The 69930-nt window shown below is 47.4% G+C and overlaps 3 protein-coding genes across 9 annotated transcripts in view; 2 read left to right on the plus strand and 1 right to left on the minus strand.

Moving 5' to 3' along the window:
* Positions 1 to 9586: 9586 nt before the first annotated feature.
* GSG1 (germ cell associated 1) lies at positions 9587 to 25823 on the plus strand. Of its 6 annotated transcripts, XM_075058162.1 has the most exons (9): positions 9587 to 9637; positions 12076 to 12247; positions 12334 to 12439; positions 13186 to 13254; positions 17569 to 17887; positions 20418 to 20465; positions 23230 to 23382; positions 23502 to 23613; positions 24673 to 25823. In XM_075058162.1, exons 4-9 carry the CDS (start codon positions 13240 to 13242, stop codon positions 24986 to 24988), a joined length of 963 nt encoding a protein of 320 aa, XP_074914263.1. In that variant the 5' UTR covers positions 9587 to 9637; positions 12076 to 12247; positions 12334 to 12439; positions 13186 to 13239; the 3' UTR covers positions 24989 to 25823. The 6 variants fall into 6 exon arrangements, with proteins under 6 accessions (XP_074914263.1, XP_074914262.1, XP_074914267.1 ...); XM_075058161.1 differs by having other exon boundaries at positions 12076 to 12439; XM_075058165.1 differs by lacking the exon at positions 12076 to 12247 and having other exon boundaries at positions 9590 to 9637.
* FAM234B (family with sequence similarity 234 member B) lies at positions 25811 to 47802 on the minus strand. 2 transcript variants are annotated; one of them, XR_012654508.1, is made up of 13 exons: positions 47730 to 47802; positions 41331 to 41723; positions 40274 to 40372; positions 37430 to 37618; positions 35792 to 35922; positions 34964 to 35111; positions 34471 to 34612; positions 33664 to 33807; positions 30114 to 30195; positions 29683 to 29867; positions 28999 to 29116; positions 28272 to 28498; positions 25811 to 27846 (listed from the first exon to the last, which is right to left on the minus strand). XR_012654508.1 is itself a non-coding variant. In XM_075058160.1 (13 exons), exons 1-13 carry the CDS (start codon positions 47764 to 47766, stop codon positions 27841 to 27843), a joined length of 1872 nt encoding a protein of 623 aa, XP_074914261.1. In that variant the 5' UTR covers positions 47767 to 47802; the 3' UTR covers positions 25811 to 27840. The 2 variants fall into 2 exon arrangements, 1 of the variants encoding a protein (XP_074914261.1); XM_075058160.1 differs by having other exon boundaries at positions 29712 to 29867.
* A 17261-nt stretch (positions 47803 to 65063) lies between these two features.
* Positions 65064 to 69930, plus strand: part of HEBP1 (heme binding protein 1) — a 5945-nt gene continuing 1078 nt past the window's right edge. The window contains exons 1-4 of the mRNA XM_075057894.1: positions 65064 to 65249; positions 65413 to 65551; positions 67107 to 67287; positions 68611 to 69930. The exon at positions 68611 to 69930 is cut by the window's right edge and continues 1078 nt beyond it. Coding sequence (XP_074913995.1) covers positions 65172 to 65249; positions 65413 to 65551; positions 67107 to 67287; positions 68611 to 68782 — 570 coding nt within the window. The 5' untranslated portion in view covers positions 65064 to 65171 and the 3' untranslated portion in view covers positions 68783 to 69930. The remainder of the gene's footprint in view (positions 65250 to 65412; positions 65552 to 67106; positions 67288 to 68610) is intronic.

The raw sequence follows: 69930 nt of genomic DNA on the forward strand, positions 1-69930 counted from the left end.
AGCCTGTATATGCTTTCATCTATGACTGCATTAGTGAGTGCTTTACAATACTAGCAACATCATTGTCGTAAATGCCCCTGTCATGACTAATAGGACAAAGATCATTGAGCTTCTGGTCTGGTATTTAAGGCCTGGCACAGAGGAAGCAGGTGTGTCTTTTTCCCTAAAAAAAAAAAAAAAGTGAGAGGGGTGTCCTGTTTGTTTCCCAATGGGATTCTGTCTGCTTTTATGTTCTGATAATGGCCATCTGCTCCCTGCGCCAGGTAACACATCCCTTTCCTGGGGGAGCTCACTGGTCTGGCTCTGCAATAGCCTCGGGTGTTTCACACTGTATTGGGTCTCTGGGACCAAAATGGGTCCAACTACCTTAATTTCTGGAGTTACACCAAGGTACTGTTACACTCATATTGTATGCCTGCTTGCCTGGAAACATCCACCTCGATGTTCCTTCTTGTACTGCACATCTGAGCAGACTAGAAAGGCTATATTCTTCTACATTAGTATAATTTCAGAACCATTCGTGGTTGGTTGTTGAATTTTTACTCTTAGAGTAAGTGAGCCTTATTCTGAGAATAGATGTATGTGTACATACATGCACTCAGGAGGTGGAGGAATATATTATAAGAGAGCTGTATCAATTTTCTAGTTCTCAATACCTGAGAGATTAAAGTCATCCATCCACCTTTTAAAAAGTTAACTATTGCAGGATATGATTTATGCTGTCCCGTTTCACTTCATACTACTACAGGCACTGTTCAGCTCGTGTGTCTTAGCTGAGAGGATAGTAATAAACCGCTAAACAAGAGTGACTTACACCATGATAAATTTTATAGGGACTTGTCTGACTGACTTAATTTAGCTTTCTAGGCTGTTCCATATAATGTAATGTAATATAATGGTCTGCATGTATCTGGGCCATATTCAGCCTACATGCTACCTCAGTTTGACTTACATGTTGTGACTATTTCCCTGAGAAGACTGCTGAGGCAACAAGGGGTTAATAGCTCTGGGGAATAAGTGACTTTTTTTCTCTTACCAAGCTAGAATGGTTCTTTGTGTGATACAATCACCAGAATGTCTGGAATAGACACGTATTTTGGGGAATATGGCTGCTTGTGCCTAGAGCTAAAGTGTCCCTAAGGCTTCATATACCCAAAGGAATACCTTTGTAGCACTGGGATTAAATTTGCACTGGTGTGAAAGACAAGCTGAATACTCTTACTGACACCTTATTCTAACAGCTTGAGGAAGCAAACCAAACCACATTGTTACTGATGGTTGTTACTGTTATCTGCTCTATGGCAATGCTGAGAAGCTAGGGCCCCAACGTGCTAGGTGCTGGTCCGAAATATAACGAATAAGCCACCACTGTCCTTGGAGGTCAATGTGATGCTGAAATGCAACAGTGATCACTAGTGTGGCCACCACGGAGATCTGGGTCCCTGTTTCAGAGTGCAAGGGCTGGCCTGAAAGGAAGCCATTTTCTTTTCATGTGCTCTTCAGTTTGGATACTTTGGGGAATATTTCTAGACATGCGGTGCTGACCTTCCCCCCTGGGTGATTCTGTTGCTGGTGACTACGTGGCTGTCATCAGGAGCAGTGAGACCTGCCTCTGGAGGCAACCAGTCCTGTCACACCGGGATCGTGAGCTCTTTGCCTGCTGCGGGCAGCTGGAGATGGTCACAGGTGCTGCTCCCACAGACTGCTCTGGAATTGTGGTTTCTTACCACTTCTGAAAATCTGGCTCTTGCTCCCAGCATTGCGAGCTGTGGGCTTCCTTAGGACAGGGGGTGAACCAGGGCAGGGCAGGGCTGGGACAGGCAGTTCTTCTGAAAAGCTGGGCTTGCACACACAGTGATGAAACTTTGTCTTGGAAGGATGGAGGCAAGTGGAATACACTGCTTAAGGGAGAAGATCCAAGAGAAAATAGCTGGAGTAATGGAAAGAGTTTGAGTGAAAGGAAATTTTCAGCTGAATATCAGGAAATCTTTGCTAGCAACTGACTTTTGTTGGTGTGCGGAATAGCTTCCCAAGGGAAACCCAGTAATGGAAGCCTGGCCTATCAGTTCTGGTCTCCAGAACTGGACTGGACACAGGAGAACACACTGCAGGCCAGGAAAAGAACTTGCTTTGGCTGGGATGAAGACTATGGGTGTGACCCTGAGCCATAAAAAACTAATGTAAGTGTTGCCAGTGGTCTCAGGGAACACAGGCTCCTTCTAAACAGTCATCCAGTGCTGATTTTCCATCTCTCTCCTACACTCAAAGGTGTTTCTTGTCAGTGCAGTGGTGGTGGCAGAGTCACCCGGATATCCCAAACCATGCCTTGCCATTCAATTCTGCTGGTTTTTCCCCTCAGGCAGCTGTTAAGGGATGGTGCAAGAGTCTCTGGGATGCACAGAGCATTAAGAGGAGAGAGCCAAATCTACTTCTCATCAGCAGGGATGGGAGGGAGCACATCTATACAGTGCATGAGCCTGTAAACCTGTGTTTATGTGATTACTTGAAACCCACCCCAGCCTGTGATCTGGCAGAGGTGAGGAAAGGGGAAGGAATAGATATCTTTCCACCAGGCTTGGCTTTACCTCATGTGTGCCCTCTGCTTCCCTGGGAGTCCTCTGTCCAGTAGCCCTTACAGCAGAGGCAGGTGACACTTTTTTGCTCTCTCGTGCTGATGACTGGTCCCAGTGGACATCTCTGTCTCTTGCCAGATGTATCCTGGAGCAGCCATCCTCCTAGCCCTCTTTACAGTCCTTCCCAGTGCTCCCCAGCTGTGCTACGGTGTGTTAGTGCTGGGGTGCGCAGGGCAGCGTGAGAAGGGTGGAGGCAAATAACTGTGGTTTTAAAAGTAAATAATTTAAGCAACAATAACCTCTCCACCCAGGTAATCACAATCACGGTGAACAAACATTCTGCATGTCAAAGGTGTTTCTGGAGATAAGGATTAGCACAATAAGTCTCCTGCTTCTCTTAGCTTTATCTAGTACTCAGCACTTAATGCTACCTAGCTCCCTGCTGAAGGCAAAGTCTCGTACCTCTAAGCAGCAGTGCCCCAGTAGAAGTTACCAGCCATTTTTCAAAGGCAAGTCTTTGTGCTGACAATAAGCTCCCAGTGTGGCAGGTATGATATTTTCCAAGGGGGCTGGATTTAACCCCTAAAACTTTGCCCTTGACTCAGAGAGTGCAGACTCAGAGAGTCTGGGGGAGGAGGGAAAAGGGAGAGATACGGAGAAAAACTCATTCTGATGGCTGGGAAATTCAGCTTCATAGTTGCAAACTGCACTTGTGCTTGCAAAGCAGGCTGAGGTTTTGTTTTCCCTTTTTTCTTTTTTAATTACCCATGCAAATACCACTTGCTGGAGAAAATTTCTGTTTCCTCAGCTACCCAGCCAAAGGGAGCTCTACAAGAGAAGTCCTGGGATTGCTGCTGAAGATTTGGCCTTGTGGCCTTCCTGGAGTATATTGACAGGCCATTACTGTGTTGTGATGGTTGCCTAGCAAGGTGGTGACAATTGTGCTGAGGCACGGTGACAGCTTTGTCACACCAGAGGGCTGCTGAGGCTGAAACTCTGTAATATTTGTTTTGCAACAGTGCAGCGCTTGCATCAGTGCATCCCCAAGTCATGAGTGCAGGCGTAGTAGCAGGGTGAGACTGCCTACGTGCTCACCTAACTTCTGCCACCGAGTGCCCTGCGGTGGCTCCCTGGTTTGGTGTTACCAACGTCCCTGCAAACAGAAAGGACCGAGCCTTGCTGTGCTCGTAGAGACGAGAGGTAGAGTGGCTGAGTGGCAGTTCTGTAGACCTCTGCAGCTGAGCTTGGAACCGTGCTCAAGGACAATGCCTTACGTACAAAACCCATTCTTTCATTTGCAGTACAGTTATTTTTATGTTATGATGTAATGATCAAGACTGTGGCATGTAAGAGTCTGTGGGCTGCGATACAGAAACCTTCTTGAGGATGGCAGGGTTAGAGGCAAAGATAACCACCACCACCTCTGTTGCATGGCTTGAAAGCTTATCAATGGTTAGACTTCAGAAAGTACCTGCCAGGGGTGGATCCTGTTATCAGCAAGTGCTTCTAGTGGGGTTCCTACAGAGGTAAACTTTTAGCCTGATGGTACTGAACTTATTTATCAGGAAAATTTAATTGCTGGCATAGATGAATGTCACACAAATAATAGCGGAGAGGGCAACAACAGCAAAGTCAACTCAAATTGCACAGACAGAGATGGATCTCTTGAGTGCATTTCAACAAAGAAATGCCACGGCTACCTCCTTGTAGCAAAGTGTGCATGTGGGATGTGCCAGCAAGATTGGAGGCACTATCCTGGAAGACAGTGCCACTATAGGGGATATGGGCATCATGGTAAATAATCTTTAGGCTAAAAACCTCAACAGTTTAGGAAAGACATCACTCCTAAATGTATGAGGGGAATAGCAAGTAGGACATTTTCATTTTTTCAGTCCCACTAACGTCTGTGTCCAAGCTGAGCAGCAGAAGTGTAACTTGGCACCCTTTAAACTTTTGGTCCCCTGAGAGCTCATGCCAAGGACCAGTTTAGTGTACTGTCCAGCTGGCCCACACCTGTAGGATTCCTGATCCTGGAAATGAGGTACCCAGGTGAGCACAGGAGGACTTGTGCCTCGTGCTGTGCTCATAAGGGGAAGGGCAGCTGGGAAGGACCTGGAGTACAGGCATAGCTGGTGAGATCATACTGGAGGACTGCATTCTGTTTTCCTGTTTGTATTTCTCAAAGGATGCCGAAAACTGGAAAGGAATCAAACTGTAGTTTATATAAGAGAAAGTTAAGAATTGACTTAATCACAGTCTACAAATACTTCACTTGGGAGAGAGATTTCTAATAGTAAACAATGCTGGCAGAAAAGGTTTCGTCGAAATCTAGGTTACACCTACACTAGTAAATAAAGCGATCCAGGGCCAGTTCTCTGAACCTGAGGGCAAGAGGCACAGCATCCCTCTGAATAAAATTTCTGCTCCCCCAAAGAAGGTAACCTGGCCCAAATAACCTGCTGGGAACGATGCCCTGACCTGTGGTGTCAGACTCAGCCCTGCTGTTAGGAGAGTACTAGCTGCCACAAGCCAAAACTTGCCACAAAGCATGCTAACACTTTAACAATGCAGAAAATTGCACGTCAAGGCTCGAGTGCCTGGCCTGAACTGCTTAGCTTACTAATACAGAAGTCACCTCAGTGGCTGGCTGTTGAAGGCCACCTAGAAATAGGGTGTGCACTCCGAACTGTGAGGCTGGTTAGCCGGTGGGACAGTTTAGGGACGGCAGGTTCCTTGTCATTTGAAGTCTTTCAGTCATCCTAAAAAGCCAGAGATGTAAGAGAAACCGTGGCCTTGGTGTTGGCTGGAGAGAGCCCAAAGGTGAATGCTGTGCCTGGGGTCACAGCGGGTATCTGCAGGGTCCAGCAGATGCACCTGTATCCCTGAAGGGTGCGATCACTACAGGGAAAGCCTCCGTGAGAACCTCCTAATGATCGGAAAGGGACTCGTTCTCCATCATCACTGCTAGGAGCCCCAAGCTCTACGGAAAGCACTTGATTAAATCTCTCTGCCTCCGGGACAGGAGGTTGAGGCGGCACTCCCTGTACTCCCTGCTGCTCTCTTCTGTGGGAAGTCTCAGCACCTACACATAACCTAGTAGCCGAGAGGGGATGTGGGGGCTCAGAAAAAGAGGGAGAAGCTTTCTGGGGGTGGACATAGGCATTCCAAGCCATGGCCATTTTCCAAGCAGTGATAGAATAAGCTGGCTGAGATCCTGTAGGTGTCAAGTCGCTCTCCTTGGATGTACATTTTGGTTAGGTGCTAGTGAGCCAAGAGTCGGAGTCAGGGCTCCAGGGAAAGCCTGGGAGTGAGGAGGTGGAGAAGGAACAGTACAGGGATCTTCCCATTAGGAAATACAGTAAAGGCGGCCAGATTGGAGGTATGGCTCCTCTGACATCTCTGCCTCCGCTCACCAGGATACATCCCCAAGATAGCATCTGGTTCTGTCTGGGACACTTTGTGCCTTACCAGATTTGATCTGCGACCTACAGGTTTTTTCTTTAACAACACCAAAAAGATTTCAGTAGCTCTTCTGTCCCAGAGAATCTCAAAGCCTCTTGAGGACCACATCTGAGCTTTTAAAAGAACAGTCTCCAGATCTTCAGTGCAGAGGTTAAGCCAGCTGTAAAAATGACTAGGAAGGATTGTGGGGAAGTTCAATCACTCTAGATTTTAATTTTAATTTAATAATTAATAAATGCATTTTAATCTCTAAAGAGAGGGGAACAGCAGATCTGCTCCAGCAAAGCTGTGAAGCACACATTTAAGGTCTGCAACAAACTGTGGGCGGAAAGAAACACCAGTAAATTCCAGAATGGTTTTGTTGAGAATCTTAGCAATATTGCATTTCAAACAACACTGTCATCCCAAACCCGGAGCATGACGATTGCAGAGGGAGGTGTTTTCCTGGACTGCTGTGTTAGCCCAAACCAGGAGGTGTTCCAAGGCTGGAATAGTAAAACATGTGGTACAGTAGGACAGACGGACAGACTTCCCTAGGGCTGACTGGGGATTGCTCAATACAGGTCAGACTTCAGATGCCCATTAGCAGAGCCCTAGAGCATCCTCAGGATTACAACACAGACGGACTTACCCGGAGGGGTAAAGGGCTGTAGCACAGGCCAGTGACCTGCTTTGAGTCTCATGAAAAGGGAGCGGCTGACCCGTGACTGCATCTACGATGCATGAACTGAAATGCTAGGGATTTTGAAAGTCAGGATTGTGGTACATTGGTAAAGCTGCATGTGAGGCTTCAAGACTGGTGGGAGTAATTAAGGATGTTTGTTGTGTCCAGTACTGGATTAATGAAGGAGTGAATAACGAGCTCTGCAATCTCTGTTTTAATCCAACCCTCTGAAAGATGATTTCAAACCAAAGCAATCCAGAAAACTCTTGCTTTAAAAGGAAGGAGGGTGGAAAAGAAGCCCTTAATCAAATGTTCTGCTAACTCAAAAAGCCTTTGGTGAAAACTAGCAGGGGAGAGTCATGCAGAGAGCTAGAGCTGAGCCTTCCCACTTCTTGCCCAGTGCTGAAGACTGACCATAAGTAACCACAGCACGCTTAATTAGGGTCACAGCTCTCTCAAAGCAACCCTCTTTACCATTGACTTAACCCCTAATCCTCACCCATGGTGCCCTCAGCACAGCTCACCTGCACATGCATCAAGCAGCCCCCCCTCCCTGAGCTGTGTTCCCTCCTGTTCTCTCCAGCCAGTCTTTCTAGTTTCACAGCCTCTGCAAGGCTGCAGGCTTCTTTTTTTGTGTCTTCCAGGAAGCACACCCACCTCTCTCTTTCCTTCCCCATCTTCTGCCTCGCTCAGAGATTCTGTAACTCATGTGAAGGAATTTCAAGCAATGCAAACTACAGCCAATTTAAAAAAAAATAAAATAAAATCATAGAAATTACAGATGGGAAAATCTTGCTAGCTCATCCAGTCCATCTTCTCATATTCTAGCCCAGCCCAGTTCCTGCAAGATTCTTGCCTACAGTACATTTTCCAGTGCATTATCCTGTCTGGTTGTATATGATTTAAGCAATGGGCATCCTTTACTTCCCATGAAAGACTGTTCCACAGACAACTACTTTTCACTGTTTGGAAGAGGTTTTGAAGTTTTCTTTCCATTCTGCCTGACCTAATTTCTCTAAGCTCTTCCCGTGGTAACACGCTAGCCAAATGTTCTCCTCCTTTCATGCTTACCCTGTTCAGGTGATGGCAAATAATTCTTGTTCAGTCAAGCCGTTTAGCCACGACACTTAATACTTAGTTGTAAAGCTCAGCATTTATAATCCTTGGCTACCTGGGGAAGACTAATGTTGAGGTGATTAGCATGTTAATGGGTGCGCAGAACATAGAAGACATTGCTAGTAGCGTTGTCTCTTTATTATAATAGTCACTTGACACATCCCATCACAAGGTTTGGCTTTGGTTGCTTTTGCCTTTGCCAAACTTGGAGTCAACACCTTCTAGCTCACATCTTCTTCAGCTGTATTATTGGGTTCTTTTTGCTTTTGTTTTTAATTTCAGTCAAAACCACTTAGCTGTTTCTGAGAACAAGGCTGGCAGGGGAATATTCTGTTTTATCCACATTTGAAAAAAAATCTTGATCACTTTTCCTTTTAAAAAACCACCCTCTGAGCAATGTCTTGCTTTAAAATAAATCACAATTTTTCTGTCAGGAACATGCCTTTTGCCATCTATGACAAAATCTCCCCTGAATTTGGCTAAATAATGAGCCTTTGAGTAATTGCAGCTTGAGCCTGCTCAGAAAAAAATAATGGGGGCCAGGAAGGACAGTTGGTTTTTTGTTTGTTGGTTTTTTGTTTTTTTTTTTTAACTATGGGCCCGATGGAAATACTAGCACATGATTTAAGGCCCAGGTTACAAAGCGCTTGCACAAAGGGCCCTGGCTGTGGCTGCAGGGTCATCTCACTCTGGCCTGCCCTGGCCCAGGATGGTGTAACGGCTCCCGGACCCCTCCTGCCCACGGCCGGGGCCACCCTGGGGAAGCGATGTCCCCACTCCACCTGTGGGACTGGGGTTGCCCAGGAAAACGGAAGCCTGGCTGCGAGGAAACAGGGAAGTACGGAGAGAGGAGGAGGAGAGAAAAGGGAAAAAAAAGAAAAACCACCACCAACAACAAAAAACCCAGCAGAAGAGAGGGAGACGCCCAAGTTCTCCGCCAGCAGTCTCCAAAATATTTCTCGTTTCCGTTTCCACCGACCGGGGCCCTCCCTTCCCCCAGGACACGTAGGGAAGCCTGGGTGCCCCACAGCTCCCCGGCCACGGCCACGGCACACACGTGCGGCATCCGCCCCGCGCCCACGGTGGCTCCCGGCACCGCCGGCTCCCTCCGTCCCTCCACGGCACCGCGCCAGGGGCCCAAACTGGCGTCACCGCTGCCCCGTCCCGACCCGTCCCCTCCGCCGTGCTGCCCACCGCAGCGGGCATGGGCACGGTGGGCACGAGCCCCGGGGACGGCGGCGGCAGCAGGACCGTCTGTGACGCCGCAGCTCCGAAAGAACACGAAGGAACGGAGAGGGATCCGGAATCCTCATTAAATCTGGGAGAAAAAGGAGACACCCTCAATCCTGGATAATTACCAGGACATCCAGAAAGATAAAAGGTGCGATTATAATATCTAGCACCGTTGTTTTCAAAGCACCCACTGTCACATAGCCCCTCTGCTCAGCGCTGTGAAGAAAGCTGGTTTTTTTATTCCCTTGAGACCAATGTATTAGACCTTGGCTCCCCTGACCTGTGCTCCCTACCATCTCTGCTCCATCAGGGAAGCCAGCCTGAGAAACTCACTTGTGCCTTCTGGCCACCCGGGTTGCTGCCCCTCTTGCCATGCTTTATTCATGAATCTTTCCCCTCCTGGTTTTCTCTCCCCCCTTTTTTTTTCTTGCCAAAGCAAGGAGTTTTTAATAGCTAAAGAACGAAAACACCTCCCACGCCTCACCTCAAAAAAGCTAACTCTCTGTCTTACTCACTCTTTTTGATTTCCAAACCTCTCCTGCTAGCTTAGACTCTTCCTTTGAAGCACTGGTTCCTCAAATACTAGCGCGTGAGTATAACTTTAGTAAACCGTGTAGTTCCAATGGCCTCAAGGGGACAATCCACGTGAGTAAATAATTCAGATGTGGGATGGAGACCATGGCATTTAGCAGAGATGGAAAAGTTTTCTGTTGGATATTGTGATTTGGTCGGAATTGAGATATTACAAGGGAATATACTGACAGAATGGAGTATCTGCCTTGCAGAAAATTTTAACAGTAGGCTTGAAGGTCTTCAGGGTGTCTAGATCGTATTGATGCGGGTAGATTGACTAGATAGTCTCTGGAGACTTCCTCTAGCTCTGCTTATTCTGATTCACCATAGCAAAATGGAGAAAAAGAGAAACTGAAGCAAAGAAAAATTGCTTTGACTTACTCATTTCCATACATGAAACCAAAGTGCAGTGTGGTTCAACTGTAGTATTTCAATTTATTTTTTTTTGCTTTAAAACTGATATGAAATGTTTCTTTGACTCCAAGATCACCTGCATGTGTGATGTACTCTTTGCACAGATTAATTCTAGATCCTCGAGTTCTGTCATTATCAAACCAATGTCTCTTTCCCACTGCCTTTGTGCTGATTCCAACACCAAAAAGGACCAGCTGTGCTGTAGATTTGTGTCTGTGGGAATGACTATGAAGACCCAACTTTATAGTGCAGGGAAACAAGAACTATTTTTGAACTATCAGTCCAGCCACGGCAACGTGGAGTTCAGCGCAGCTTACTCTGTTTCTGGACTGAGGTTTGTACCCTGCATTGTGCTCCATATTGCTGGAGCAAAATTGCTAGCAACACCCAATTAAAACAAGCACTGAATGTTTACTCCCCATCACTGCCACTGCTTTGACTGCAGCGTAAACGCACCACTAATGACTTGGCCAATGGGAGGGGAAAATTTCGTGTCAGAGCCAAGTACAGAACCAGGAATTTGGGCCATCAGCCAGCTTGTTAGATCACACTGTGTGCCTCTAATGAAATGCATTGATTTGTGACTCTGACAATAACATTTTTAGGAAATCATTTCACTGGCTATTTATTTGTGTGTTGGAGCAGCCTGGTGAGGTTGGAAAACTGAGGCAGACACTGTGCTTACAAATCAAAAGCAAAATTTTAAGAATGAGATTAATTAACCATTGGAATAACTTTTCTAAGGATGTGATGGGTTTTCCATCATATTCTGTTGCACAGTCAATACTAGTTAGTTGTATAAAATATGTGCTCTAGCTCCAGCAGGAGCTCTGTTTATCACCAGAAATGATTGTCTGAAGTTCTTTGGGTTCTGCTACACTTCAGATGAGACTATGTTGTTGTAATGGTCCCTCTTGATGATAAAAAAACCCATGAGCCTGTGACAGCCATTGAGTCTGGGTGTTTGTGATTCTGTGGAGTAACAGACTGAGATCCCATAAGTGGTAGATTTAAAACTGGCAACAATTTTCATAAAGGGGACTACTGAATTACAGACGCAGTCTGCAGAAGTGGACACCCTGCCAATCCTGCGGCTGATAAAATGTACTGTGATGAATTAGCGAGCTCAGAAAGAATTAACCCATCAATAAAATGACAGACTATGTACATTTCAAAGCATCTGGTCAGATCTCATGGAATTTCTTGGCTGCTACATGTTCAGTCAGAGAGAAAGAAATAGTGGGGAGAGTCCATGATCACCTTGTAGTATTTCACTGGATGCCTCAGAAGAGCAGATGGGGATAGGGAGCAGTGGATAAGGTAAGCATTTACCTACTTGGGGGCTGGTATGGACCCTTTCCTGGACTGGCTCCTCTTTAATGTCCTTTTAGATCTATATAAAAAGTTGTCTTTTTCTTATCTGCTTACAGTTTATGGTTGGCTAAATTTCATAAATAACATTTTTTTCGGTGTGCTCAGGTGAACACATCCTAGAGTCGCCAGAGTTTAAATACTCTGTGAAAAGCAACCTCCTTTAAATAGTCTTATGCTGCCTTATCTAGAAATTGAGGCGTCTAGAATCTCTAGTGAGTCCTCAAAGTCTGTGTTGCTGCATTTGAATTTTTTTCTTTCCACGACTGCTTTCCCTGGGTTTTTGAGTGGCTGATAACCATAAAGATTAGAAAAATATCCAGCCAAAACAGACTTGTTTTGAAAAGAAAAAAGAAAAAAAAAAAAGTGGTGATGGGGAGGAAAGTAGTTAGGTCCAAACTGATGGCAAGCTTGTTTGTTCATCTTTAAGAAGCATTTACTTATTCCAGTTCAATCTTTATTTCTGTTCTGCCACAGACTTGATGTCTAGCAGTGTAAGCTGTTCATGTTTAAAAACAGAATTCACCTTTAAATGTACTTAGACTAGGAAAACTATGCCTGGTGAGGTCACTTGCAGAGCAAGAGTTAATGCATCATGCAAACAGCTAAATAAAGGTTACAATCTGAGTGGAATTATTCAGAGCTCAGGGAGAAATCTGGCATTTGCAGTCTGTCACTGGGTTTGCGAAGTCTGGCTCCCTCCGTGTCACTGCCACCCGGAGCCATCCTGCTTTCCGTGTGGCAATAAGGGTTGGACCCAGCGCTGGACGGTCTTCCTGTAAAAACAGCAAAACCAGGAGCAGTGGGAAGTGTCATGTGCAAGGAATGTGTGGAATGAGGGGTGAGTATGAGCCCGCCTTTGTCCAGGTTTCACAGAGCCAGTTCTGGTGTAAATAGCTGCTCTTCTTCCTCTCTTTTCCTCTTCAGGACAGCTGAAGAGCCAAAGTCAGGACAGCAGATGATCCCTGCCACCCCCGGGGAGGATTGCTGCATGGGGGGCTGCGAGGAGCCGTGTGCCTCTTGAGAGCTGCCAGTTAAGTATCGCAGTTTCTGGGCCCTCGCTGGTAAGGGCTTTTCTTTTCCACCAGCAGCCCTGGGAGTCGAGGGTGTCCCTTTGGGGCAGGACACTCCCTAAGTACGTATGTGATACAGCCAGAGCAAAAAAATGCATCACTTGTAAACGCCCGGGCTTTTTTAGAGTTGGCAATCTCCACAGAGGTGTTGTGCTAAGACTGTGTTTTGCATTTCGTTTCCTTGTTTTGTTTCTATGAGCCAAGCGCTTGGCTGATTGCGCAGGAAATCAACTGCTATGGGCATTCACTTCAATGGGCGAACTTTAAACGAGTCACCAGGGACCGGCTGCTGCTGAGTTCAAAGAGAAAGAGACATCCAAAACCTCTAGCCAAGCCAAGTTATGGTGGGAAATATCAAAGAGGAGAAAACTCGAAGGCACAACAGGGTGAAAGACAGATACAGCTTGGTTTTCCTGTCCATAATTGGTCAGATTAAGGAGAGGCTGGAAGGGAGAGTTTAAAAAAAAAAAACCACCATAAAATTTTGCTGAGGGAAGTTTGTTGAACATCAGGAAATGTGCTCTAGTGTTTATGTTCTATGAGCTGTGTGCAATAATCTGGGGATGGAAACACGTTGAGAAAGTTAATATGGTACTTGACAAAATATTGGAAAATATATTAAAAAGAATAGTTCTGTGCAGGGCAGAAGTTAGAGCAAATGCCCTACTAAGCTCCTCCATTCATTCCTGCTTTTTTCTTTCCCCAGTGATTTCAGAAGTCTCCCCAGGCTCAGATAACTCAAAGATAACTCACCCCCGCCATGTCCCCAGCTGAGGTAAAGAAGCTGCGTTCATAGAAATGGAAAAAGAGGAGGATAAAGGGGGGGAAAACATAAAGGGAAGGAACAGAAGTCCCAGCACACGTGAGCAGCAGGGACTCCCAAAACAAAGGCTAGAGAAAGATTGCCATCTTCTGGAAGGATAAATATCTGCCATTATTCAAAATACTAAATCTGATATGCGTATATTTTTTAAACCATAGCATATTTCTGATGAATTTATTTTTAAATCTGAATTCTTATCCCTATAAATCTAATTCAGTCTCATTTCATCAATATATATGCTGTGATCCCAGCTTTAGAAACTGACATAGCATCCTGGATTTTAATGAGACTCTCAGCACACTTAAAATTAGGAACATGTTAACATCAAGGATTATCAGTAGAGAGATGGACTTTATCTGTTCTTGAGCCTGAAACCCAGGCTTTTTTTTACTATTTAGAAGCCAAACTTAAGGTGCCCAGATGCGGAGAGACTCACCAATGAAAAAAAAAAAAAAAAGATTTCTACTCTCCTTTTAAACAGCATCAGCTGCTGTTCTACCTACTTCAGTAAATTAAGTACATCTGTGTCTAACAGAACCTCGTTATTAATCAAAAAAACCTGCAGACTGTCCATGGAGCACAGAAACATTTAGCATTGCTTTCAGTTAGCCCGTCTTAGAAATGATTATCTCTATTAGAGGAGTTTATGCAGTGACGGGGATTAAAATAGCCTCAGAGCTACGGACCATTCTGCTCAGGGCAGGAGGGGTCAGGAGCCCCTGGTAGCAGAGCCCACGTGCGGGACCACGAACCTGTGGGCTCCGTCTGCCGCCTGTGCTGTGCAGGGACTGTCGCGGGCGGTGTGTCACCCAGAGCTGGTGCCACCCAGAGCTGGTGTCACCGGGCTCCCAGGCTCTGGGCTCTGGCGTTGGAAGCAGGGGATGGACCACTGGTGTCCTCTGTCCCGGCAGAGCAGCAGGGCAGGCATGCAGGGAACCTGCCTCCCTCCCTCCCAGTGGTGGTGGGAGCCTCACCCGCTTGGCACTGGGCGAAGGCTCCGTGGGGAAGATGGGGTGCGCGCCTTTGGGATGCTCCTCTCCCTTGCGGTTTGATTCGATGCGGTGCTGCTCCGTGCCTGCTAGTGACCGTTCGTTCTCGTGAGAGGTGATGCTGTTCTTACTTTTCACTGTTCTGATACCAAACGAGGCGTATCAACACCCTCAGGTGTTGTAGGAGCCTTTAAACTTTCAGGACAAGAGCTCAGAGGGAACTTGGGGTGAGTGTGAATCTTCCTGTCTCTCCCTACTAGCTTCCCACATTCATCCAACGTGAAGCTGCTAGGAGCTGGGAAGTTCCAGGTGAACTTCGTGCCTTGGTGCCACTATGAGGGACACCGACAGTCTTCCCCATGCTCCCACCCTTTGAGTTTTGGACTTTTTTGACTTGTGACTGTTTCACATACCTCTGTCACGGCGGTGATGCGCCCATGGGGAGAGCTGGGTTGGCATCTCTTCAGGGTCTGAAGTCCTCAGTCCTCACAGCAGATGCAGTCGCAGAAACTTTCCCCATTTTTTCCTTCTCCCCTTTCTGCAGCTGGTATCCCAGGGCTGGGGGGCTTGTGGCCTTTGCCATTCTGCTGAGACACTGCACGGGGCAAGGGGTGACCTGATGCCAAGGGTGCTGGTAGTTTCTGAGCTAAGGTCACTCGTCCCCTGAAGCACTGGCCAGAGATCCACCAGCTCGCTCCATACAAGCTCCCAAAGAGCCACCACATGGAGACGGCTGGGATCTATCTGGTTTTTACAGAAACTTTCTACTCAGTCAATACAGGTCACCAGTCTGCACTTAATCCCAGCCTGCAGCACCAATCACTTGCCGTATAATCTCCCAGAACAGCTGTGCTGTGATTGCATTGTGGATTACAAAATGACCATTTTCCACAAAACAGCTGCTGGCTGGAGGGATAGCATTTAATAATCACTTGGGGGGGTGAGGGAGGAGGGGAGGAGACAAAGGAGAAAGGGGTTTTGAAGCAATTGGGTTTCTTGGAGGATCTAGAGATGAGCAAACCAGCAGACAAAGCGTGAGTGCCATTTCTGTATTTCTCCTCCAAATTAACAGGACTTCAAGGACTTGCTGCCAAGGTAAATTCAACTCTCTTTCCTTTTGGGGTTATCTAGGTACTGTGGTCAGTTATTGTCAGTAAGTGCTTGGCTTTTATGGAGGGAAACTTTTCTGACAATGTTCTCATGAAGGAGTAGTTCAGATTTGCTTCTCATTCCCTATGTCCTCTGCATCCTTGATCCAGTTCCTTCTTCTGACTCATTTGTTTCTTATATTTTTTTTCCCTTTTTTGTTATCACTTGTTCTGAAATTATATGGCCTTTCAACTACTATCACAAATCAACTGGAGAGAATATTTTTCCCACTATCGAAGATTTAAATTAGAAAAATTATTTTTGTCAATATTATGAGTGGAAAGATTTTTTTTTTAAATAAAAGCATGAGCAAACTGAAACCTGATGACAGAAAATCTTATAATCAAGCATTGATGAAAAACTGAAAAACTTTGTGTACTAAAGGTTTCTATTTTCAGATGAAAAATCATGTTTTTGAGGAGAGCAATTTTATCTGTAATTTCCTTTTCAATCATAAGCCAAATTTTCCACTGAAAAAAACCTTCAGTGAGGAATTTGCCACCAACCTTAGCCAGAAACCTTCACATAATTAACTGTTCCTAGTAGGTAACTGCTCTGTGAAAATGGTGATACCCAACATGCCTTCAGATCATGGAAGTCATTAGTTATGATATCACTAAGATGTTACCATCTCCAGGGTGCAGCATCTCCATTGCTGAAAGAAAGAAATGCTCTGGTGAAGAGAAAAAAAGAAGCCAGAGCATAAAACAATACAGGAATTTTTCAGGAACTGGGTATTTTCTTGCCTTCGACGAGAGTGTTCTGGATCAGTTACTGTTTCCTCAGTGTGATGAGATGCTAATGAAGTCCTGCTTTCCAAGAGGAGCTTCAGTATCATCTTTATTGACCACATTTCTGAGCTTGCTGTTAGCAGAACAAATGCTTCCAACTGCACCACTTTTAGCTCTGGTGCAGTCACAAACAATGCAAAGCTCAGTCTCGTATCGTTTATTTATAGTAGTGTCCAAAGTACGCTGGGCCTTTCTCACACGTTCAGCGTTGGGTGAGTCAACCGAAGTTATGTGAAGAGGACGGGCAGCAAGCACTGTCTGCACAAACTGAATCTATTCATGGGCAAATAGATTTTGAGAGTCATAAATAGGAAAAGGTGGGAGTATCTGGATGAAGTTGTGCCAAACATAGGGAGTGCCATGTGGGAAGAGGCATGCGTTGATGACATGAAAGTTGATGTGTGGGTAGATGACATCTAATCAGTCCATGGAGTGATAAGCTGGGGTTCTCAGAAGTCAGTGCAAGGTTTTGTAGGAATCGTAAAATCTTAAGCTTCCCTCTGAGTGAGAAAGACCACAGGACCCTGGTACACAAACTGCTTTCTGAATTACTTTTTCCTGATGAGATGAAACTGGGAAGAGTGTTTGTGGCAATGTTTGCTCTTAAAAAAACCCACCCTTTGGCACTTTCTGTGAGAGCGGAGACACTGTCGTCCCACCACCCTACCAAATTTCTGGTGTGCAGAGCAGTGCTTGCTCAGGTGGGAGGTGCTGCTCTGGGGTTTGAACTCGAGCTGCCAGCTCTGGATAGCTGGTCTCCCTCCTGAGCAGGTCACTGCTTTGATGTGTGACCTCCAGTGATCTGGGAACATTTTCCTGCCTTTCCCCACTGTGAAATCAATACACTCCCCACCTCCCTAGTTACAGTAATGAACTGCTTGAAGAAGTGTTTTGGGACACTTGGCAGCAAGAATTCTCATTTTGTTGGACAGAGCATTCATCATGCCCCATCTAAAGGCAACACATGGTATTTGGGGAAGTTGGTTAACAGTTTTTTCCTACCATCTCTGAGATGGAGTGAATATGATGTGCCTTTCATTTTGCTCATGTGCTCACACCCCCCGATGCACTCAGCCCCGCTGTGTCTGCTGGGTCACCCGCTCTTCCCCAGTACAGATATTCAGTGTACTTTGAAACGGTTGAAGCTGACCTATTGCTCCACCGCCCTGGCTCTCAGGAAATGGTTCTTCCGTGCTGGGTGAGCCATTGGGATGCTGCGAGGAGGGCAGAGTGCTCGTATCCCCTCCCCATAGGTGCGCGCTGGGAAGAGCTGGGATTCGTAAGGCTAGGTGGGACAAGCGGCTGGTGTGACCGTCCCTCCCGTTTGTGTGTTGTAGATGGAGCTGCTGAAGGGATTTCCATGGAGCCGTGCTTTCCTGGCTGTCATCCTGAACCTGCTGGCTCTCAGCCTCTCCACCACCGCCTTGCTCGGCAGCTACTGGTGCACCGGGACCCAGAAAGTGCCCAAGCCTTTGTGTGGGAAGAGCAAAGCCACCAAGTGCATTGGTGTCCCCATGCTGCCTGATGCAGGTGCTAGCAATGTTTCATCCCAGGATGTGGTGCACTACAGCTGGGAGACCGGGGATGACCGCTTTGCCTTCAAATACTTCCACACGGGGATGTGGCTTTCCTGCGAAGAGAGCATGGAAGGGCCAGGTAGCGTCTTGCCCAGGCAGCCACAACTTCTTCCCTTGTATTTACTCCACGGGAGTTTGGAAATGAAAGGTGGGAGGCTGACAACCCTTGGGAGAAAAGCCTTCGTCATTTTCCCAGATGGCATCAGCCCTGTGCTGCTGTGGTCATTAGATTTCTGTCCTTCACTGGAATGTTTACAGAGGGGGGCAAGGGATGATGGCTGTCTGTCTCTGGTGTGCCCTTCGGTCTACAACAGGGGCTGTGAAGTGCAAGTGGTGGTGGTGGTGGCAGTGACTTTGTGATGGCATCATCCGTCCTGATGTGAACTGGAGTGAGCCTGCTCTCCCTTTCCCTATGTGTCCACTCCCAGTCATGGCTTACTTCATGCTCTCCAGGGCACATTCGTGTCCCCTCAGAAACCTAAGCAAGGTGATTTTATGCAGTGTTGTCAATGTATAGTTATCGATGTGAGGACTGCAATAGTTGGTGTCCTCCTTAGATCACCAAACTGAGAGGTTTTGTGAATAGAACAGGGACTGGACTTTTCTTAAAAAGAGGGAAAGAGAACTACTGCCTTACAGATACAGAGAAAACCTGGAGGGTCTGAACCCAGAGGAACTAAAGTCAGGAGGCAAATTGACCTGAGGATTAGAGCTGCCGTGTTGTAATTTTTTCAGTTGTTTTTGTGATACTGTGGCAGGTTTCAGTTGTGATTTTTTGACCATGTGGGACTGGTGCTGTAAAGCCTGGAGCGTGAGGGGCTGGTCGTGCAACCCATACGAGACCCCTTTGGAGCCTCCCTTCCCCTTTGACTTGCTCCTGCCCAGCCCTGCTGAAGTCCTCCTGCTGAAACCCCTGCCGCGCCAGCACGGGTGGATGCTCTGCGGTGCACAGATGCTCTTTACGGCCTGGCACACACATCAAGGATCAGAACTGACCCGGAAGGTGGCCAACAGGGAGATTTGTATCTAAAGATAAAGTGATGAAAATCGCTTTCATCAGGCCCATTCCCCTGAGCCCACCGCCCTCCCTTCAGCTCTCCCCGAGCACAAATCTCTCACCTTCTTTAACTAAGCCACCGTTCTAGTATAGCATTTCTCATTTTCTTATCTGTTGCTGTCAGAGTTTGAAAATAAAGAACTGGTGAATAAAAGCAGACAGAAGGGGGGTGGGAGCAGGAGGGAATGTGCTTGAAACTCTCATGTCCTAACGAGAGGGCTGTTTCATTCCGAGATTTCCAGACATGCTGCGGAAGGAGATGTGCTTATTTGGGACTGCTTTGGGTTGGGGGTGTGTTTCCATGGTGCTTGTGGGAATGGGACTACGTCCCTTGACAGCTTTCTGTGAAAGACTTGACTGGCCACCGGGCAGCCCTGGAATAACCCCGGTGCCTGAAGGAACCCAGAGAGTGTGTTACATCTGGATTGCAGCAGAGCACGGGGTAGAGCACACAGTCAGTCTCAGTCCCCTGCTTCCTGTAAATCGAGTACAGCCCACCCACTGCCGTGGGTGTTCGAAGCAAGTGCATAGACAACAGCAACAAAAAAGGGGCTACTATGTGCAAAAGGAATTTGAGTTGAGCTGGAGAAAGGATTTCATTATTCAGGCTAATCTCAGGACCAGTTTAGATGAGCCATTACTGAATAACCTCATTAAAGTTCTAGGTGAAGTAGCAAACTGCAAGTTAATGAGGACTGCAGATGGCACTAAATTGGGTAGTGTCCTGAGAGCTGTGGATGACAGAAGTAATACAGGAGATTGGGAGAGATTAGAACTGGGGATAGAAATTAAGAAAATGAGATTCTTACATGAAAAGCAGCAGGCTGATACTTCTGGGAGAAAATACTGTGCCAAGTAGAGGAGAGGACCCTCAAATGCAGTAATGCAGTATGCAGTAAGAAAGACTTACAGATAATAATGATGGACCCTAAGCTAAGACAATAGTTTGCATCTGGCCAACGTAAAAAGCCAAAGCAAGTATGAACACCATTTGTCCAAATAGCATGCCTAAAATGTGAGGACAGAAGACTGTATTTCTGTGTGATTCTCTGCCACAGAAGAGGGACTCACATCTCTGCCATGCAGCATTTCACTTGGGAAGATTTTTTTTTTTTTTTTCTTCTTTGCGAAGCAGTGCTAGAACTGCTCTGCTGAGACTGGGGTGAGTGGGAATTCACATCCTCAGCAGGAGTGGTGGATCTGCAGTCTGTTATAAGCAACACCCTTAATAGGCCTGACCAACAGTAATGTTGTGAATGAGTAGCAACAGATTTTTATATTCACCGGAGGCTTGTAAGATTTACAAATTGCTGAAGTTTTTTGCTGGAAAGGCCACTTCTAGTTTTCCAGGCAGACTTTGCCTTCCCCTACCTTGCCCCAGTGAAGGTCTGGAAAGATGGTCAGAAAGACAGCGGAGGTGAGAAGATCTGATGGGTAGACTCAGGGATGACTGGAGCTATGCAGTGAAAAGAGAGTGAGAGGAAGAGATTTTCTTTTCCCTTTTGTACCCTGCATTGTTTTGCAAACTAATACCTTTGGCTTTGTGTTTCAGAAGAGAAATGCCGTAGCTTTATTGAGCTTTCACCACCAGCAGAGAGAGGTAAGAGCAAATCCCTATACCTCACTGTAGCTGCCCAGTGCACCTCCTTGGCATGGGGGACCTGCAACATTCCGCCTGTGTGAGGACAGCAGGGTGGCTCCCCAAAGAGCCAGGCATGGAATCCTGGCCTCATGGTTGCTAAAGGAGCCAAGATTTCCTCCCAGATATTTGCCTAAGCCTCTGCCATCTGTGAGGTCAGTGCTGGAAACCTCAGACCCCCTCCCATATGAAGTGGGATTTGTCTCATCTAATAAGTTTCCCAGTCTGAGCTTGTCATCTTGCCGTAGTCAGCAGGAAGGGGATGGATGCCACCTGAGGGCAGTCACTCCCACATATGCTAGTGTTGACTCAGTGCTTCAGTTTTGGGGCCTGACTCTGGAAGCTAAATCACCTCTTACTTTGTGATAAGAGGGCATCTGAAAGTTACACCTTCACGGTGAAGTCCTTGTCTCATCAAACACAAAACTTCATTTGGGCTGGAGAGCTTACCCCTCCTGTCATTGTCACAGGTTTCAAATTATCCTGGGGATAACTTCAGTATACCTGGATGTATGTGTACCTATGCAATGGAGATTTTACTTACTGAAAGCTTTTCATTTGGTGTGGGCTTGCTAACTATACCCTGAGATGGAGGCTGGAGGCAAGTCAATTCAGAGGATGTTCCTATGTGAAGGGAAAGGCCTGGGGTGCTGAGCCTGTGTCAGCGTTCAAGCCATGAGAGCAAGGGCTGGAACAAATGCTGGGGAATCATAACAGCCAGCAGGGAGTTGTGTACTTCACATCTTCTTTTTCTGCCTTGTTTCCCCTACTTTAAAAACACTGGCAAAGACTGCTGACCTGCTTTTATAAAGCTATGCGCATTCCCAGGTGAGTGGTCCAGTGCGAGTGGCGTGCAGTGGCATCGCTCTGCAGATTAACCTGGGTCACTCTTGGCACAACAGCAGGGTAGAAAAACCTCCCCCTGCTTATTCTTTTGGGAAACAGTATTCACACAATTCAAATACTGCTGGTGTTACAAGATCATTTTGAAGTCATGCAGATCTCCACTCTGTCATAAAATGAATCCCTTAACTGCATTTACTGAATGACTCTTGCATTTACTACAAAATGCTCTCTTCACAGGGACTAGAAATGCATTTTTCTTGTTTCTCACCTTCTTGTGCTTCACTCCCTGCCCAGGCCTCTGGCTCTGTTGCTTCCAATGTCTTCCTTATAGGCTGTTTTCCTAAGAAAGGAGGTTTATGCAACCAGATTACATGTCTTTGTAAATCTTTCTGTCTGTCCCCCCTCACACTCCTACTGCTCCTTGTCTAATTGCAGCCCAACATTGATAGAAAGGCCATGGTCTGTAAGGCATTGAGCTCCCACAAATTAATTGGGAGATCACCGTGAGCTTAAGCATGACACTCGTAGTGACACTGTGGTCTTATCAGCTCTATCACCCGCTTTCGCCCCTTCCTGCACATAGCATCATCTGAAGATGACCTTGGCCTCCAGCGCAGCTGCCATCATATAGTTGGGGCAGCACTGGAGAATGCGGTGTGACTGCTGATTGCAGGCTGGGCTGGCTGAGCTGCGTGTGTGGAGAGCAGCTCCACATTACGCGGGCAGCATTGCAAGACCAGATCGCACAGCACGTGTGGGGAGCCTGGACTCACAGGGATGATGCAGAGACCTCTGTGCACGTACGGTGCTTGCAGCCTCCAGGACGCTTTTGGCGGTCTGACCTCTAATGAAGTAGTCTCCCTGATCGTGCTGCAGCAAGGAAGCCAGCTCCTTTAAGCAGGGAATGCGGCTCATCAGTTTCTGCTAAAGAGCTGGGTGACTCTGTGGCACTAATGACGTTGAGGCGTCAAGTCAGTGCCACATTAATGAGGGTTTTCTTCACACTCCTTTTCCCCAGTTGAATGTCTCCTCTACGGCCATGAATAGCTGCTAACAGTAGTGTTCACAGTGCTGCTTCATTTGCCAGATTAATATTTCTTCCTCAGTGAATCCTGTGCTTTACCACAGCCCAGCGTTACAGAGTGCCTTTTCTCTTTCTCGTCCAAGTCCTACTGCACAGGGAGCCCCACTCATAATCCCAGCATGAAAGTACCTGCACTCTGTGCAAGCAGCAGGGTGAGTGGTGAACATTATTGCCCTAGCTGGATATCCACCCCAAGGAACGTAGTTTCTTTTTAATTGGGGTTTCAGTGAGAAATACAGGCTTGCAAGGGGCTTCCTGAATTCCAGAGGCCAGGTCCCAGCCACAGCTGTGAGTGCACCATCCAGTTCTTTACTTAACCAGTTGAGTCCCAGGTTAAAAGTTGTTTGCTTCCATTGGTGTGATTCGAAACCTACTCTGAAGGTCACTACGCTAATGGGTAAGAACCTTCTAACATCCAGCTTGGATGTGTTTGTGGCCAACCTATGACCACTAGGTCTTGTTCTAATACTCAGCAGCTTTCCCCCACCTTTTTTCCCTTGGTTTCCTCGTTGCTGTTTATAAATAATGCTGGCTTCTTTACAGACAGCATTTTAGTTCCTCTCAGCTTTTCCCATGCCAGACTAGCCAAGCCGTCTTGTGACAGACTCTCTGTCTCCTTCAGCATCCTTTGAGCCCTTGTTTACAGCCTGGGGGGATTGCTTTTGGGTGTTTGTTGTTTTCCTTCTTTCCCTTCTTTCCAGAGGACATCCTTCCAGGATTGGGTTGGGAAGGGGGAATACTCTCCCTTGCACAAGCCATCCTGCATTGATGTGAGAAGTCTCTGGTTCCCGGCAGGAATCCTGTGGCTGTCGCTGGGATCAGAGATGCTGTACATCAGCTTGCTGCTCATCAGCTTCATCCTCCTGATGGTGGAAATGCTGCATACTGGCAATCCGGTCTGTGGGCTGAAGCTCAACGCCTTTGCTGCTGTCTCCTCGGTGCTGTCAGGTGTGTTGCTGCAGGCTTGGAATCGCTGCAGCAGGAGAGCCTCCTCTCCCATGCAAGGCTGAACTATGCTGCTCTGGCTTCTGATGTAACTCCTTCGCTTTTTTGCCTTTTGTGTCCAGGTCTCCTTGGGATGGTGGCACACATGATGTACACTCAAGTCTTCCAGGCAACGGTTAATCTGGGACCGGAGGACTGGAGACCACACTCATGGGACTACGGCTGGGCATTCTAGTGCGTGAGCTCTGAAGTCATCTTCACCTCCCCAACCATTTGGGCTTCAGCCATGCTACACCTGCCAAAACCCACCTCCTCCTTTCTTGACCTTCTGTGTTTCCAAAGATGGGTGTACCATGGTTCTCCTACTGCTAATCCCCTGTCTTTGCCTCATTCCCTGCTTTAACAAACAGTTCCTGAGTTACTTAAATGAGTAGCTACCAAGGACTGGCACAGAAATGGGGTCACACCTAAACGAGTGCCTTCAACCCTGCTGGCTAACCAGGTTTGCCCCTACGCTGGTTTACCGTTTGGTCTCAGCACTTCCCTGTGTGCAAAGGCCAGTGTCACGCTTGTGATGATGCTCTCAAACACGCCTTGTTTTTCTGCAGTTTAAATGAGTTCCATGCTGGTTTGGCATCTTCACTAACCAATGTCCAGAGGGCCTATTCCTGCAGCACCAAGCCTAGACACATGCTTAAAGATGTGGACACTGTAGCCAGGAAGAGCAGCTGCGAAAAGCAGGTGGCTCAGGGTTTCTTTCTCTAAAGGCTAAAGAAGCCAACTGCAGCCAATATGCCAGAGCTGACTTGAAAAACAGCGGGGTGAACCTTGCAAGTGCCCATGGAAAGTGCAGGCTCAATTTGCAATGCTGTACTCACGATGCCCACGTTGATTCTTAAGACTTCAACACTCCAGTGCCAGATGCCAGCTGTGGACATCAGCACGGCCATCTGGTTATGCTCAAGCGGGCATGCCTCGTGCCAGGAAGACACCCAGCAGCCCTGCAACTTAGAGCTTGCTTTCAAGCTGTGCTGTCCTGCTGCCCTTTTATTTTCCCTGTATCCCTCCCTTCCCCGTGACAGGGATAACCAGTATTTACCCCACCGATCTAGGAAGGACCTTGTGGTGGGATAAGCCCCAAGAACTGTAAAGTTATGAGCCTTAGTCTTTCTAGTTCATGTCCATGCCCAGCAGCTTCTGCCTGGCAAATCAGGGTGTGTCACAGCGCGTGCGGTTCAGCTCCTCACCTCGCTTGGCTTCTCACAGCACGTGCTGTTCTTCTCTCTCCTGTAGCATGGCCTGGGCATCCTTCACCTGCTGCATGGCCTCTGCCGTCACCACGCTCAACACCTACACCAAGACGGTGCTGGAGTTCAAAAGGAACCACATCAAGGGCTACGACGGGAGCTTCAAGGACCAGCCTCAGCACCACCAGTGCTTCCTACAGCAGCAGATAAGCAGCTACTACGAGCCCCACGACAAGCCCCTCCATTCAGTCTCTGAGGGAGTCGACTTCTACTCTGAGCTGCAGCAGAAGGTGCTACAGCGGGAACCAGAGCTGGAGCTGGATGAGGTCTTGGGACAGACAATCGGGGAGGATCGCTGTTAGGGACGAGCGCGCAGGGGCAGAGCAGCGGGGTTTGGGAGGCACGAGAGCTCTGAGCGGAACACCAGCACCACTGTTAGCAAGTTCTCGGGGAGCAATTCCTGACTCCACGGTTTGGGGAGCGGGAAGAGAACACCAGGGCAACAGCAGTGCCAACAGGAGCAGGGTGGGTCCTCCCTGATCACGGTTTGATGGTGTCCTCAGCTGGGACGGGGACTGGAGGGACACATTGGTGCCAGCCGTCTCCAAGCACTTTCAGACAGGATCGAGGCAGATGTCCTAATCCCAGCAGTACTGCGCCTGGGAATAGTCAGTGCCATCCAGCTGGCAAATTGCAGTGGTGGTGTCACTCTTTGGGTGGTGTCACATTGGTGTTCCAGCAACCCCCCCAGGCTCAGTGCTACGGTGAAGGGCATCGGTGCTCATATTGATTGGCCGTAATCCTCTCTGAACACCTTATTTATTCTTCATTTCCAGGCCCAACCCCCTCTTCTCCCTGCCCCTAGATTAAAAGTGCTGCTGCAGTAGGAATGGGAGGTTGCTTTCAGACATCTCCCTCCTGCTCTTTCCTATCTGTAATGACACCCACATGCTCTCTTCTTGCTTTTACCCCCAAAATCTCCCATTCTGAGGTACTTTCCCATCTGTCTCCTTCTACTGTGCTTCTCCACAACCTTTAAGAATCCTTGGCTGGGCTTTTGCTTTTTTCTTTGTTTCTCTTCACCTTGTCCCCTTTTCTCCATTGTAAAAATACCACAGACAATCCCCAAACCAAGCAAACTCCTAATCTCTCAAAGGTGAAACACTGGTTCACATGACACATGATGCTGTACAGAGTATTTATTTGCTCCACTTCAGTTCACAGTTCAAATACATTTTCCCAACAATATACAGACAGACTCTTTATTCACAGTGGGGATGTGTGTGTGTGCAGGCAGGGTGAATTCACATTATGGAGGAGCTAACATCACTGCACTTGAATATCAATTCTCTCAGGAAGAACCTCAGGAGAATAGCTATTTCAGGTAACAGCCGCTTCACCTTTCCCAGCAAGGTGGTGGCTAGACAGGAGGGAAGGGGCACTCCTGTTTAATCCTCATATGTTACTGGTCCTCACACTATCAGTCCCTACTAGGCAGCTGTATTAACCAAGCCGTCTGGAGGAAAATGCCAGGCCTAGAGCCACTGCTACAGTTGTGCTAATATATACAAAGCTATTTACACAAAAATACCATTAAACATATACAAACTGTTCACAGGCTCTGACATTAAGAGAGCAGGGCCCAAGGACCAGCCTTGGGACTTACAGCTAATCCTGAAGTGCTATCCTGGAAGCTTTATAGGGAGATGCAGGGACAGAGAAGGGAGAGGGTGATACAGCAAGGAGAGGTGTCAAGAGCCCAGGAGAGCAAAACCATGGTAGGTATGCCCATATGGAGGGAGTGTCAAAGTCCTGCCATCACCTCACCACTCACAGGGAAGTGCAGGGAGGCTGGAAGGGCACGTGTCAGCAGGAGGATGGAAGAGTCCTTTGCAATCCTCATCTCAGCCTGGCTCTGCCTAACGTCAAAGGTCAGACCGAGAAAGGCATATCGGGAAGACAGTTCCTACGTTGTTGTCCTGTGCTGTGGAGAGCTGCTGGAGCAACAAAGTGGTTGCTTTTTATATGGTCATTTATATTACAAGAAAATTCATGTAGATGCTCTGCAACTACAACACAGGAGACTGATGGCACACTCAGAGGCACAGTTCAAAGCACTAAACACACTGTGAGCAAATGTGCCCTGGGGGTAGTCTGCTCCTCCTGGAACTGCACATAGGACTGGGCTGGCAAGGGAATGGTTGAGCCCAGAACAGGGGTAAAATGCACAGAAAAGCTTTCCAGTTCTGCCTCTCTCTGAGCCTCTAAACCCAGAAGCAGTGGTGTGAGAATCAGCTTTGCTGTGACTGGATCTAGTGTGATCTCCACAGCGCCAGCAGGGATCTATCCCAAAAGGGCTGTGATGCATTTTCAAAGGAGGACTCAGCCCATTGGACTGCAGCGTGATGTTACAGTGACACTTTGGCTTCAGAAAAAGTTTAGGGATGGACAGAAATACGATGTGAACCTTTTTGCTTCTACATCACCCGCATGAACCTGTCCTGAACTTGGGATTGGGGAAAGAAATAGACATGTACAAGGGCTGGCAAATGCTGTGGGGACCATCTTTCTCAAGATCAGGTGATTCAGCCAGAGAGCTAGTTTGTTCTTGAGTTTGGGGACAGAATGGAGAAGAGGGCTGAGAGCACAGGAAAGGTTGTAGGCAAGACTAGCCCCGCAGGAGCCAGACAGAGGCTTCTCTCCAAAAATATAAAGATTAAAGCAGGTGGTGTCCTTTAGCCACACCATTTGCCTTGAGTCATCATGGCCCACTCTAGGCCTAGAGCTTATTTGACTGCCTGGAAATACTATCTGGACATAAAAAGGAGTGTCCTCAATCTCATTCATAAATTAAACATACAAAAAATATACATATATTGTATAAATTGATACACACATATATATATAAAAAACCTGATTTTATATATATATATATGTATGTATGTATATAAATTCTAAATTCACATTTCTGTATTACCTGGAGGGAAGCATGCAAGAACGGCATATGGAGGGGGAGACGCTGAACAAGGTTCCTCTGGTACAGGACAGGTCTGCCCAGGACAAACCTGCCTCCAGCAGCATTCCCCAGAGAGCTGAAGAAGGGGGAAGTGCTTTTAGTCCCTCTACACAGCAGTTTTCCTGAAGATCCACAGAGCAGCTTCCTGTATTCCCCATACAGGCCACGGGTCCAACCAAAATCTGAGGAACCACCAGGCTATAGCTGCAGATGGAAAGGCAAACAAAAACTTAGGCCAAAACCTATTATCATCCAGTCTGGTAGAGGAAAGTGGTAATTCACAGGTCAGCAACTGAACTTGGGCACCACTATATGGAGGACCCTTGTCTGCCCATGTCAAAACAAGTGATCCCTGTCCCACCTCTCTGTTCCTTCTGTGAGTCTCTCAGTCCCTTATCATCAGCATCCCTGGTTCTAAGATCCTCCTCCTTGTCCAACTGCCAAAGTACAGCTGGGCCCCACAATCTGTCCAGCTTACGCCCAAAGGGGCAGTGAGTCATCTTGGAAACAGACTCTTTGCATCCCACCAGGCTCTCTGCATCTCAAAGAGCACCCAACTGTGTCTGGAGAGAAGAGATCAGATGTTTTCAATGGCCTGGATTTCATTAGGGATTCCTGAACAAACTCACCTTTTGAGGAAAGTCAACAAATTTCAGCCGGGCAAGAAATCGCCTCACTTCTCCACGGCTGATTTTGGGAGTGGTGGTGTCCTTTAGCCACACCATTCGACCTTGACTCATCATGGCCCACTTCAGGCCCAGCTTGCTGACCGAGAGAAATCCTGGCTGTTTTTCAGAGGTTGCAGTTGTTGTCACAGTGATGTGAAATGCATCCTTCTGGAGATCGTTAATTCCAACTGGTCCATCAGAAAAGGGTGAGAAAATATTGGTGAGGAGTAAATGATTACATTTCTTCCAAAAGAAATCTTACAGTGTTTACTCAGTCAAAACATCCACTGGACTGAGGGCATATTCAGTCTGACTTTACAACTCCATGGACCTTAGTTAATCAGGGAAAATTATTATAAATTAAAAATTTTCCATGGAAATAAAGTGAAATTTAGATCAGAAATGGAAGGGTTTGGTTGCAGGTGATGTTTTTGAGCTTGACATAGGAGATGCACATACTTCAATAATGCAGTTCACTTTCAGCAGCTATTGTTTTACCTCTGCAGAAGGGGAAATTGGTAAAGCACAGGCAAGTCAACTCACTCCAGCCACTGCAGAATGATCTGTACAGACCTCAGAAATCCCTCAGGTGCTACCTTTAATGGCACTACACCCCATTGTTTCTCATAGCTACCTCCCCCTCCATATTTCTCTTAGCCTAGGTAGTTTCTCCTCCATTTGTACTCACCTGCTGAAGCAATGACTTTGTCTGTTGCATTAGTGAGGTCCAAAAGGACTGTAGGAAAAACAGGATGGAGGAGATAGAGGTGGTGCAGCCCTGGGCGCTCAGGTCTGGGACCAGGTTGCTGTTGGAACAAAGGACAGACAAAAACGTTACAGCTGGCTAGCAAAGAGCCTAGCTTTGCCAAATAAATAAGTTTTCTGACACTGCCCTGTCTTTACATGGATCAGAGAATCAAAAACTATATGGTTTTACAGAGATGAAATCCTGCAAAGTTTTTTTTCTAAAACATAATTTGCTCCACAACTTCTGGTTGGTAAAGTTGAGATCTGACTCTGTCAAAGCCAGCTTGATGGGTGAAGCTACAGTCTGGAAGTTTGAGTCTCCCTGCTGACTTGTGTGCCTGCATGCAGAGAAGTAGTGCTCTGGGGCTGGGAACAAATCTGCAGTAAAAATATCTCAGTGTTGCAGAAAAAAAATAAAATTCACACAGAAAGGTTTGATTTTGTGGATGCAAACTTTCTGTCCACAAAGCTTTCTGGTGAAGACTTTGCACACAAAACCTCCTGCGTTCAGGCTCAGAGAATTCAGAGTGTCAAAGCAAGAGGAAAAGATGTCCCTGACAGCTGCCTTCTATGGCAGGTTTAAAGTTCAATTACATTAGGAATATAAGACAGACACTGCACGTGCCTCAAAGTGAAGAAAGGATGCTTGCTCACCAAACTTTGTAACACAGGCTGTGCTTCATCAGCCCAGAAGAGAAAAACAGACTTCTTGTCCAAAGTCATGACTGACAGCGCATCGAGTTGTTGCTTCTGCCATGGGAGTTCCTGGTTCCAAACAGGGAGGCCGGATTTGCCATCTATCACCACCACCTCAAGGCAGGGGAGAGACCTAGCATTAACAAGTGTCCAGGTGTGGGCGTACAGAGAGCCCCCTTGCAGTGGCATGGCCTGTGCTGTTCTCTTTCATGCCTGTGGCCACACAGTGATGAGTGTCGGCCACAGAAATGGGAAAAGCAAGGAGCAAGGAATGATTGTCCCAGGGAATGATTGTCCCTTTCTACCCAACCCCCCTCACTCCTATGCTGCCACTGCCCTCCTTGCCTTCGCTTGTTTTACCTTTTTGTTCCCATCTCCGGTCTGTGCTTGCAGCATGAAGTCCAGAGTTTGGTCAGCACCAAAGTAACCTGGTACAGGCTGGCTGCAAATGTGAAAAAAGAAACACTCAGTGCCGTGGCAGAAAAACAGGGATTTCAGATGGAGGCATCACAGTTGCTTTCATCCTCCATTCTGTCTCTTAAAAAGGCAGGATTTGCCGTGCTAAGAGACCTTCAATCCACTCAGAACTGTTCTGTCAGGAACCATTTGTTGGTGGATCAGAAAAGTGAAAAACTATCAAACAGCCTATGGTGCTTGTTAGCCACACTTCATCCATATGGGGGACATCCCTTGATAGGCTGTGTAGACACCTGTCTACCATCCTGAGACATGACTCTGCATTATTCTTCCCTTATCATGAGAAACTGTAGTTTTGCTATGGTCAGAAAAAATTGCCCAGCCCTTTCAAAATGCATCAGCACATTTGACCTCCTGCTGAAAGTGTATTTCCCAAGCTGCCTTAGCTGTGAAAAATGGCTCTTAATATACTCACCATTAATGTCAGCCCATGATTCTTTGTTTTCTTACTTCTGGCAATTTTACAAGCCTTTTTATAACCTTCAGCATTTTAAATGAAGTCCCCTCTCATCCTCTCCCTTCTGGGTGACATAACACTATTACTTGAATCTCTCTCATTATAACTCTTTTCTAACCATCTTGCTTGCCTTTGGCTTTCTGACTCCTATCTCTGTCTTCCTTAAATTCACCACAGCTAGACACAAGGTTCTAAATAAGCACAAACAACTTCTCAAAATTCACAGGATCAGAGATTTTATGGCAAGGCAGGTTCATCAGAATATGTCTTCCATCCTCTTGTTTATGACAGATTGCTGTATTTTACCCAATTAACCAAGTATCAGTAGGCTGACTTTGACTAGATCTACCAGCCACGAGGCTTGCTATGGAAATACAAAGATGAGATGAATTCACCACTTCTCGTGACAGTCAGTTCTAATGATTAATCTCACCCAAAGAAACAAGCCCGCATTTTCATTTTCTTGAACATGAATGCCTTTCGCTCCAAGGCACTTGTTCTTGCTGTGGCAAGATTAAAATGCCTGTTAGCCCCTGTTACTTACACATGCTTATGAACTCACCTCTCAGGCTTCTCTTTGATCATATAAACCCACTGACTTAAATCTTCCATGCTAAAGCATTTTTTCCAGCCCTTTTCTCCAATTTTTTCCAGCTTCCCCTTTAAAATGTGCATACCAGAATGGCTCCTGAACAGCAATGCCGCAGTACAGCAGTGGCTTGACTATTTATACTTACTACATCAAACAATGTCATTTGATTTACAGACACCTTTGGCAACCAGAACCAATGGCAGTATCATGGGATGCTCCTGTACCTTGAAAGCTCTCCAGTAGCAAAAAGGAAGTAGTAGGTAGCTCTATCTTATGGGCACAAACTTAAAACCTGTCCTAAGGTGCCTCTTCTCATGTCCCTTATGGGTTACAGTCAGCAGCAGATCCCACAAACTTAATGCAGACAGACATATGTATTTTAGATGCTACCAATCAACTGAAAAATCCCCTGGGCACTTTCTCAAATGAACCAGAAGGCTAGTAATTATTCCTGCCCAACAGTAATCCCCACAGCAACCTGCTATTAATCCTCTCTCATCTGAAACATCCATTTACAACACAATTTTCAACTGCTTACTCAATTTCATGGTCTCTGAACTTCACCCTTGTTTTATGACTACTGATTCTCCTTTATGGTTTTCCAGGGATCTTGTCAAAAGGTATCTGGAAATGCAGCACATCTGCAGCAACCAGGTTGTTTTTCTCAGAAACTGTTCCCAAAGGGCTGGACTCAGTCTGCCTGGCTGGAGTTGTGTGCTTGGGGCAGGTTTACCCAGGAAAAGGGGAGGTCTCAGCTGGCTCTGTAAGCTTTGTCTGATGAGGAACTGAGTTTTGGTCTGTTTGACTCTGTGGCGACATCCCTGAGCTGGATTTGTCCCCCAGCCTGTGTTGCTTAAGCAGAACTTCTCTAAGTCCTAAAAAACCAAAAAAACCCAACCCTCTTAAATAAATGCTTGTCCACAATATATTCAGTCTACCAGATTTGGCCTCTCTTAAATCTGAGAAAACAGGCAGTCCAGGACTTCAGCACAGTGGTCTTGAATAGGAATTGCTTTCATTATTTTTCAATGCCTATCTGGCAGCTCCTGTACATGTGTTGGTATTCTTGTCCCTTGGGAGGTCATGGAACCAGAAAAACCAGGGCTGGAGTGCAGCAACAGGGAATACTAGTTGCCCAGAGAGGTTGTAGAGTCTCCATCTGTGGAGATATTTAAAACCTGACAGCACACAGCCCTGAGCAACTTGTTCTAGCTGAGCCTGCTTGAGCAGGTAGGCTGGACTAGGCAACCTCCAGAGGTGCCTTCCAACCTCAACCGTACTGTGATTCTGTGAATGGAACAGGTAAAGCAGTTTTCAACCGTTTTGATTTGAACCCACAGAAATTTTCCAATTAGTGGGTCCATTTAGAAATTTCTTGCATATAACTGATTTTACAGCATCTATGAACTGGCTTTGCTTAGTCAGTACACACTTACCCTTTAAACTAGACCCCAGACACATCCAGAAGACTGCAGACTCTGGGCCCAAAACACTTTTAGTCCATCTCCTTTCCCCATAGCATAATCAACTAGCCATAAGCCATTCCTAAAGCCATTGCTTATGTCACCCATCAGCCCTCAAGAATGTGGATATATGAATATCAAACCTAGTTGTACACCGATTATTTTTGCTTAATGAAGTTCCAATGCCTGCTTCCTATAGATGCTCTTTACAGTCAGGTAACACTGGGCTGAGAGCTGCTTTCTTTTCTCTACATAGCAGAGCAAGCAATTTGTTTCCCACATAATTTCCCTGAACTGTGCCCAACTACCCTTTGCAAATATTTAATACGGGGCAAGCTGAAATTGCTGGTTATTATCAACCCATGAGATCTGGCAAATTACTTAATTTCCATGTGTGAAATCAGAGGATAAGCAGTATTTTTTTAAGGTTTACATTTAGTATAGATGGTGTGCTGACTGCCATCAGAGAACTCATTTTCAACTTTCAAGGAACATTAAGAACTGTGGGCCATACTCAGACACCTTCTCTAAATACTTAACATCACTAATGCAACAGCTCCTCTCCACTGAGCTGGCAATTGGCAGCCCTGGACAGCAGATGGGCTGAATCACACACCAGTAATTCCCTGAATGTCAGTGCCACAACATTCCCATGACATCTATGTTGGGTATTTCAATCAAGCCCCTTATTTGTGACCACTCACAAGCACACAGATCAGGTTTCCAGCCTTCTGTTCCTTGCTCCCCCTGCCCTCCTCACTTGCTCAGCAATGCATCTGCACACCTCCAGTTCTTAAGATTTCTCTGCAGACTTGGAGAATTCTTCTCAATTGCTTTCTAAGGAGCACATGTGCTTACAAGTAAAAGGCAGGAAATGGTACAGGAAGAAACAAGACAGAAAAATATTCCCAAGTATGTAACCTGCTGATGTTCTGCAGTTCCAGGGTCCAGCGGGGCTCCAGGTCCTGTCCCCGCAGTAGGATCAAGCCCTCTTTGGTTGTGATGAGCAGGTTGCTGCAGTTTGTGTCAGGTGTCTTCATCGTCTGCAGGAAGTCAACACCCCCACTGGGACAAATGGAAAGCAAAGAGGAGATTCCGAGGCTTGTATCTGCACATCTCAGCACTAGCTGCCTGCCCACATGGCAATTCATCCTACCAAAGATTTGAATTATTCTTGCAGAAGCCCATCTTCTCCCCAGTGATGGAGCTTAGCTCCCTGTGGGGGTTCCTCAGTTAAGTTGGCTAAATTCAGGTGTGGGGTCTTCTGAACATCTTTAGTTACTATAAAAAGCACAGAGTTTGGGAGTTCACATTTGTTCCCTCCCTTTATTCCTATCCAGGCTGACCTTGACCACAATTTGGCAGTAAAGGAGCTGAGAAATCCAGGTCCACAATGCTGTACACAGACTGAGCTTCCCAAAGGGACTCCATTAGCTGGGAACACCTTTTTTTTCCCTCCAGGTATGCATAGTGGGTGGAAGAAAGGAACAAGGAGAAGGAGAAGCAAAGGATTCCCTTTTATCATACTCTGCACTTCTTTTGCTAGGACAACCACAGGACAGGGAGGAAACAATGGGTTCCCCAGAGTACTGTTATCAACTGGTCAATGAAAAGGACAGTATTCTACTTCCAGAGGGAAGCAGAAGGGACCATCTCCAGGAGTACTAAGAGGTGCCTACCCTCCCCTTCCTCTCCCAGCAGAAGCAAGATGACAAGTCCATCTCCTACCTGTAAATGTCAATGAGCTCTGACAGGTTGACAGATCTGCGCTTTTCCCACTCTGGCTCCTCCTGCTGTGGCATTGCAGGAAAGCTATCCCGGTTTCTGGCTTGGGTAAAGATATCCCTCAGGGCAACTGCTTGAACATTACCTGCCAGGAAGAGTAAAGATGAAGAGTCTTTCCTGCAAAAGTTAACTCCTTAGTAGCATGGAGGGTCCTTGTGACCACTGCAGTTGCGGCAGAAGGCAAAGAAATGCCGAGAGCTGGAACTTCCCTGGTATGACGAGCCTTTGGGAAACTCCAAGGTATTCCAGGCTAGCAGGTATTGGTGCTCCTGCACTTTTCTACACCATGGCAGTGAGACTTGTTCCCACGCCTTCTACTCCTAGCTTTACAGCAGAAGGTATGGTAGAAGTATCCCAGGGATGCTCTGGGCCTTTTTAGGTAAAATGAATATTTTCTCAGTAAGTTGAACTGCTGGAAAGGCACGGTCCATCTTACCAAAACCAAACAGGATGTAGACGGCTCCCTGGCTGGTGATATGGACTTCGGGGCCAATCACTTTCCCTTCTCCATTGGTGCTGTACTTCACAGGCCCACCTAAAGCAGTCCCAGTCTTTCCTGACACCAAGATGAAAAACACATCAGGCTGCAAAGAGAGAGATGTAGAGATTTTTAGCAATGGTTTCATGCACTTGTGCTCTCAGAATCTTTCCTGGTCCCCACAGCACGAAGCTCCATTGCTCTTCCCCCCTCCCAGCAAGGTCTGGCTAGTGGTCTCTTTCTCTTTGCTCAGTCTCACTTCCTGAGCATCTTACATTCATGCTTTTCTCTTGACTGCAAATCTATCAAAGATGGAAGGGACTTCAAAAACCTGAACTCCTCTAACATTAATGCCAGAATTGTAGGGAGGGATGAGCATAGAGGAAATCTGCATCTGAATTAATCACACAAGTATTTCTTTCTTCTGGATAAGCTGAAAGCTCCTTTCTCCAGAGATCTATCTCAAGACAGCTCCCTACACTGCTCCTAAACACCCACTTCAAACCAAGCCTTCACTGAACAGAAACAGGTAATTCTCAAGTCTAAGCCAGGGGTAAATAATGACCCTTCTGTTCATTCCCAGCTGACTAGAAATGCAGGTAGTGTCATTATTGCTTAATCTCACTGTTCTGACCTGACAGAAAAAGGGTGCTTTTCAGGGAAATCTAAGGGAATGAAAATTAGGGGGCTCTTGCAGCTCCTATTGCAGCCTTTCCACATCAGGCTCCCTGTTCTTCCTCTAGATAGTCAAGGTCCTTTCAAACCTTCAGCAGGGATATGCTGTACCTGTGTCTCTTTGAGAGCCAGAACAACAATATCCCTAATCCCATCTCCATCTACATCTGGAAGAGTTGCAGCTGGTGCAGCCAGGATCCCACTTGAAAGGTGGATGGAGTTCAGCGTCCAAATGGTCTTGCCTGTAGGAAGAACAGGATGAAAGAGACCTGCAGCACTTGGGGAACCAGCAGGCAGCCCCAGAGGGTTCCACAAAACCTTCTTAAGAAAGGAGCAAAAGAGGTTGTTCCCCCCATTCTCTGAGAAGAGGAAAGACAAACTGGGGCAAGCTGCAGTCTAAAGCAAATTTCTTCCCCCCAGCATTTCTTCAGGTTGTCTTTGAGTCATGCCTCAAGTCCTGCTGTGCTTCCTTCTTAGCCTCTCTCTAGAAAGACCTGAGCCCCAAACAATTCCTGAAACAGCAGAGAATATTTGAGGTTCACTCGTGGAGGAAGAGCCTAAATGAGAGTGCTGTTCTGCAGGACAGCAGTTGTTTTCCTCAGCCAGCAGTAAAGCCTGGAGGTAGATGCCAGGAAAGGGAACAGATGGGCAGTTCTGATATTCAAAGTGAAAATCTGTGTCTCAGTTAAATTCCCAGCAGCAAACAGTCACTCCAGCATGGCATACTCACTCCACCTCAGGGTGAAAGCATGTTAGCAGACGTGATGTCAAATGGTTCAGCAGTCCAGCATGGACCCAGCTGGAAACTCACTAAAACCCGATTTGCAAACTGGCAAATAAACATGTGAAAAATGCAAAATGAAATTCAATGCTTTTACTTTTCCATGATCCTTTTGCCAACATTTCTGCTTTTTTCAATTAGAGTTTAAAAATGCTTTTCCGCTGTTGCTGCTGCATAGGATAGGGTTTTCCCTTGCATGACAAAGGAAACCAAAGGCCACACCTGCAAACACTTGCGCACATTAATAACTACTACTGCTGGTAAAGGGGACAGCCTATGGTCCTGACCACGCAAACATTGTGCAAGTAATCTGGTCCCTAAAAGCATCTGAAAGGTAAGTGCTGCTGCTCATTGACTGGATCTGCCACTTAAACCCAAGGTTTCTTGTATGTCTCCATTCTCTGTTCTGATTCCAAAAAAACTCCTATACCTACTTACGACTATTTCTGCCAGTGAATTAATGTGGTAGAACAAACAGCAATCAGAGAATGGAGGTGCACATGATCAGGTGATTAAAAATGCAATATTCATTCACATCTAATCAATTCTTCTGTGGCCCTAATTTCTCTGGAAGGTTCCTTGGCTGTAGCACATGTCCTTATATAACTACCCCAAGAATGGTGTTCAGCTTTTCAGTGCTGTTAGGTACGTGCTGAGTTGTACTAACAGCTCAATGTTGATGAGAACAGACCTTACATATCCTTTATGCCATGGGGATGCTACAGGATAAGATTAACACTTTGAAATGTTCTGAGGTGGTAGAATGAAGATGCTGCCACAGAGCAGCAATGGTTTGGATTCTCTTATCCTGTGTAACTAGAAACTCATGTGTGTTTTGACTCCTTCCTGTGTGTCACTAGATAATGGCCACCATGAAGTGCCAGCACTGAATCATTCATGCTTATTAGTCCCTTAAAGAAAACAAAAAGGCAGTAGCATATTTCTAATATACTGGTAGTTGACTCTACCTGTGGAGGCACTGAGAAGGCTGAGGAATTTTGATGTTCCTGTAACAAGGCAGACGGGCTCTGCAGCTGCCCCCAGTGACAGCCCTTTGCACTGCACACTCCGAGTCTCCTCTGGAAGCTGGATGGACCACAAGGTGCTGCCATTCATACCAGAAAGGGCCACCACAGTTACGGAGGGCCTAGAGACACCTGCAAGAGGCAAAGAGAGAGTGAAATCCCTTGGCATCAGAGGCTACGTCCATGCTGCCTTTGGTCTTTGCGCTTGAGTTCCAGCTCTAGCTACTAGAGCTGAGTGGCTCAAGCTAGCCACATCCACACTGCCTGAAAGCAAAGGTCAAATCCCACCCCATGGCTGAGTCTCTCTGCCTGCAGAGCCTAGCAGCAATCTCCAGACAAGCTTGGCTGTCAGCCAACAGCGCCGACAATCGTGGAAGCTGGACCTGAGCTCACGGCAAGAAATGTGGTCAGCTGGGCACAGAGGAATGAAGATCCTGGGGACAACCTGCTCAGTTGTGCTGACTTCCTGGTGTGAAATGTAGTGCTGTCAAACCAGACTGATCCTTCTGATCCCCTCCACCTCAAGATAACAGCTAGCACCAAGGGGAAACCTTGCAGTGACTTGCAAGGCAGATGCCACCTCGTGTGAAAGTCCCGGGTTGTTTGTAATTCTGGAGCAGCAGCAGGTGATGGGCAATCTGAGAGCTTTTTCCTTTGTTTTCCAAGTGAGTTTTATTATTGTGAATAACAGACTGAATGCAACCAATTGGTGTAACTCAGGGGTCTTTTCCTTATTCACCGGTTAGCACAAAATAATTGTAAAAAAAATGTCCTCTATGCTGTTTCAATTGACTGTTGGCTCTGATTCCAATGTGAGCAACTTTTAGCTCAGCCTGCCTTCAGACATAATTGTGGTTACTGTAATCTCCACCTGGTATGCTCATATCGCAATTTAAGATGAACTCCCATACATTTCAAAATGACAACAGTCCCAGTTGACTCCTGTCTTACCAGAAAAATAACACGTAACCTGACTACACAAAGGGCATATCTGGGCCACTGGCTAAAAGGAAGTCTGAGCCCACTCTCTAAATCAAACTCACTCCCTCCTCAAACTGAAAATCATCTGGCTTATGCTAAGGGGTTGCCCCAGCCCAAGTTCTCCTCGTTGGGTTGGCAGGGACCAAGAACAACTAACTCCTGAATGCAGCTCACAGCTGTTGTGTGTACAAGCTGGAGAAACAGCTAACAATGTCATAGCTTACTCCATCAGGTACCTATCCCAAGCTTATCTCTACCTGACACTGTGTGAATGCTCTGAGCCCAAGCTACAGGAGGGCTGATGTCCAGCTGTGTGGATTTAAGATTGTGATGTGCTTGTACCTGCTTTAGTGTCTGCTTTTTGTCTTCCAGCATAGCTATAGCCCAGGATGCAGCTAGGTATAGCTAGTTCCATTCAGAGCGTGCTGAGAACTGTACATACATCTGCGATGAAAGATAAATACAATGCAGTGGCAAAATACAGAACGCAAGGACAACCTCTACAAACTGAATGCAGCCTTTATGTCAACGGTATCTCCCTCTCTCGCTTTCTTTTTTAACTTACTCTACAGTTTTCTCTCTGCTCATAGGTTTCTTTCTATAGGACTTGCTATGAAATACCGAGGGCCTTGCCTGGGCCATGGAGAAGCAGCATCTTCCCTATCCTCTAACTATAATTTTATTACCCTACTCTTTGAAGACCCAAGGCATTTTGCTCCCACAAGAGTTCTCTTCAGGCTGTGCAACGTATGCTTGCCCCCTGAAAGTGCCTCTGAGCCTGAACAGATTCACATAATCCCAGGTGATGCCAGGCTGGCAGACACAGTACAAGAGGCAGCTGGGAACCTCCAGGACTTCAGAAGCCCAGCGCAATAGGATGCCACTTTTGGACTTGGCAGCCCCTGCATAACAGTGCCCAGTATCAGCAGGCTGCTATGTTACCTGAGGGGTGCGAGGGTTAAGAGAGAAAGCCAAAGCAGCTAGGAGGAGGAAGCAGGGCAATACCTGCTGAACAGCCAGGCACAGTAGCTTCTCCACCATCAGCCAGTCTATTATCTGTGAATTAACAATGATTTGGAGCCTGGCAAGTGTATGGAGTGACCTGGAGAAAAACGCAGCAAGGTAAGGGTGTTTCCTGCAAAGCCGACCTACAGCTGCTCTAAAAAAAAATCCATAATGCTCCCTGTTGGCAAGCAACTGGTTAGTTCAGAAGAACCAGAGCTCTCCAACAGTCAGCTCTGCCATCACTGTTCCTGTCACCAACTACCCTTGGTAATGACCGGGACACTGAACCACAGATTAGGAAAGAGTTGAGACTCCACCACTAAATCTCATTTGTGACCTTTGTCAAGCAGCTTTCCTTCTCTGTGCTTCCACCTCTGTGCCTGTAAAATGGAGGTAGTTAGACTGAGCTCTTTTGTGAAAGGCTCTGAGAGATAACAAGGGGGAAAAACCCCCACCTTATTCCCAATTGCTATTTGTACAGCAGTGCTTTCTGATCGCTTCATCTCTGCCCCCAAACCAAGCGTACACAAATAAAAGACAAGGAGATGGACCTGCCCCAAGATGAGATAAGGGGAAACAGATGACGTTGACCCAACAGGTATGGGAGCACAGGCTTGCAATGAAAATTATGAGCAGCATGACAAAGCACAGGCACAGTAGACCAGCCATTTTAAGGAACTCTGAAAAGAGCAATGCAGTGGATTTGCAGTGGCAGGAACTCTTCCCGTTCATAAGACAAACATACAAAGGTCACTACTGACACATACAGAAAGAGGAATGGAAAGGAGCTGCGGTGCTTACCCATGACGCTAGCATTCATCAAGGCAGTGAAGACAATGAGGATGTCAGGGAGCCCATCGCCGTTAACATCACACAGCTCCAGTGGGGATAACACACCACCTGGAACAGTCACAGCAAATCACCACACTGTTGTCAAAAAGGCCACCCAGCCCATTTTCCACACTGGGAGAGGAGGGCTGGCCCAGAAAAGAGACTCGTGGACAGCCAAGCCTCACAGAGTCTGCTAGGGAACCACCAATGCCAGGCAGCTCATATCACGGCAAGATCTTTCATTGCATGGAAAGGCAGAAATGTAGCATCTGGGCCAGAGAAAGGAAAGGGAAAAATGGAGGAGCTAACAGAAAAAGATTTCTGCTTCCCACTTCACTTTCTGACGTGATGTGGGAGCCACGTATCTTACAAAAGGCACAGATTTTGGAAGCCAGGGGCAGAAAGCAAGGAGGGAGAGACATATCTAGACCTGGCAGAAATTATTTCACAAACCACTGTTACTTTAATGCAGAAATCAGAACAGGAGATACTTTAGAAATGTTACCAGTGGCCCGTATAGGATGACAAAAGATGTCGAATGTTGATTTACAGATTCAAGCAGGACAAGAAGACAAAAGAAATAAGGTTAGTTAAGCCAGTTGGAAGACACAAAGACTTCTATCCTTCTCCTCCCTAACACACCCACACACTTCAGTGTGGAGGTGCTGGTGAAATCCAGGATGTAGAGAGGGAAGTGCTATGTTTTGAAGTGGGCTTGGGCCATCTCCATCTGGAACAGAGCGCACCATCCGGACAAAAAGGCAGGATGGGAGAAGAGTCAAAATGTTTTTTGGTGTTGACAGAAACAAGATTTTGTGGCACTGTTATCTACTGATGCCAGATTTCACAGGCCTCAGCTTGAAGAGCGAGCAGGAATGCAGCTGCCTGTCTATTGCCTCGGAGCATCTGCAGTGGTGAGGAAGGGCCTCTGCTCCGACCTGGCTCTCCCAGATAGGTCTCTCCCGCCGAAGCCCAGCCTGGGAGCTGCCACCTCCCCCACCAGATGCTGTTCCTGGGGCTTTCTCACCTGCTCCCTGACCTAGGTTGCGGTTCCAGGTGTTATGCAAGTCTCTAGGGGGACAGGGAATTAGAAATGCGCACACCAACACAAGAATCATCGAGATCACCACAGTGAGCAAAAAGATCGCTGTGCGCAGGTATGGCATGAGGGAGGGAGCAGCCTTCTGCTCCAAACTCCCAGCCGCCTCTGCAGGATAACCCTCGGGTGTGCTCTCTGACGTGTGCTGCTTTGCCATCCCAACCTCCACATCAGAGTCAGGGTCCTGCACCTCCTCAGGGGGGCTCTTCCCGTTCTTGACCCCCCCATTCTTCTGGATGTTGAGTACCAGGTCATCTTCACTTTCATCACTGTCGGCCTGAGTGAGGGGATCGTATTCCCCGAGGTCCGGACTCTTCTTTCCTGAGGAAAGAGATGGAGAGAGACAATAAAGCATGAGTTCCTCGCTTTTGCAAGATCTCAGTGGAGAAAAGCTGCAGTGGAGAATGGTACAGAAGGGACGACAGCGCAGTCTGCATTTTGCATGGATCCAAGTGAGAGGCGTGAGAGGAAAGACAGGGTCTGTCCATGTTTCAGGGTAGCAGCTGCAGCAGAAAAGATGCCGACAGTTTATTTTCCCAAGATAAAGGTGTGTGTATATATATATATACAAAATATCTATAAACATATATATACACGCACACATATATATGTGTATATATATGGAATTCATGGCCGATTTAATTCTAATACTTTCCGGTTTGGTAATGAGACGCACTGACAGGAAGTCATGCTTAACACTCCGAGTACCTAAACCGCAGCACTCTCTTGACTTCAGACTCTGAACTCCTTTAGCATTTGCCAGTCTCTAATCCCAACACAGCCCCTCTTCACTTGTAGTCTGTGTTCTCTGAGGGGGCCTCCCTCTGCAGCTCATTGCTCCCCTCCTCCTCCTCCAGCCTGGTCCAAGCACCACTGCTGCCTTCTAGTGTGCCACATCTGCTGTCCTGCTTCGTGAGGGATAGAAGGGATAGAGCACTGCACACAGTTTCTCTGCAGTGCTGGTAAAAAAGGGTATCGACTCCCTGAAGATGAGGGCAAAGTGATTTTGCCCTTTTGGACCAGTGACATGCTGGTGTCTGAAGGGATCAGGGCTGCCCCTCTAAGACACCACCTTCTCTGCATGGCTCAGCACCTCGAGATGGAGCGCTCCAGCCCCTGCAGTAGGAAACCACAGTGCTCTTGCTCTGTTCCTGCTCCCACCAGAGCCAGGAGCTTGTGCTTGGCCTTGCCCAGATAGATAACTTAGTACTGATTGATGCCTTCAGGTGGTGGTACAAGAAAGTAGCTTAGCTTTAGGTGTCTCTCCCACAGGTGCCTGGCACATGCATGACTTCTGCCCCAAGCCCTAGACAGCCACAGGGAGTGTGACGAGGGCAGGTGTAGAGCCTGGTCGTATATACTGGCGTAAGGCCAGGGCCATCTGTTTATGGGGGCAGGCAAGATAACGCAGACTCACTGCCCTGAGCTACGAGTGAAGGATCACGTCTCAGGGAGCCGCCCTGCGGCACAAGGCTGGGCATGAAGCCATGGCCACTGCTCCAATGACTGCAGGGTCTCAGTCTATTTCTCTCTCTCCTATTCCAAGGTGGCACTCTGCTATCCCAGATATCTGCTTCATTTCCCTTTGCCTAAAGCTGACCTGAGATGGGAGCTGACTTGTGCCAGAAGATGCTTGAGGCGATACATGCAAGGCATAAATAATAAGCAAAAACATGCATGCTGTAACCATGCACAGACACTAAGACGATGAGAAGGCTTTACAGAGCGGAAATTTAAGGGCTTTCAAGATTATTCTTTCTGCATAATATGCCTTACTTCTGGTTTTCCTGTTAAAGGCAGACTCAGTTACAGATGTACTGTAGTATCTAGTTAGTGCAACACACCTATTTTGCATCATCTAGAATCTATTTTGCAGCACACACATCTCACTTCTTTCTCATTTCTTGCCCCACAAAAGGACCTTCACTTCCCCTTCCTGTACCACTCTAAATGGTATTCAGTGTCAATTTCAGGACTTAAGAAAAACTGTCGATCCCAGTAAAGGCCAAATGCCCCACACTAAGTGGAGCAGCCAGGACAACCCACCCAGACAGAATAGAGGGAAATAAAGATATCCAACGAAATCACGTATCTAAATCAGACCCTACCTTTCTGAACTAGGGGCTTCTACTAAAGAATCACATCAAAACAATCTGGTGCACATACACACTCCAAAAAGCTGTTCCTTGTGGAGGTAGAGCACCCAGCTAAAAGATACTACATTCCTATGGGATGGTCCACTGTATCCCTGAGACATTGCATCATTTCACACAGATCTGTCCTAAACATGCGTTCAAAGTTGGGCTTTTCAGGAAGTCTTGATAACCTTGGCTCCATCCTGTGAACAGCACTGAAGGCCACCGACCTCGGTAGCACAGAGCTCTCTGCTCAGAGATTGCAGTGACAGCACAGTGTGAATCTCCCAGATGTCTATACAGTAGGTTGCGCTGACAAGTTGCTGAAAGAGTACTCAGCGAAAACAAGAAATTCCAGAGAGGGCTCGCTGGCAGGGTATTTGCAGCTTCTCACTACAGATCCAGATGTGCCAGTTCAAGCCAGGTCAGAGTGGTATGAAAAGCAAATACTGCTGGCCCAAGAGGAAATGGTATTTAGCCTAGGAAGTCAAAGTTGGACAGTTATGTTAACAAGACTGCTCCGCGTTTTGGAAACTGGTGTGCTTTGAGTAGAACAACTCAACAGCACACTTACACTTCAGATATATTGTGATTTGTTTAAATATTTTAATTCCAGACAGTCAACCCAGAAGACTGAAACCTGCTGTTCACCCTTGGGGCAAATAAAAGCATTGATGGGAATGAGCTTTATCTGGAACAGTTTTGTTCTGTATCTCTAGGAGACAGAAAGGACCTCGAAACTATGGCTCCCCCACTCCTTGAACTGGCAGGGACTGAGATGTTGGCAACATCGACAGTGGTGTCAACCACAGATGATCTGTAAGAAGAACACCTTTCCTGCTGAGTACCACTGATCAGAGGCTAGAAAACAGCTACTACACAGTAATGACTTACAGCTTTTGGTAATCTACACAGGAAAGGATCTACCGAGTTACAGGAGAGCTTCTCAGCGTTATTTCATGTCTAAGTCTGACCAAGAACCAGAAACCGGCATTCCTTCCCCCTGTCTTTTCTCAAAAGGTCAGCTGGTACTCTCACAAGGCACAGCCACTCCATAAGGTCAGGCATCAAATGCCCTGCTGATTACTTTTTGTAAACCCAAAGGAGGGAAGACACTGCCCTTTAACAATGGCTGTTGGAGCACTCACCTAGCACAGGGAAACCCAACTGCATATCCAATCTGCAGATTAGGTCTGCAGATCAGAGGATACAAATGCTCACCTCTCACTGTTGGGGAGAGCCCTAACAATTGATCTGTAGGTGTTTTGGGAATGCATCTGGAGGGCTGGCAGGGATGTGCCCAGCCTGGCCCCCCGAGACTGTTCTGCGCTGCAGAGAATATATAAGTCATGATTCATCTGGCTAGAGAGAGAGAAGGAACATGACTCTTCGTCTGAGTTTTAAGTCACTTGCTGTGGGAAGGAGGGATACCACACCTGCCTTCTACTAATCACTCCCAAATTATTTTTCAACAGAAAAGCATAAATAGAGAGACATAAATAAGAGTAAAGAATGTGTGAAAACAAGGGCAGTCTCACACCATTTAGAGAATTATGATTTATTGAGAAGTGCTCCAGAATTCAAATTCTTTCCTTTCTGGTCAACAACAAGGCTCAGGCTGGGGGAAGACAACAAGAAAGCTAAAACTACCTCTGTTGGAAGTGATCAGCTGTCAGAAAATCCAACACTCCCATGTAGTTTTCAGCTTTTCATCAAGGAAGCAGAAATGCTAGGACCCAAGTTGGCCTCTTGGTCAAACTCTCTCCTTATCTTGTGAAACAATAAACACTGTCTAACCTTCATGATAAATTAGTCCCTGTACTAAAGAAAACAGACTCCAGATCTACCCTGAGGAGGACTGTGGCCTTGTGTATGTAACAGATCTGTGTAACTCACATCTTGTTATCTGTCTTTTGCATAGCACCTCTAAGCTTATGTAAACCTTGCATCCACTTTACAGGGATGGTGTTCATATCAGCAAAGTCAGTTTCCCTGCTGCACTGTGTTCTCTCCTACAGGTATAGTAAATAAACTGCTTCTGTTCTGACCTGTTCTAAATTGTACTCCATTTTTTCTAGGGCACCAGTGATGAAACAGAGGTTCCCAATCAGTGGCCTGTCATTACAATCAGAGGAACTGTTGCTCGTAGTCTGTGGCTAAGTTACTGGTCATGTCGCCCTGGATTTTTTTTTGCAGCCACTCAAAGAAAAGGCAAATATTGAAGAGGGAGGTTTTCAGAGGCTGAAGAGAGAGAGAAAATGCCCCAAACTTATTGACTTGCAAGGGCAGTTGGACTCTAAACTGCACTTTATGATTTTGCAAATCCCCTGTGCATTTGCCTAATAGTACTTTTTGCACAGGCAGCTCTTGCAACTATTGCAGTAGAAGAACATGACCTCTCAAAGAAGAAAAGATGACTCGTGATCATGATTTGGAAAGGAGACATCTGTGAAGTGATCTGTGTTGGAATCAGGTCTCACTCATAATGAAATACTCATTGCTAGCGCTGATGGCTTGAAAGATATTATTAATTGTAATCTTTTTTCTGTTTTTAACTTACTGGAAAGGTTTTTGCTTGCACTCACTTTGGAGTGAAAAGAGCAGATCTTGGACTTTAGATAAGTACAATTTTCAGTGCGTTATTTCAATGATGACATACTGGTTCCAGTATCCTTTGTATTTGCTTCATGTTCTGTTTATTTTTCTTTTTTTTCCCCAGCTGGCAGTTGGCAGGCACCAGGTACTGCAGACATATCTCTAAGCCCATGGGGAGATAAGTTGCCACATATTGATGTAATTTAATGATGCAGCAGGAAAAAACAGCTATAGCAATAGGCTTTCTGCTTTCTCATTGCTGTTGAAAGCTACATTTTTCAAGAGCTAACCACAGAAACAAGGTTATGATATATGCAATTTAACCTAAGGACTGATGCGAGAACTGTTTTCTTAACTGCAGTTGCCAGGCCTGTGCTCTTTTCCAAATCAGTGCCTCCCAAAAGCAGATACCAGATAGATCACGCTGGTTCCAGAGGTCCAGGAAGAGATCTGTACTTGTTATTGTACAGTTCCCCAGTGGTCACACCCCAATACACACACTTATACCCACCAGTTTGCACTTTTCCTAAATAAACTTCATGCCAAGTGTATTCCTTCCCATTTAGACATAGATATACATACCCAGGAAGAAACTGATTTGCAAACAAAACTTCTTTGAATGAAATCTAACAGGCACTACATAAACTAACGACTCCTAGTACGGGTTACTAAACGCTGGCGGGAAGGGCCCTGAAGACACTACTGTGCTCTTCACGGACCGACGGAGGAGGAAAGCACGACCTGCCCGCCGCACAGACTGGGGCACTGCGGGACCAGAGCGGTGCGTGGTGCGGGGGCGAAGCCCTCCCCAGCAGCGCACAGCCGGGCCCCGTCTCCGTCCCACGGCTGTCCCGAAGGCGAGACACGGTCAGGAGGGGCAAGGAGGCACTTTCCCGTCGGGTTCACACAGCCAGGCGCGCCGGCACTGTCTCCAGTCCATCCAACCGCAACTAGTGCGCTCTCAGGATCTGGTTTCGCCACGGATTTTCGCTCCCTTTTAATCTCGCCGAAGAGAGCGGCTGTTGGGCTGCCGCTCGCTGCCTTATCTTCGAAAAATCTGGTTCCCTGACACAATACGCTTGAATATCCTTTCATCTCGCTGAAGATCCCCGGCTGGAAGGCACGCAGAGGCGGCAGGCACGACCGTAAACGTTTACCTGGGTAAGCGCAGCGGCACTCACCGAACTCCTGGCCCGGCTTTGGAGGCCGAAACCCGGCGGCAGCGGCTCCGAGAGGGACCGGCGCTTCCTCGCGGCGGTGCCGGCCGTTCCCCAGCCCCCTCCGCCCGCTTCTGCGCGGCCTACGGCACCCGGCGCCTCCTCCCTCCTCCCTCCCTCCCTCCCAGGGCCGCGGCCAGGCCCAGGCCCCCCCGCCCGCCACACACGGCGCCCCCGGAGCCCCCCGAGGCGCTGCCCCGTCCCCCGCAGCCCTCCCTCCGCCGCGGGACCCGGGCACAGGCCGCCGAACCCCACCGCGCCGCCTCGCGCGGCCGCAGGGCCGGCCGGGCCTCGCCCCGCACCGCCGTGGCGACGCGGAGCCGGACGCGGCTGACCCCGGCCCGGCCCGTCTGTCCCTGCCGGGGGTCCGCAGCCCTTACCCGGCAGCTTCAGCGCCCGGGACAGCACCGTCGCCATGCTGGAGAGGCGCGCCGCGCATGCGCGCCGCCCCGCGGCCTGCTGGGAATTGTAGTTCTGCGGCGGGGGCGGCCCCTCCCGACATGGCGGCGGGCCGGAGGGCCGCGTCGCTGCTCGCCCCGGCGGCCTCGCTCTGCTGGGGCAGAGGGGCGGCGGAGGGGCAGCCCCGGGGGTCCCTGTCACCGGGAGCCGCGGGCGAGGGCCGCTCGGTGGGCCGCCGGGCCCCTGAGGGCCTCTCTGCCTGACTGGAGCCGGCAGGCCTGCGGGTGGGGCGGCAGCGGGGCCTTCAGCGGCCCGCCTGGTGTAAACTTGGGGTTCCCGCTCGAAACCGCAGCGCTGCGCTGGTTCCGTCGCCCTTCGTTTCCTCCCGGTTGTTTTACGGGGGCAGAGACCCGCGGGGCGGCGGGGGCTGGGGTTAGCGACCCGTCACGGAGGACAGCCCAGGTTTCGACAGCCTGCGTGACTGTGCTGGGCACAGACCCAGGCAAAAATACGCTTGTTGTCCTAAGTGGTTTACACAGAAAGCACCAGTCCTTTAAGTCGTTCTTGGTAGAAATACGTGCCTTCGTTCTTGGGAAGTTTTTGGTTGGGAGAAATCTTACTTGTTGATTTTGTTTGATTGTGCAATGGGGTTTTTTTTTGCTTAATTACAAAAGTCCGCCAGGGCATTTTCCAGAGCTGTCCTTGAGTTTCAGCACAGCCTTCCGAGGTAAGCGAACAAGCGAACTCTCCCACGATGGGGAAGTAGAGCAAGGAGCATTTTGTGGCTCCCCGCAAGCCACAAGGCTCCAGCTTCCCGATTCCCAGGCCCGTGCGCAGGCCATCTAACGCCATCACTTCTTCAAGTCATGATTTGTGTGAGAACTCTCAAGGCTGACTCCTTTGTCACAGAAGAGAAAGGAGTATTGGCTAAATACATCAAAAGAGAGTCCAATTGGCTGAAGAACACGTCATGTTTCTTCAGCATCTGCTGCTGCTGCTGCTGCTGCTTTCTCCTGCTTCAGGCGCTGTTCCTGTGAATAATGTACTTGCCCTTTCCCATCCAGGACTGCCCTGAAACTGTTTAAGCAATAACAATAAAGAAGGAGCAGAAGAAGGACACCAAGTGGTCTAGCTGGTGAAGAGAATTTTTTTTTCAGATACAAACGGGAAAGGGTTCTGATCCAAAACCTTTTGTACCAGGGGGATTTTTTCCATTGATGTCATCAGGCTTCAGGTCAGGACCTTCCTGAGAACACAGCACTTAGCACTTGCAGGGGCAGTCCCAGGCGGCAAAGTGGAGAAGCCATCAGAATTGTTCTTTTTCTTTCCCTTCCAGGTCTTTCTGAATACAGAGTCCTTCTGTTCCGTATGCCATTTCCCTTCCTCCACTTTTTGATTTGAGAGCAGTAACAACCCTGTATCTATGTAAATATTTACAGGAGAGATCCTGGATCCTTTTCAAGTCTCAGTTAGCAAAGCCTGTGATACGCAGGGACAAGAGCTGTCCAGCAGAGCGGCTCTTTCTAAGAAAATGCGTCTGGCACCACTTAGCGCTGGGAGGAAAGGTACGGCAGAAAACAGCCAGAAGCAGGAACTGGAAAATCTGGTGTCCTCATTTGTGATCTTCTAACATCTGGCATACATATACACTGCAAGAGCCCATAGTTTACAATGCTTGTACATTTGCGGTACAGCATAGCCCACTTTTAATTTCATGCATCTGCACAAAAATGACTCGTTCCCCAAGCCCTGAGATCTCTGTGAGGCTAATGGATAGCAAGGACAAGTGATTTGTGGTGAAAACTGATGCTTTTGAGGAACATATGACTAAGCAAAGTGTTCAGAGGGTGTAATGATTTGCAAAGCATGAGGAATGAAGTTTTCCTTCTTTACATGGTGAATGTAAGCTGATTTGCATATAAATTGGACCTGTCAAGTGTACTAATATAAATCAAAAAGCTGTGAAAATAAAACTGAAGCTGCAAATAAATCATTCATTTATGTGAATGTTGCTGTTCATTTTATTTATTTTTTCCAAAGCAGTTTGAAAAAGCCAGATGCTGAAAAATGAGATACTTGGGGTTAAGCTTGGAAGTCTGAGACCTTTGGGTTGGCAATGTGGTTGTTTAGAAAAATGTTCCAAGCCAAAAAGCATGAAAATATGCACCCACCAGCCCCTTTTCAGTGTTGAGTCTGTGCAAGCCCTCTCTGCCCACACTGGCACCTGCTGTCCTGCGTAGGGTGAAGACCCTGCCTGAGGTCAATTTGCTTCTCCCTCCTGGATGCCTGATTTCTGACCTGACCCATGCCCTTCAAAATGCTGGTGTGTTGGAGTTGCTGTACGGGTACGCAATATTCACCTGACCTACACAAATTGTAGTGATATCCAGGGTCCACCTAATAGGGCCAGTGCAGAAGGCTTCGCGCTTCACTCAAAAATGGTGGGACACACCATAAGGAAACCTGTTCTGTGTCACCTCTATCAGTGACTTCTCACTGTCACTCCACACGAAAGGAGAGGGGCGATGTCCTTGAACAGCAGCAGGAACACAATATGTGGGGACAGCTGCCTTGTCCAGAAATCCCGGATAACGCACTCAAGCCCTGCACCCAGGTTGCAGCTATCTGCTCTCCTTCCCTTTGTTTATTTCTTTCTGGGACAGGCCACGTGTAATGCCCCTCCTCCCTTGCAATCAGTTTGTTCAGTTCTCTTCCACTAGCCTCTCGACCAGCCTACACTGAATGTCCCACAAGTGAAAAGCGCTGCCCTTTTGGTACGGTGATTCCCCTTGTACAGCTGCCAATCACTTAGCTCCAAAGACTGATAATCCTAATAATTGCGCAGGAGCATCTGTGGCACTTCAGAGCTTTACTGAAATCCCTGATGGCTCATGTGTGGACTTTTAGAAGGTCTCCAGCCCTACAGCTGTTAACATCTCAGCGCCAGCCTGCCCTCTGGTCCCCGGGAGGTGTCAGGAATTCCTCTGCAACTCCATCTCACTCACGGTGCCCAGTTTTTGCACTCTGGGGGTATTTTGGCTCAGTGTGTATATGGCAGCCAGGGCCAGACACAGCGGCAGCACTGAGGAGACCCTCACAGCTGCTGCAATTCCATATGGCCCTGGGCACAAACAACCTGCAAGGCACAGGGGGTTACAGGGAGGGTTTGAGCCCCTTTTGCCCTCAGCTTGGCACCTGCCCAAAGGCTGCAAGCTAAACTGGGATCCAGGAAAATGAGCACAAATGTTCCTGCAGATGTTGTTCTTGCCAGGGGGATTTTGCTGTCTCGGAACTCTTGTGTGTCCTGAGAGAACCACAGACAGACATGTGCAATAGCCCGTTTGCATATCACAAGCGAGCTTCAAGCTGAGGCTACTCAAGTTTAGAAAACTGACTGCAAGCAGCAGTCCTCACACAGGAGAGCAGATCGAACACACTGCAGTTGCTTACAACACAGTCACGGAGATGTGGCAACAAAAAAAAAAAAAAGGGAGTTTCTTGTTAGTTGGTTGTATTAAAGTTCCCAGTCTCTGCTTAGTGTGGTAAAGTGATGGCACATGGGCACTGGGTGTTCCTAACTGAATGCAGCCATGGTGGTGATGGTGGGCTGGGCAGTGCTCCTTACACATCACTTTGAATGTGGATGGTAGCGGGCAGGAGACAGGGAAGGGAAGTGCTACAGCTCCCTCCTGTCCTGCCTCCCCTGCTAATCCCCGAGGAGGCACAGGGAATGGGGAATTTCTGTGATACACACTCCTGCCTGATGAGAGCTGTGCTCAGGTTGCATGCCGCCAGCACAAGCCCAGGACATTGGGCACGCACTGTGACCCTTCACCAGCACAGGTTGGATATGGACCGGGGTTTCGGGAGTGTGTTGCCATGCCTGTGTGGGTTTTGCCATCAGGTTCGCGTAGCTGATCTCTCTGTGCCATGCTGTAGAGAGGTTGGTTCTTGCTCGGAGCGTTCCTCCATCCAGCGTCCCCATCCCACGCTGACCGCCAGCAGCTTGTTTCCTCTTCACAGGGAGTTGCAATGGCAGCATAACAGGGTTGTGTTTGCTGCGTGCTGAGCGGGGAACAGCTGGAGGCAGATGATTGTTTGGGTTATTTGCCTGTTGCCTGGACATTTTGTTTGCTTGTTTGAGCCCTGAAAAAATAGGTTTCCTGTTCCTCTGGAGGCTGGTCTGTGTTAAGCCTGTATATTGTGGGCTGCTTTTGAAAACTGGTGTTTTATAACTTTGCAAATGAGTGTCCTGCTGTTTTAGTGGCAAGACTCCATAAACAAGACAGTCTTCTCAGAAATTTCCCTGCCACAGAGCCAGCGGAACTGGGGGAGCAGGAGCAGCCAAAACCACATGCTTCTGGCATCAGAGAAGCAGATACCCTCGAGCGTGGTCCCGGTTGGACCTCTCTCTTGAGTGGATTTAAGTGGCTGACTAAAGAATAGTGCTGGCTGATGTTTATGTGCTTAGAAGGATGGCACTCAGCTTTCTTCCCCATCAGCTCCTCACCTGGGGTAAACCAGCATCACTCTGTTGCGAACATAATGCTGTGTTTGTAACTGCTTTCTCTGTCTGCAACACTTGCACATATCCTCTGGCTCCTTACTTCTGGGTGATTGCTTTTATTCTGAGTGGCTGGACAGTCCTTTGCCCTGTGAGAAAAGCATCTTTTTTCTCACTGCTGAGTGCAGACATCTTGGCTGTGGAAAATGGAGTTAAATAAGAATAGGCTGGTCAGGAAACAGAGAGGGTGTTGCTGCCAGCTGATACTGGAGAAGTAATATCAGGAAGAATGCAGATTTGGCCAAGGCACTTGCAAGCAGTGCCATGGGTCTAGTCATGAGCCTGGGTGCGCAGCAATCGTGCAGCTTCGGGCTGTGGCGGCTGCACATCCTCTCAGATCGCAGCAAAATATCAGTCTGACATGGACATGGGACCAGAGTCGGGGGCCCACCTCCCGCTTCACAAAAATCGTCACTTTAACACCTAGCGTTTCTTCAGAAATCTCTGTATCGAGCACTGACCAGACCTGAGCCTGTTTGGTTTGGCAGGCACGGACCTGGGGGAGGGGGGCAGGGGAAAAAAAAATAACAACACTGCCGCCGATTCATCTCTCCTTGTTTATTCCACCAGAAATAGATTTGGCAGGGTGCATCAGGAATGAACTAATCAGCAGGGAATTAATTGGCATGTTTGTTAAAAGGCAGGAACAACGCAGTGAACAAATTCATGGCTGGATGGCCGGAGGGTTCAAGCAGCCAGAGAGAAGCGCTGCATAGTGGAAACTGTGACTAGTCAGAGAAGTCGTACAGCTGTGCCGGAGAGCCAGCGGTTAAGAGCTGCCCAAAAGAACCGAGGGCAAAGATATACGGGTGTCCTCGCAGACGGAGCTGCTTTCGAGAGGGGCTCCATCACCCAGGCTTTCCTCCCCATAAGGCTCCCATCTGTGGGGGGACATGGCTTGCTTGCAGGAGTGGGAGGGAGGGGTAGGAGAGGTACAGCTGGAGGAGGCTCCATGGAAAGACTGTGGAAACGTGGAAAGCGGGGAAATGAAGAGGGACACGTCACTCATTGCAAGCTGAAATGCGGAGGGGGTGGTGAGGAGAAGAGGAGCAGGGAGGCAGAGATTTGGAAGCCTCGTCACAGAAGGACTGGCCTCAAGAGCACAGGTAATGCTTGTATGCAATTCTCTGCCTTCTTTCCCAGGAAGTTTTGTTTCTTCCTCTGGAGGAGACACATCCATGCACCTCGGAAAGAGCTTGTTGTGCTGAGGGACTCTAAAGGCACCTGTGGGAAGTGCCAGGAGAGGAGGGAACATGTGCAGGCTGGCATCGACTTGGAGGTTGGAGGATTGCTACCTACATTTCCAGACAACAGGGGTGTGCAGAGTAGAAGAAGGAGGGAGAAAGGAGGAGTGAGCAAATCCTTGGAGGCAGCCAGACAGGCAGACATGGAGAGGGCAAGGTCTGGGGATGCCTATCCAGGGAGAGAGAGGAAACTTCTGAAGAGGGAGCAACAAGCTCTAAATGAGACAGAGATGGAGATAAGACATATCTTGAAAAAGCAGGTACACCTGGAGAAGAAGCAAAAACTGTATATTACCTCCTCAAAACCAACAGTACTTTACTAATGTTGTGATTTGTAGTAGCTGTGTGCTTTACACCTGGACAGCTTTTTTAAATTTCTTTAGCATCAGTATGCCTGCCTGCTGGCAACAGCATCACCCTAGCTGTCCATCATCAGGGCTGTCAGTCAGATCCCTTTGTTTAGCAGGATGGTCAGGCTATTTGAGGGATTCAGGTGCTCTTTGCTGTCACACAACTTCCAGGTAGAAAATGAGCAGTGTAACTCTTAATGATATGCAAAAGCACTATTTAACTCAAATATGTCGCCACACTTTAAAAAGTCAAGGTACTGTTATTCCTACATAACCCAGAGCTGGGTGTGCACATGTACCAACATACGACATTATACCCACACGCATATAAACAAAGAATAACACATTAGAATGGAATTTTAACAGGGACTTTTGAAACAGGTGATATTCTAGCTGTACCACTGTGGCTGGGTTAATATTGTAGGATCCAATTTTTTAAATCGCTTTTGGCATTTTTCTTGATCTTTCCACCATTACATAATACTACAAGCATATGCTAATGTTTATATTACCCTGATTTTTTTTGCTTGGAGAGCTAACAAATGCCATCCGCTTTGCAAGTGGAGCTGGCAAATTCTTTGATTGCTCTGGACTTGCAGTCTTGGCAGCTTTCTCCTCTAAAAGCTCAGAGCCTCTTCAGCCTGGGAGCTCTGGCAGAACTGTCATTAACTGAGAAATTGTGTGCAGCTACTATATGTTCTTCTAATGTGAAGCTGTTTGGTTCATAGCACCTAAACCTTCTTTGACTTTATTCATAAACCAGAACATTTTAGTTAGGTGTGTGGAAGTAATGTAACCTTAAAATATTCTTAAAATATTGCATATGGAAATAAAGATAGAGAAATTCCAAGAGCCTGCAAAAATACCTTTATTATCTATTGACATCCTTTGCAAAACTGAGAATCTTAAACTTACTTTGGTGTTTAAATATCCATTACCATTGGAGTGAGAGCTACATTTTATGTATTTATTATTTACCTGAGATCAAACTCCCTGATTAATTTAAAAGTGTTTTATTTCTCTGCAAATAAGCCAAATTCCAGCATCACTCTTCAGCTTTAGTTTGAAAGTAGCTCAAAAGGAACTTGGGAAAACTGAGGGGAACGGGTCTCAAATGGAAACCGAAAAGCTAATTCACTTGCAGTCCGATACTGCGGCAAAAAAAATCCTTCATCTTGGTTATCATTACAGCGGATGCTAACTCTAATCAACAAAATCCTCCTCTCAAAGCGTGTATGGGCTTGAGTTAACACACCGGGATGCTCCTGCACGGCACCAGGAGAGCGTATGTGTTTAGAGCAGTCAGAAGGGCAGGGAAGGGTTTCAAGCCCTCTTGATGTACGAGGGGCAGGCCAGCTCTGAATCGCAATGCAACAACTCGCGTGTCTGCGATAGGGTCAGCGTGTTCTCCTCAGGCTTCAGGGGAGACAGGGCTCTCTGAAATGAAGCTGTGTTCGGGACCAGGGGAGGATAACCTAGGCGATTCCCCCGTATCCCGGCAGGCAGCACAACCCGGGCGCAGGAGTGACCTTCTTGGCCTCCGTGTGTCGAAGTTTGGGGCAGGTACGGCAGAAACCCCAGTGCCCTGTGGGCATTCCCCGCGGCCGCCGGGTGTAGGGAGGGATGAGCGCTGGCGATGGAGTCCACTGGAGCAGCAAGAAACAGGAGGAACGGGAGAGGGACAGGGAGGGGAGTTCGATCCTGGCAGTGCTCCTTCGCTTTGGGGCAGGGGTTCGGGCTGGGACGGCACAACTGCCAGTCCCCGCGGGGCTGTGCGCGGGGAGTCGAGCTCGCAGAGCTCTGTTATCACGTCAGAGTGAGGAACTGAGAGGTTAAAAGCAGAAAAAAAAGAGTGTGATAATGAGACGAATATGTCTGTCTTCACTGTTTGCAGATGAAGGGACTGTCCGGTGAATCACTGAGCCTACCCTGCCCCAGGGGCAGAATATGATGTAATTTTCTGACAGAAAGCATGCCATATTATTGTAATTACTAGTAACAATAGCAAAGCTACTATGTTGTTATGGTTAGTCTCTGGATTTAGGGAAGAGCTTTCATCCAAGGCTGTAAGAGAGTTTTCCCTGCTTGTCAATCGGTGTTCTACCCTGACAGTATTCGCCAGTGCAACACTGCAGTGGATCTGAAGACATATTTGTAACGGGCTTGGGATCTGGTTCCCATTACAGATGACCCTGAAGACTTTTTCTGCTAGAAACCTTGTTAGTGAATATCCATTTGCCTTCTACAATTCCACCTAAGAGAGGGAAGATTGCTCAATTTCTGTGTAAGTGTCTGAGATGTGGGAATCTATTTCAAAGATGATTATAACCTGATGTTTAATATGATAATAAATTACAGTAGGCTCTCAGGAATGCAGGGAGCAAAGCTACAAAGAAACTGGTCCGTGAGGGGCCCTGCAAATAGACCATGTGGGTCTTTCATAATTCATTTGGATACCTGATGTTTTAACAAGTTTGAGATCAAGTAGGCTGAATTTTCAGTATCAGATGTAGGTGGAATTTATCACCACCCTTCATTTAAAAAATACAGAAAGATCAAAGTATCCCAGCCCTGGGGTATTGAAACAGGTGGGAGGTGGAAAGGGTGAGGAATGGACAGTCTCTTCAGGAAGTTTTAAAATGAGCTGGGAAGCCACACTGCCTCCTTGATGTTGGCAGCATTTTCAAATCATTTGCAATTAGAGATGTTGGCGTCTCGTAAGTCCTTTCCAATCAGGGAAGATTAAAAAGGCATGTGCAGTGCATAGTCATCAAAAGAAAGAGAAAAAAAAGAAGGTCTAAAGGCTGGAGTATTTATCTGGAAAAGCAGAGAGTCAGAGGAGCTGTCGTGTCAATGCAAATAGTTTCAAGAAGGTCCAGGAAGACCTTTTCATTATGTGCCTTGGTGATATCATCAAACCTTCTAAGAGATCTTCATTTTGGCAGCTCTCAGTTGAGGGGAAGAGGTGTATGTATGTGCGAGATAGGAAGAAGGTAATTTATTTTTTTCCTTTAAATGAATACTGTAATTAGAAGAAGAATACTGAGTACAAAATACATCCTGACAGGTGGAAAATAATATTTTTAAAGTAGCATGACATTTTCCATCAGTATGGCTATATTCATACTGCTATTTTAAATAGAAAGAAAAATAAGTGCAGTTGCAATTAAAATACACTAGTGATTGAATGTAAGAAAGGCACAAAGTAAAAGGATTTATTTATGTACTGCTTTACCTGCTACAGCTCCTAGTAGGTTTTGAGGTGGCTAAATTCTTCCCAGATGGTTAGGAGATGAGGGTTATATGATATTCAAAAAGCAGTTTAATGTCCTCATATTTTGCAGTGAGGTCTTAGCCTTTTGATGCATGTACCTGAACAGGGGAATAATTTGGAATTTCTGAATATGCCTACTTGTCACATGAGCCCCTCCATCACTGTGACTACAGATGACTGAAATCATCACTAAAACCCATGAACCTGGCAATGCATTTTTTCCATTTGCTATGTGCAGTATGTGCATAATTGGTATTTCCAGCCAGTTTCTACCAGAACAGCTGTTCATGACATTTAAAAAAAAATAAAATATCAGATTCAACACTGAGGGACTGCTTAATTATGACAGAATAACAAATTAGCCTGAGTAAGCTGTGGAGAGACTGATCTATCCTCTTACATTTAGAGATGGTACTTGTCCAGATGGGCCTGTAAGTCTGAGTTGACTTCCATTGGCTTGGGAGTGATGGTAAACTCAAAAGAAGACAACGAACTTGGGTAAATGCTCACATCAGTTCCTATGCCCATCTTGCCTACTCTGCAGATTTGCTCGGGAGGACCTGACCCTCTGACACCAGGGCAAAGTGGAGATAGTACAGGGGGGTGGAGTTGCCTTTGAGGCTCCATCACTGGGCAGCATCTCAGTTATTGCCACCGGTTAGTGGATCAGATAAAAAAGAACAGTTTTTTATTCTGGCCCTTATTAAATCCTTGATAAATTGCTTTACTGGTTTGTACCTTGCTTTCCCTCATTGCAAAGTGGGGATGCAGCTATTTCCGTACCTCATAGTACCTCCTCCTGACATTGATAGAACATTTATAGCTACAAGGTGCTACTCCAACACGGCTACCTATGAAGCAAAGCTACTTTCCTAGCTGCTGCCAGTTGATGAAGCATCTCTGTACCACTCAATGGCTTGAAAAAAGTAAGGAGGCTTGTACTTGTGAAAAAGAAAAGTCCCTGTGCTTCTGTAAAAGCTAGGCTGAGCAACTTGAACATTTTAAAGAAATACATCATCAGAGAGAAATTTGGTGTTGGGCTGACAGGTGGGAGGTGGAGAGAGAAGGGAAAGAGAGAAATAAAGCAGTTAGCAAGATTTTTTTGTCTCCACAGAGCAGGGGGAAGTCAAGATCCTATGACCAGCCGTCATGGTGACTCTTCCTCTTCTCCTCTTCTTCATCCTCTTGCCCTGCAGTAAATCCCAGGAGGACTTTCTGGACCAGCATCAGAAATGGAACTACAGAGAGGGCGGTAAGAGGTGGTGGTGGTGGGTCAGCGTTCAGTGACTCAGAGCTGAAGATTCACTTATTTTGTCCTTGGAGTGAGACACACAGTGCTCATTCATGAGCACTCTTTCTTGATTCTGGGGTAGCTGCTCAGATTCCTGGAGAGAAAAATGGTTTTAGAAATAATCATCTGAGGTACCCAGTGGCAGCAGAAAACTTGGGCACCTGGAGGCAGAGAATTACAGTGCAGTGAGGGAGGGTTATCTGCTTTTTAATTTAGATCCTCCGAATGTTTAATATTTGCCATTTCATTGCAACTCTGTTCAAGTGAAGGGGAGTGGAATCAAACTAAGACTGCTGGCTTATGTTTTCTTGTTCTATCACATTTATTTTCCTCTCTTTCATGGATGTTCTGCTAACCTAGCTGACAAGGTCAACATAGAAGGCATTAACAGCATTACTCAAACCCTTGAGAAATGGGGAAACGGCATCTTCTGGCAGATGAAGCACACCCTGCTGAACAACCCAAACGCTTTACTGCCTGATTTCTCCAGGTAATTCCCTTCATCTGGAGGTGGGATTCAGTCCTCTCCTGGGTGTCTTTTCTTGAGGGATTCATCTTCTTTAAGATGAACTTTCAGATTGCTTAGCTGTGGGGAGATGAATCCCGCTGCCTTGGTATCTGTTGTGCCAGCAGCTCTGATTACTCTAGTGAGCTGAATACTCTGCTGACTGTTGTCGTGGTTTAACCCCAGCCAGCAACTAAGCATCACGCAGCCGCTCGCTCACTCCTCCCCCCCGCAGTGGGATGGGGAGGACAATAAAAAAAAAACAACCCCAAACTCCTGAGTTAAGAATGGTTTAATAGCTAAATTAAAATAAAATATAATAATTGTAATGAAAGGGAATATAACAACAACAAAAAGAGAAATTAGACCCAAGAAAAGACAAGTGATGCACAATGCAATTGCTCACCACCTGCTGACGGATGCCTGAGCAGCGATCTGCCCCTCCTGGCCAACACCCCCCAGTTTATATGCTGAGCATGACATCCTATGGTATGGAATATCCTTTTGGCTAGTTTGGGTCAGCTGTCCTGGCCATGTTCCCTTGCAGCTTCTTGTGCCCCTGCTTGCTGGCACAGCATAGCAAACTGAAAAATCCTTGACTTAGGATAAGCGCTACTTAGCAACAACTAAAACATCAGTGTGTTACCAACATTATTCTCAGACTAAATCCAAAACACACTGTACCAGCTACTAAGAAGAAAATTAACTCTATCCCAGCTGAAACTGGGACACTATTTATTATGAAACATTCTCAATAGCCATGACTGTGTTGTAAGAATTACCCTAAAGAAAGTATAGGCTGTCCTTGGCACCTCACTCCTGTGAGAACAGGCTGGAAAAATGAATTGTGCAACAAATCCACACGTGGACTTGGCCACAGGGCAGGGAGAAGCAGCTGATTTGGCCTGTGATGTTTTTTATTTCAGTCTCTAACGCCCAGCTCTGAGAAAGCTATTCACTAGTCCATGTCATCATATTTCCCCCTTTGCACTGCAGGAAATACTAACAATTGAGCACACTCACAAAATTTACTTCAATCTCGTATTTCCAGAAACAGAGTGGGAAAGGCAATGAAAGAGAGAGAAGAGAAGGGAATACTCAGAATTACTAGAAACCTAATATCACTTAAATCAGGATTGTTTGGAAAGCAAGGTGTTCTCTTCCACAACTCAGCTTTCTCTTTAGGAAAAAGAAAAAAAAATCTGTCTGCAACTGCTATGCATTGAACCACTTGAAGAGGAGAGGCTAGAAAAATAAAATGGCACTAGTCAGAAGGTCACACAATTTTTGTACAAATTCGGGTTTCAGGAGGATATAGTTGATTGATAGATTATATGTTGGCCTTTGGCATCAAGTGGATTTCTCCCTGGCTGCATGGTGGCTGTTGTTATTAGCACAGAATTCATCACAACTTTCGCACTACCAGTGCTGAAATTCATTGGTGCCTAAGATTATCGGGGCTGACATTAAGTCATGTATTTGGAAAGCTCTGACTTTAGCCCAGGGAGATGTAATGAGACTATTCAGCCATATTTCCTGCATAGGGCTTTGAATTAAGAGTTTGCTGGCAAGGACACAGGCTGGTCCATTGGAAAGATTGAGGACTGACAGTAATCCATGGGAATCACTGGCCCAACCTCCGTGTCTGCTCCTGGTTAGCAGCAAGGCTAATTAATACTAATTAATATCAGGTGAGATTAGAATGAGCGCCAGAGCTCCCAAAGGGTGACCGAGAGATGGCCCTCCAAGGGAAGGGACAGGGTTACCCCCAGGCACACGGGTGCATCGGTGCAGCCCTCACCTTGCCAAATCCTGGTGTAAACCCCGGCTCCCCCCTCACTCAGCTCAGGCAGAGCTCCAGCCCGGAGCCACGCTGGGGCTGCGCCACCACAGCCGCGCCACGGCACGCAGCAGCCTGCCCTCCGCTGGGATGTCCTCCGAGGCGATCCCGCGCGTTGCTGCTCTCTTCTTCTCTACCCCTGCCGGTTCCAGCCAAGCAGGATGGTTTTCATCTCCCCCCCGAAAGCAGGAGTGCTGTGAAGTGCTTCTGGAGCTCATAAACCAGCTGTCATTCGGTACCGAGCCAGCTGTGCTTTGGTGGCGATGGAAAGACCGTGTTGCCCATGCTGGTCCTGAAGCTCGTGGTTCCCTGGGTTCAGATGGGGGCATCCCAGGTGAATTCCCACCACCCAAGGGGCAGGGTGGCTTGGGAAGCATCTTTCAACGGTTGCTTGCAACTCTTTCATCACAAAGGGCCTTACCCACCAAGAAACACAAGGCCATGGTAAATTATTTTGCATGCTAAGGAACTCTTCCCACACTGAGTTATTCTGCTGTATTATTCTCTCTGTAGCCTCCGCCCTGTCTCCGCAGCTGTGGACAATCTCGTGAGGCAAGTCCAGTCGATAAGGAAAAGGCTAGAAGAACTGAACGAACGCCTCAATGTCATCAACAAAACCATCCTTCCCATCCGACTGAATGCTCTGCGGAGCCAGAAGCGTGGAAATACTCAGCTGCGGAGACTTCCAATGCATAGGAGAAGGTTGTATGCTCGCAGGAGACCTCAGAGGAGTTAATTCTCTATCAGGAAAAAAGGGAAAGCTTTATTTTTTTCATCTGCTTAAGCCTTTCTCAGTGGGATGCTGCTAGAGAGAATAAAGTAAAGCATATACAAGTCAGCTTTACTAAGGAGACCAGAACTTCTGCATTTTGTTGCTGCCTTTCAAACCTAGGTCAGGAGGTGAAATCTGACCCTGTTCTTCAATGGCTGTTTTGTGTCCCAAGCAACATGAGTTGACAAGCTCAGTCTACTTGAGTGTGAATACCTTTAGGCTATACAGTCATTCTTTCTGCTTACCAGAGGAAGCTTTTTCTATAAAGATCAGGTGAATGTTCTCTCTGTCCTATTTTTACAGCACTCCATCTGAAACAGCTGGGGAATTTGATATTCAAAAGTGCTGAACGCCTGATGAATGCAGAAAGATAGATTAGTGCTTGGCACTTCCAGCTGGGCAGGGAGGGGAGGGGAAGCTGTGTTTTAAAATACAGCCTTAACCTATTCTCCACGAGTGCAAAGAACACCCTGTTCACATGTCCAGAGGGTGGGTAGGGTTGGATAACCTTAGTCTGTGCATCATGTTTCAAGACTGAAGATGTGTCAGATTCTAGGGACCAAATCTGAACACTTACCTTCTGCAAAGAGCTTTTTTTTTTTTTAGCTACCTGGAACTGGGCACTCAGAACCTTGTTATTCAGCAGATATGTTCAGAATTTCCAGCATTTGGAAGGACATCGCATTGACTTCTGCCAAGACCCTTGGAAACCAGGGGATGTTTTTCAAAACTATTTAGATACCTAATGGCATAGATAGGTGTCTAGAAGGATTTTCCAAAATAGCTTCAGAGAGAGTCCAGTCCCCAAAATCATAGGTAATAATTCAATTGGTGTCTAACTTGCAGAGTATCTTCTCCACATGCAAGCACTGACCTGCAGACATTTCCCAACATCCTTTAGCACAATTAGGATCTGTAGAAAAAGAACAACTACCCACCCCAAGGACTTCAGTGCCTCAGGGAGTACCCAGAATACTCTGCCTTCAGCTTGTCTTTGCCTGTGGCTTCCTAACAATAAAATTGGTGATAAAAACCAGTGCAGAAATCAAATTATGCACTAAGCAGAGGATAGAGTGGGCGTGCCCTTCAAGTCTCTAAAGGTGAATCCAACACAGAGATTCCCATCCAGTGTTGCAGCCAACTGCATACCTAAAACCTGTTGAAACATAGGCAGAAGAGTCAGAGAGGAAAATAAACTGTTTTTTTAAAGGTCTGGATGAAGCAATTTATGAGAACAAAAATAAAGAATGCATTATGTCTAAATGGTTGTGGAGGAGGCTGGCATGACAGTTGTTTTGCAAACACTCTCCAGTCATAAACAGTGATGATGCAGACTAGCTATTTAAGGATTCCCAAGGCCTGAGTTTATGGAAAGAAGTTCAGTGACACTACAATGACCTCCAGAGGGAAAGGGGAAAAACTAGTTTAATAGGAAATCTTTCAGAATGAACCAGAAGTATTTTGGCTGCAACTGGGGAGTTGAGGGGGGGTGGGGGTGGTGGTGTATGAGGAGTATATCAGACAATCTGACAAATATTTCCCGTATGTAAATTCTCTGAGTTCAGGTTTTCAGAAAATAACAAAACTCTAACTTGGAAGGTCTTTCCTTGGTTTTTGCTTGGGAATTTGAAACACAGCTTAGCTAGACAAGTGAAAAATCAAGCCTGTGAAAAGGCTGATAAAAGGATACAGTTGTGCCTTTGGTGAAGTTGTCATCATAATTTCTCAGGAAATGTAGCATATTTTGATCCCAGAATATATTTACTTAAATTACAAGGAATAACAGGAGAGAAAGCCCCCTCCCCCGCCTTGTTATTCTGCATTCAGAGCTGCTAGGCTGTGCTGTAGCATCAGCTGCATGCTTGCACAGACTGCTGGTCCCTCCAGGGCATGATTTACACACTTTGCTTGGGGCTGTAGGGACTGCTGGTCAGTTTGGCCTATCTGGATGAAGAATACAACAAAAATGTCATTTTTCATGTTCACGTTTTAGACATGAGCAACCTAATGTCGTATAAAATCAGTTGAGGATTACTTGAAACAGAAAGATGAGCCTTCCCTCAGTCACAGATGGCTGGAGGTGGGAGGCCAGACCAGATCACTGCGTGCTTTTACTTTTTACCTACATGTCCACCACTGGTTTCTGCCAGAGGCAGAACTGGGCGAGATGGACCTCTGGTCTGACCCAGTCCATGTGTTCCTACACTGATATGTGCAAGTTGGTGTTTTTGCCACAGCTCCTCAGCTCAATGGAGAAACTCACTATTTGTTTTAAGAGAACAAATAAGCTGAAGCATGCAAGGTATATTACAGTTCTGCAATTTCTTGCATAATGGTGAATAAAGCAAATAATATAAATGGTTAATAAATGGCTAGATCTGTGGCGTTGTCACCACTGATAGCAGCCCCTGTCATTCACTCTGTGAAAGTCCATGTCAGGCTCCAGCCCTGCTCCTGACCTGAACACGGCCCGTTTGATCAGACGATTGTGGCCGGCTGCTTTAACTTCTTTCCCTTTGCACTACCCTCTCTCTCGATGGAAATGCTTTAATGTCACATTTCCGTTACCATTTTCTTTTTTGCTCTTTAAGAGCACAGGGCAGTTATGTATCAGCCTGCTTCTGTGCCCCCCGCCTTCTCTTTGGGGAGGCAGGAGTCCAGCTGAGCAGCACCTCGAGGTGCCTCTGCCTCGCCGGCCTGGGGAGGCTGCTCTGATCCGCGGCTGCCCCAGGGACTGGGATTCGATTCCTGCCTCCGCCGCCCTCTTCTTAAACGACCCGGGCAAGGCACTTTCTCTAGCTGGCACTTGGCCTTCGACATGGCTTATACAACCAAAACCCACTTGTGATCGTGAAGGATCCAAGCCCTCCGTACACATAGATATATGCAGCTATGTGGGCCATGTCAGCCCGCTGTTGTGTCCATTTACCTCTATTTCTGGGAAGGGACCTGGCTGGAGTTTGGAACGGAGTTGATGGGTTGGGCTGCGAACACACGCAGAGGTGAGCGGAGGGAGAGCAGAAATCATCAGCGGCTTCGAGGAGCTACCCCTTACCTAAAGCTTACCACATTCGCAGCGCCATGGAGCGCTGCCTTAAATGCGCTGTCTTAGGGGACAACTGTGATCCCCCTTGGTTCCATTTATTAAAAAAACCCCAAACACAAAAAGTTACGATGTGGCAGCTTCAGGAGGGCTGCGCCCCTCCGCACTACAGATCACCCCCTTTCGCTGGTACTCCCCCTCCCTTGTATCCCATTTCCTGCAGATTTCCTCCCTCCCCCGACGAATCCCACCTGCTCCCACATTTTATCCCCCTTCCCGCTCCTCGGCGCCCTCCGCCACTTACCCCCCCCCCCGCCCGCCCCGGCCCCGCGGCGGCGCAGGCGGCCCTTGGGCGCCCCCTAGAGGCGGTGCGCGGCGCTGCAGGCGGCGGGGCGCCCCCCGGGCCCTCCCACCTCGCCCGAGCGGGGCCGGGCCGAGCCGAGAAAAGCCGGGCCGAGCCGAGCAAGGCCGAGCTGAGCCGAGAAAAGCCGAGCCGAGCCGAGCCAGGCCGAGCGGGGCCGAGCCGAGCCGAGCGGCGCCATGCTGGGCATGATCAAGAACTCCCTGCTGAGCACGGTGGAGACGTGGCCCTACCGGGTGCTGAGCGAGGGGGAGCAGGTAGGTGGCGAGGCGGGGGGCCGGGGCCTGTGCCCTCCCCCCGGGGGGTTTCCGCCCCAGCCGGGCCGGGTGGGAGGCTGCGAGGGGCAGCGGGTGGTCTCGGGGCAGCCCTTTGCTCCCAGCCTGGCCCCGGGCCCGGCAGCTTCTCCGTCTCCTTCCTCAGGAGCAGGTCGGCTACGAGGAGAGGGCGTGCGAGGGAGGGCGGTTTGCGGCGGTGGAGGTGTCGGGGAAGCCGTTCGACGAAGCCTCGAAGGAAGGGGTGCTCAAGCTCCTCAAGTACGTCGGGGGAACCAACGACAAGGGTGAGAGATGCTCCCGGCCCCGCGGGGCTCGGCGGGGGGTTGCGGTTGACCGTCGCTGGCGGAGGTTTGGGGAAAGCCAAAAGCGGATGGAGGCGACGGCGCCGAGGGCCTGCCTGGCTTGTGGCTGCCGGCACCGGGGGTCCGTGATGGGGGACGGCACCTGGCTGGGAAAAATAAACTTGCCACAGGTTAAAGCGCGCCCAGCCAACTCATGCTGAGAGTCTGCTCCTAACCCATCTCCGTTTCAGGGTAAAATCTCAAAAGTGGTTCGTTTAAGCAGGAACGCGTTACCTTGCAGCCGGGATAACGTGAGGACAGGCACATGTGTATCTTATCACGGTTCTCTGGGTGAGCAGTAGCAGATGAAATCCAGGGTATCTGGGGCGCTTCGGTTCTGTGATGTGCCCTTGTAGGCAGTGAAATAATTTTTATGACCTTGATATCTTATCATATACTCTGGCTATTTTTATTCATGAAAGGGTAATGAACAATGCGGTTGCCTTTTGATGGTACTTTGTAGTGTTTTATAATGGTGCCTCCAGGTGATTGCTTCTAACTCTGAGTTTACTAAAGTATGCGCATCAGTAATCATCCGTAGCAGGAGGAGAAGACCATGGAGTAGTTCAGAGGCATATACATTTGCCTGCACACCTTTCCCAGGTGTCTGGTAGAGGGACTTGGATAGTCTCTGTGGGAGCAGGAGCTGGATGCAGAGGGAGATGGCATTTACAGCAGCATGTTTTGGAAAGGTGATGATCGCTGTTGCTGTAAGAGAAAGGGTGCCTTCTGTAATGTGTGCCACAGAGACAGGTATGGTATGAAAGTGAAATAAATGAGAAAGATGGCTTGATCTCACCTGGTTCTGTGGCCGCCTTATCCTGAGATTTGGAGGTTCCCTACTGCTGAAAGAAGAGGGAAGAAAAATGTCCTCCAGTGCCATGTGGTACTTCTTAGCAGTAATGAGCAGAAAAGAAGCATGCTGTTTCTGGAGTGGTGGACAGCATGGCCAGTCCTGCTGAAAGCTGTAACAACTCTGAGTTTTGGGGCACTAGAATTTGTAGGATGTCTGGAAGCATTTGGAAGGGTTTAGGAGAAAGTTTCTGTCACCCAGTATTGGCTGTGGGGTCACCACTAAGTGAGGATGATAACAATTTAAATACTGATGTAGATTTAGATGTGCCACGAACCTGTCTCAGACCTATAGACCCTGTTGTGTTAGAGGTGATTTGTCAGAAGAACAGAGCGTCTCGGTGGCATGAGCTATATGGTTGAGAGCCACAAAACCAGGATCATTAAGAAAAGCCATCCAGAGGTCCCCTGGGGCCCTTATCTCCCAGGGCCCTTTTGTAGTCAGCGGTGTGAGAAGTTTGGCCCAAGCAGAAGCCTAATGTGGCTGTTTTGCATGCCCCAGAGGACCCTGCTCTTGACTGACTATACCAGGAGTTCAGTGTGGGGAGTTTTCCTAAACTAAAATTAGCTTTTGTGAATCCCCTGTTAATTCTGTGAGTTCCTGAGAGCCTAGACTTCTTTAGTAATGTCTGTGTGTCTCTTTCAGGGGTTGGAATGGGCATGACTGCTCCTGTCTCCATCACTGCTTTTCCTGCTGAAGATGGCTCCTTACAGCAGAAAGTGAAGGTCTCTCTGCGGATCCCGAGCCAGTTTCAAGCCAACCCTCCTTGTCCTAGTGATGAAAGCATTAAGATTGAAGAGAGACAGGGGATGACCATTTATTCCACGTAAGGAACGCATCCTGGGATTTCCAGTCCCAAGTGCTGAGGTCTCTAGTGTGCTCTGAATAGCAGTGTTGGTTTTAACAGGTGATTTCCTGGACAAGGGGTGCATGTGGTAGGAGATGGAGGGGTCTTTCTAGACTGAAGACAGGTGTTTTATGTCGTTTCTTATCATTGGTCATGCTGCACTGGTTTGGAATACAGATTTTTTTTTTCACTGGGAAAACAAGTGTGGAGGTTAGCTCTGAAAGGCTTTTTGTTTCACCTTGGGTCGGGGGGGAAGACCAGGGGACAGTGAATACAAAGGTACTGAGTCATTTCTAATCTCTGAAAACTATTGTTTTCCCCACTTTCTGGGATCAAGATGATTCTTAGTCATCAAGAATGTCCTTCGATGTGGTTCGCATCAAACTACAGGTGTCAGCTGAAGCCTCATTTAGATGGACTCATGGCAGAGTCCTTCATGGAAACAAGCAGCCATTGCATTGCTTCAAATCACCTTTGAATGTCATTGGCTGTTGACTGACAACCTGGACTCAGACTGGTATCACAATAGCAATAAGCTCTTCACCTCATATTTAACCCCTTGGATGTTCCCCTGCCTCCTTGCTTGAACTATTTTGGCTGATTCTAAACTGTCTGGCTCCCGCTTTGCCTGCGCCTGCTGTCTGGCCTTTGCTGCGGGCGTGGGTCACTTCTGCAAACACAGCCTGGTTTGTCTCAAACCTTGGCCCTGAGGCAGGGTGGTGAGGTGTGGGCTGATGTGGAAACAGTTCCCGTTGGTGGGAGGTCAACATAAACCAGACCAATTCCAGCCCACCCCTTTTAAATTGCTATTTGTGAGCTGTAATTGCTAACATCTCTGTTCCTACCTCCCCTTTTCCTTGGGCTAGCTAGAGTTTGGCTTCCCTTCGTGATCTGGCTTCCAGCAGATGGTTGTTCACACCACAGTGAACATGGCTGTTGACAGCATTGGTGTAAGGACTGCGGGCTGAGCAGACTTGGAGATAACTTTGTGTTCTAGGAAGCTGTTCCTCTGATATGGCATTGATTCAAAGGGCAGGGCCGTTTTGCTGACTGATATATGTCGGTCTGTTTGGTGTCTGCCGGTGGATGACTGCACCCTGGCAGTGTAACCCTTGAGACTTAATCTATCGCGGACAAAGTGTGCTGATTCACAAAGGACAGTGCCTGCACGAGTGCACGTTCATGGGACCTAGACCAAAATGCATGGCTAAATATATTGTGGCTATATATTGTTCTCACTCTCTTCCTTTCTATGCTTTGCCAGGACCGCTCAGCACCTCTCTGTGTTTGGTTTCTTTGCAGGCAGTTTGGTGGCTATGCCAAAGAGACGGATTACGTGAACTATGCTGCCAAGCTGAAGGCTGCTCTGGGGAGTGAAGCTGCATACCGCAAGGATTTCTACTTCTGCAATGGTTACGACCCCCCTATGAAGCCTTATGGGCGACGCAATGAGGTCTGGTTTGTGAAAGAGTGAGCATCTGGCTCCCCATGGTGCTGGCTTGCACTGATAACCTCCCCTCGCTATGTTCCTGTCCTCTTCAAAATAAACTAATCATTTGGCAGAGGCAGAAAACCATCATTCCCTTCCTCCACACCTATGCCTCGGTCTTTTATGGACCAACCACTTTAGAAGAACGCTGCAGACCCCCTCGTCGGTCCTGCTCCTTCGTTCCAGACTAGGTCCTCAAGCACACAGACTCTTGTGATCTCTCCGTGGCTTGCTCTTATCTATCTCCCTTGTGCTCCCGGAGTTCAATGCTGAGACAGCCAAAAGTACTTAATTAGCAAGAGAGGTGCCTGACAGGAGTCACGTCCAAGTGCTAGCAGAGTATTAGTCTCACCTGAAGCAGGCAGGGGAACACGACAGAAGTGCATACAGGGACTTTTTTATCTTCTTGAGCTTGCGGCAGCTGTAAAATGCTGCTTTTATCTGTGCCATACCAGTCTAAAGGGACATGGGCATTGCTACCAACACAGCGCAGTGAAAATAAGCATCCTTTACATTGAGTCATAGCATGCAGGAGAGCAACGCTTGTCATCTGCCTGAGAAATGGCATTTAGAGGAAGATCCAGGTTTCTGTTTGCAGCTATCCTTCTGTTTCAGGTGAGACATTTTGGGGTGTGTTATGTCCTGGTTTCAGCTAGCAGCTGGACAATGTGACGTGGAGACCCCAAGAACATCTCCTCACCTTCCTGTTACTTTTCTGTAACGTTTCTTTAAAACTAGCCTACACAAGGGCCAAAGCTGGAATGTGTGTGGTCATCTAATTGAATTAGAAAAATACAGGCTGTGAAAAAAGTGGGTGCCTATTACTTGTGATCTGATTGTGCATTTGAAAAGTGGTGAGCACCTAGTGGAACTACTGTAGATGCAGATCTTTAAAAAAACCTCTCTTAAATGGTGTTAGTTTCTGAAGGTCTACTCAGACCAACTGTCATCTTTAAAGGAGGAGGAAAACCTGGCTGTTCTTGAGAGAGAGATTTACGTCAAATAATGAGTAGCCTTTTGGAAACTTCAGATACAGTAGTAAGGGTGGGTCTTGTTTTAGGAAGACTGGCGATGTTTAATTGTTAGGCATCAAATCAGCATTTCAGCTGTTGGCTCTGCCAGGGAGGCAGCAG

Source organism: Buteo buteo, chromosome 26, assembly GCF_964188355.1.
Source record: "Buteo buteo chromosome 26, bButBut1.hap1.1, whole genome shotgun sequence".
Taxonomy (NCBI): Eukaryota; Metazoa; Chordata; class Aves; order Accipitriformes; family Accipitridae; genus Buteo; species Buteo buteo.

Excerpts from the sequence above, each read along its gene's own strand:
- GSG1 (XM_075058161.1), top strand. Across the intron at positions 17,888-20,417 it reads AGAGAGCATGGAAGGGCCAG|AAGAGAAATGCCGTAGCTTT; the intron begins GTAGCGTCTTGC and ends TTTGTGTTTCAG. Across the intron at positions 23,614-24,672 it reads GACTACGGCTGGGCATTCTA|CATGGCCTGGGCATCCTTCA; the intron begins GTGCGTGAGCTC and ends TCTCTCCTGTAG.
- FAM234B (XM_075058160.1), bottom strand. The coding sequence starts at position 47,766 with ATGGCGACGGTGCTGTCCCGGGCGCTGAAGCTGCCGG. Across the intron at positions 41,724-47,729 it reads CCGGGCGCTGAAGCTGCCGG|GAAAGAAGAGTCCGGACCTC; the intron begins GTAAGGGCTGCG and ends CTCTTTCCTCAG. Across the intron at positions 29,117-29,711 it reads AGCCTGTGTTACAAAGTTTG|CAACCTGGTCCCAGACCTGA; the intron begins GTGAGCAAGCAT and ends TTGTTCCAACAG.